General features: G+C 46.3%; 1 protein-coding gene across 1 annotated transcript; it reads left to right on the forward strand.

Annotated features, from left to right (window-relative positions):
• The first annotated feature begins 3,165 nt into the window (after positions 1-3,165).
• Positions 3,166-13,662, forward strand: SLC25A4 (solute carrier family 25 member 4). Its single transcript, XM_086962497.1, has 4 exons — positions 3,166-3,562; positions 5,488-5,974; positions 6,921-7,061; positions 13,251-13,662. The coding sequence occupies exons 1-4, from the start codon at positions 3,452-3,454 to the stop codon at positions 13,406-13,408; spliced, it is 897 nt and encodes a 298-aa protein (XP_086818623.1). The 5' UTR covers positions 3,166-3,451; the 3' UTR covers positions 13,409-13,662.
• Positions 13,663-72,089: the final 58,427 nt, after the last annotated feature.

Here is a 72,089-nt window from a genome sequence, read left to right on the forward strand (position 1 = left end):
ATCTTAAATTACTTGTTTTTGCACATTTTACGCATTTGCACTAAATTTGCGTGTTCACAAAAATTATCTCCTGTAGTTCTACAGTTCTTAGAAGGCCAATTAGATCTGCTGTAGAGGCTGCTCAAGACTGTGATAATGTGAGGGACAACAGTGCAATCCTAACGGAAACAATATTATTAGACTAGGCTTACAAAGCAAATAATTTTGTAATTCATGTATATTGTTTTGTACTCTGTTTTAATTATATTTGTATCTGGATCTATGCAAGTTGCTTTTATATTTTGAACAAAAACCATATGTCTCTGAACAAATGTGCACTGCCCCGAAATCTGGTATTTAGGAAAAAGTATCTGCCAGTCATTCTTGTTAATTGCAAAAAACACAGTTGATGGACAGAATGCAGAACAATGTCTTACATTCACCCCAGTACAACGATCTGGGCCTAAATCCATCGTTGTTTTGCACTCCACACCACCCTAGGTAAGACAATGGCTATATGCAAATCAGCCTTGACCCTGTGCCTCATGGGAACAGTCCAGCCCGAACTACCAAGCCATGTCTTTCCTAGACCGGAATCAAGCATCCAAGGACCGGTTTCTGGCTATCAGCCTTCTTCAGCCTGGATAGCTTGACTCCAGTGATGTGGAGTGCCTGGGAGTGGGCAAAAGAACGATGGATTTAACCCAGATCTCTTGACTGGAGGAGAATGTTTGAATCATTCAGCATTCCGTCCATCATTTGTTGCAGTTACAGTTTTCACCCTAAGTGGAACGGGTATAGCCAGACGTGGGCCCCTTGCTCACTGTGCCAGTAGATTCAAGATAGCCTGGCTGATGAAGGGTGACATACCCAGAGGCGCAACTAGAGCCAAATTTCGGGGGGGGGGCTAAGAAAAATTTCGGGGGGGCTGAACCTTTAATCAGAAGGCAGAGTGGAGCTGCAGGGGCTTTTAGAAGGGGTGAAACAACTGCAAGGCCTAATTAACATTCAAATGGTCTTTTAAAGACCTGTGAAACATTCAGGTGCGGCTCTGTGTGTGCCCGGGATCTGTCTCATCCCGGGCTGCCACACACGACGGGGGGGGGCTGAAGCCCGGGGAGTCTGATGGGTGTTGCGCGCTTGGACATACCCCGAAACCAGTCCCAGGCTGCGTGTTTCCGGTCCAGGGAGTACCTGGTTTGGCAGTTCGGTCTAGACTGTTCCCATGAGGCACAGGGTCAAGACTGATTTGCATATGGCTGGGTGCAAACTGGGGTGGTGTAGTGGGCAAAAGAACAATGGATTTAACCCAGATCTCTTGACTGGATGAGAATGTTTAAATCATTCAGCATTTCGTCCATCATTTGTTTCAGTTACACAATTAAATTTTTAGACCAGGCTAATAAAGCATCAACTTTGAGTTTTAAATATATTGCCTATACTCTGAATAGATTCCATCTGTGTCCAGATCCATTTTAACTGTTTTTATGCTTTGGTTTTATAATGCTACGATTCTAGAATGCTTAGTGATCATCTAATACTTGTACTGATTGTGATGTTTTATACGTTTTATTGTAATATTTTGTTTAATACAACAATTTTATATTACTACTACTGCCCAGAGTTCCTTTGCAAATGAAAGTGTGTATATGTATTTCTTAAGACATTTAGAACATGTAAGCCTGTTTTGGAGGATCATAAGCTAATGCCAATATACAAGGGGCTTTCACAACAATAGTAATCTGTGCTGAGGCTATAAATGGGGGCATTTGATAGCTAATTTTGTGATTTGTTCTGGGGTCTGTTTAGACTTCAATGTCTGACTTTTTTTGTAAACTGTCACCTGTTTTTGCAAGTAAATAATCCCTCCTAGATGGCATTTTTAATATACAATAAATAATTGAGGGGTGAATGTGTTACACTTCCTTTAGGTGTGTTTATGTATTTTGTAAAGCAGAAAGAGCAAACTGAATGCATTCTAGGAATCTTACAGAATGTAATGTTCTGAGAGTCTGAGAAATTGAACTATTTCGCTGTAGGACACGACATCCATCATCGCTGCCAGATCTGCAATTCAAACTCCATGGTCATTCAGACCTTGATTTCTGTCTGTTGAAACTGCACATAAGGGTGCCAATTTTGAACATTTCGAACCTGAACAAGCAGGGGAAAGGCTATGTTCCTCTCTGCCAGAGTATTGCAGCATCCTCTCATATGTAAATATCCAACACCTACTTTATATCTGAGTTTCATGACCTGAAACAGGGTAAAAAACGCGCCACTCTGTCCCAAACAACAGCCAAACTCCCTTCCACCTTTATGGTGGCACGCCTCCAGAAAAGTGATACCTGGCATCTCACAGTGGAAGACCAAAGGTTAGGTTAGTCTCCTACACTTACACAGGTGAAAGCACAACCAAGTTTGGCAGCAGACACGCGTTTGACCTCAGAGACGAAAAACACAAATATATGGGGTACAGCTGAACAAATACAAAAGGGGAATCTTTCATTAACACTTGGAAGGGTCGAAAGGATACTGTGGGTGTGAGGCAAGGATACTGTGGGTGTGAGGCAAAAATAATGAAAACAGGATGGTGAAATACAGTTAACAGGAATAATGAAGTTGAAAGGGACTCAAGAAAGAAACTCCATTTAAAATATATAGGAAAATATGGAAGGCAAAATAAAATAATAAAAAGCAGGGGTTTGGCAAGGTGCAGGGAGTACCAAAGGAAAATTAGATGGGAATGTAATAAAGGACATTGCGTACACAGCCAGAATGTTCAATAGGTGAGAGGTGCCCATAACACTTAATACGCGATTCGGACAACAAAAGAGCGTTTAAGGCACTGCAAAGCACATACAAAACATAACACAGCATAACCTGACAATGTGCCAAATTGTATGCATCATTAACGAAGTATGCAGATATACTAATACTCATGTTTTATTCTCAATAAAATGTTTTAAAATTAATAGAAGCATTTCTTTTATATCTGTAAGTTTTCCGTAGCGTATCTATGTGCAGCCCACTTGTGTTTATGGAGTTTGTGAGCGCCACTGCCTTATAAATAGAGACGTGACATGTGACCTGGAGTGTGTCCCATGAGCCTCCCTAGACCCTCGAAGGTTCTATTTATACAGCGGCCACGTGCTTCAGAAGGGACACGGTAACTTTAATTCGTCCTTTAAACGCCCCTACAGCCTGGGCGAGGCGAAGCCCTCAAGGGGTCCTCCATGCCGCAACAGTATGGCGCCCGGGACCCCCATAAAAGAGCCCCGCCAATGAGAGGCGCGAGCGCGTGCTTGGCCCCTGCTCTCTTCTCGCGAGACCCCGGCAGATTATAAGGGTGGGCGAAGGGCAGCAGCTGGTCCCATTTGCTTGACATTGCGGAGGAGGAGGGCTCGGGAAGGGACGAGGGTGGCACCGGCTTGCGTGTATTCTACTCGGGTGGACCTAAACCGACGCCAACATGAGTGACCAAGTGGTTAGCTTCCTCATAGATTTCCTGGCTGGTGGAGTGGCTGCTGCCATCTCCAAGACAGCTGTCGCTCCCATCGAGAGGGTGAAACTGCTGCTACAGGTGAGCCAGATGTGAGATGTCCTGTACGAGATGGCATGAGGGGGGGGGGGGGAGTTGATGCACTACGTGATTTGTCATTCCCGGATGGTACAGCTGGCACTGCCAACCAGTACTTTTCCGTTTCCAACCTGACAAGAAAAAGTTGGAATAAACTCTGTAAAAGTGGTCGAGCCAGACTAGTGTGTTGGGAACGGATGTATCTTGACTTTAGGAACATTTAAAAAGATGCACTCTTTTAGGTATCTCCTCTCCCCTTCCCCACGTGCCGGCTGCTGTGTGCCTAGCAGCTAAGGGAGCTGAGTGACTAAATATGGAAACATGTCACACGCAAGGGCTCGGTTGGTTCCCACTGCCTGTTTATAGAACAGAGCTCCGCGGACTGGCATACCGGGCTGCGTGCGTCTCTGGCGGCACAATAACGTATGCCTTTTTAAACTAGGGCGTTGGGTGCGGGTATAAACTTGTCGATTGCAATGTGTTTTTTAACTGTGTGGACGGAATCGGTGCTCAGTGGTGTTTGTACAGGGTCCTCGGATTTTCAGTGCTGATTAGAGACGTGTTTGCAGTATATGAACATTAAAGCGTGTGATAACAAAACGCTGCGTTTCCTAAATGTAATCCGACTCTTACTCCAAGCCTGAAGTGTTCGCAGGTATAAATCCACCTGCTTGAGGATAAAACTCGATTTTTTTTTGTAACAATGAATGCATTTGACGTCTTTTTAAAATGTGTGTGCGTATTTTGGTGAAAGTGGTTACATATTATAAAACAATGCAGCGACAAGCATTGCAGGCAGAAGTTTACGATTTCAGGGAATAGAGGCGCAGTGATTTGCCCGAAATCACATAGTTTATCCAAGTGCCACTGCTGGGATTACAGCCCCGGACTCCAATTTAAGAGGTGAACACATCCGCCCCAGGGCCACATCTCTTTTGCAAACCTGTGTCTTCACACACTTTTTTTTTAAAGAAATACTAACTGCCCTTTCAGTGTCCCTTCGATACTGCACAACGCATTCTAAATGGAAACTAAATTCTGGTTGACATTTCAATGACAAAGGTCATTGGTCCTTTACAAATTTGACATATGTGAAAGTTGCAGGAGGTGTTGGCAGAATCTCCTTAGCTAGAGGGCTGCAACAGGCACAATAATGGTATCTTATTGGCTCCTTTGGGTTTTGCACTTGTCACTTCTCGTGAATCCTTTTTACCCAACCAGAAGAGGTGTCCCCGGACTGACCTTCAGCGCTCTGCTGAATGAGAGACACTCAGAGGCCTCGCGTGGAGTATCTTCCCCTCTCGCTGTGCCCCCTCCACCTTTTTGGGAGGGTGACCTCTATGGACCCATGGATGCTTCTTCCTGCTGCACATACACAACATGGCACAAGAGGCGCTTGGACGTTTAGCCACTCAGCCAGCGCCACCTACCGGTCAAAAACACTATGCATTTAGTACTAGACCCTTTCAGTACATGACACCTGCTCAGTTATTCGATAATATAGGTTTGATGTGGGAATTGTTCAGTAATGTTCACGAAAAGTTGAATGTGAAAAAAATTCAAGCCTTGCAATTGTTTTAAAGCATACATTATACAGTCACTTACAATATGTTTTTACGTTTTTATATAGATAAAGTATGCCTAAACTACTTCTTCTAAATAAAGCATATGGTTCTTTTATCGCCAGTGGTTAAACTGTGAACTAATGAGCCCAGTTTAAATATTGGAAAACACTGCAAGAAATAATGATACGAATTGATGGAAAACCGGTATTGACCTGCGTAAAAACCTACATATATATAATAAACCCATAATTACGTTTTCATTCCAATAGAAACAAATGTGCATCTTTGTGTTCCTTGATTTTTTATTTTTCATGTATTCCCTTTTTTTAACACTTCACACTTTTTCCGTTCAAACCCGTGCAGGTACAACATGCCAGCAAGCAGATCTCCGTGGACCAGCAGTACAAAGGGATCATGGACTGTGTGCGCAGGATCCCCCAGGAGCAGGGCTTCATCTCCTTCTGGAGGGGCAACCTGGCCAACGTCATCCGGTACTTCCCCACTCAGGCCCTCAACTTCGCCTTCAAGGACAAGTACAAGCAGATCTTCCTGGGGGGCGTCGACAAGCGCACCCAGTTCTGGCGCTTCTTCCTGGGCAACTTGGCCTCCGGTGGCGCAGCCGGTGCCACCTCCCTCTGCTTTGTGTACCCGCTGGACTTTGCCAGGACCAGGCTGGCTGCTGACGTTGGCAAGGGCCCCACCCAGAGGGAGTTCTCGGGCCTGGGCAATTGCCTCACCAAGATCTGGAAGTCGGATGGGGCCAAGGGCCTGTACCAGGGCTTCAACGTCTCCGTCCAGGGCATCATCATTTACAGGGCGGCCTACTTCGGTGTCTATGACACTGCCAAAGGTGAGCTGGTGAAGGGGGCATAGATCTGACGTGGGAGAGGCAAGCGGGAACAGAGCCCATGAGAGAACGTAGCAGGGGTGAGGATGGGCACCGTGCCACAGGTAGTGGTGACGCAGTTCAGTCATGGAAAGGTCAGGGTCACTGTGACATTAGTGGAAGCAATGTAATATGACACGTAAACGGGCCCTTGACCGAGGACGGCGGAGAAACCACTTTAAAAGCATAACTTTACATTTATTATACCAACTTACAAATTGTATTTGACTACATTTTTTTACTGGTGCTAGAAAATGTAAATTACTTTTTGATGTTTATTGTGATAAAACCAAATCATATTTCTTTTTAAATAGTAATGTTTTTAAATCACGTATGAATATTCTACATGTAGCGAGCCGTATGGTGACTCTGTATATTCATAGTTGAATTGTATCCCTTTTCTTCAGCTGTAGTGGTGCAAGAAATCAATCTGCCGTGTAGAAACTAAACCTGTCACAAGTGGCTGCTGTCACTGAAGCTGCAAGGCAGCTGGGGTTGATTATTGGAGTGGGTGGATTACATGTGGACATGGCTCAGACCTCAAGTCTAATGAATGAAACATTTACGGGTGGATTATTGATTACAAGCCCTGTTGGCTGGACCCAAGACTAGCCATGGGGCTGGGAATGCACACTGAATAGTTTGATTAGTCAAGAATGAAGGGACATCATTACAGGCCCTCTTGTGTCACACAGTGTTGTTTATACAATTATGACATGCTACACACTGAGGCAAACATCATACTTAGAGAACACTTTGGGACTAGACTGAGGCTGGAGTGAGGCGGTGGTCCTCCAGCTGTGTCCACCCCCTGTAACTGAATGCATCTGTCTTATGAGTGGTGGGAGGCGTGGAGGGCGAGGTGCAAGGGTCACCCCTGCCAGTGCTCACCAGTGCCCTCTACCCACAGGCATGATGCCCGATCCCAAGAATGTGCACATCTTCGTGAGCTGGATGATCGCCCAGTCCGTGACGGCAGTAGCTGGCCTGGTTTCCTACCCCTTTGACACCGTCAGACGTCGTATGATGATGCAGTCTGGAAGGAAAGGAGGTAAGAGGGCATATTTGTTTGTGGTGTATTTATAAAGCGCAGAAGGTATCTTGATGCTAAGACCATAGTTGACTAAAAAGCAGAGAGAACAAAGGAAGAAACAGTTTAAATCGCAGAAAATCACCACGCTTTTTTAAAGTTTTCAAAATTTACCAAATTGTTTTCTAAATTCCTCTTACATTTACGAAGACACTGGAGAAAGAAGAATACTCAGTTTCTCTGCTTGTAATATTAATATTCTGAAGGAGGGGGTCTCATACTTAGTGAACTATATGAATGTATTTTAAACTCAGTAATTTGTCCTCCACCTACCGGTGGTTCCCACACGTCCTTCATACATTGTGATACCACCCTGTGCCCTTTGTGCACTCCCCACCTCCCTAGTGCTCCTCACACAGTGATGGTACCTTCTCTTGTTCTTACATATATACATGGCATCAACTCCTGCCCCTGAGTATTGCTCACACATTGCCGCTCCCTGTGTACATGCACAACCAGGCCCATGACACCATAGCCACACACACACTGCTGTCCATGATGTGCATTCCACTTCTGACCGCCACCAACTATGAATTCTCAGAAAATGTCTGATACCCAGTCGTGAAAGTGCATAAAATGTATGGCAATGGTGATTCGGGACATTCAATTGGGGGTATTGTTGGGGGACGGGGGCATTCTTGGGGTTGGGTCTGTGAGGAAGGGGCAGAAGCATGTCTTCAACTACACTGTCCTGTTTTTTATTGGATTTGGCCACACTCAGCTGATGGTGCACGTTTAGTGCATTGAAATACACTGCCCGTTTCTAAAGCGCTACAGCAGCATCGCAAGCCAAGGAAGTGTCCAGGTGCTAGCCTGCAGGAAAGAAATTCACGTAATCCTACTTGTCTGCAAAAAGGAAGGTCTTAAGTATTTTCTTGAATAGCACTTTCGAGTCGAGCATTCTGAGCTCGACTGGCAGCTCATTCCAGAGCTTAGCAGCAAGTCACAAAGGACAGACGACCCAACCTAGATTTATTGAAAGTATTAACACGAAGAAGGCGCTGATTGGCTGAACAAAGCTCTAGAAGCATGATATATGGGAAGCCTACTTCTAAGGTGAACGGGACGTTTTTTCTGAATGATAAAAACACGATTAACAATGCTTTGAACTTAATCCGCTCGTTGATAATGAGCAAGTGAAATTGCTTTATGCCAGCACATTTTGATTGTGTCGTATTAGTGACATCAGGAATAGTTTTGGCTGCCGCATTTTGGACCAGTTCTAACTTCCTAATTAAGCCATCAGCAGCCCCCAAATAGAGGGAGTTCGCATAGTCCAATTTAGAAGTGAGCAGAACTAGCACAATTGGCTTCCGAATCTGAAGTGGTGGTACTTTAAAAATCTTTCCCAAAGAAAACCATCTGATAAGTTGATAACCATCACCTAAAAACCATCACCTAAAAACCATCACCTAAAAACCATCCTTTGTGGCCACATCTCTGTTGCCATTGTCCAGGCTTGTTGGCTAATCACAGACACATGTAAGTTGATCAAAGGAATACTCGCTATTTTCATCATGATAATAGTGGTGCCTAATCTGAACACTACTGTGGGGTCCTGAAATGGTGAGAAATGGTCTTACCTTTAACCAGATGCATAAATGAATACCCTGGTTTAGGGATAGAGAGACCATCTGGTATGGATGGAGGAGGATACCCTCTGCAGCCACACTTTCCTCAAGATGCAGTATCCAGCCATGATACCTATTTGTTCCTCCATCAGCCACACTCGTAGTGCAACCATATTATCTCGTTCATATGAACAAGAATTTGCAATGCAATCAGTCTCGCCTTTGGGACCTTATATGTATTTAGCTATGCACAGATTAGCATGGCACTGATTCTGTTACTCTCCCTCACAATGCTCTCTCCCTCACACAACTCCCTCCTCTAGATTCCACATCCCTAGCCACTCTGGCCGTCCGCATCAAGTCTGGTTCTCCTGACGATCGCTGTCCGCCTTCCATACTCCGGGACATCTGCCACTCTCTACCTGACTGCATCCTTCCCCTGCTGAACTCTTCTCTTTCCTCCGGGACGATACCCAGCTCCTTCAAGGAGGCCGTTCTGGTGCCTCTGTTGAAGAAGCCCGGAGCTGATCCCGCCGTCCCGGCGAACTATCGTCCTATCTCCCTCTTGCCCTTTTTCTCTAAAATCTTGGAAGCTTATCTCACCGCCTGTCTCTCAAAGTTTATCGAGAGCTCCAACTTCCTCGAAGCCAACCAGGCCGGCTTCCGACCCGGCCACTCTACGGAGACTGTGATCCTGGGGTGTTGGATGCCTTGAGAGACGGCGCTGACAAGGGTACCCCCCAGGCCTTGGTACTATTAGATCTGTCGGCCGCTTTCGACACGGTGGACCATAACATCCTTCTCCACCGTGTCGAGCAGGCCGGCATCCAGGGCCTGGCGCTGGCATGGGTCAAATCTTTCCTTACCGGGAGATCTCAGACCCTCAGCCTAGGCACGTTCAGGGCCCCTAGGGAGCACTCGCCTTGTGGGGTTCCCCAAGGCTCCTCCTTATACCCTCTTCTCTTCAATCTCTATCTTCGCCCCCTTCTTTTTTCTCTGAGGCAGTGGGACGTCACCGTCTTCAACTACGCGGACGACCTGCAACTCATCTTTCCTTTAAACTCCCCCTCTGCTATTCCCAATTTCCAGGCAGCCATGTCCCATATCCTCCAGTGGATGTGTCAGAACCAACTTAAATTGAACCCAGGAAAGACGGAGCTCCTTCTTCCCGGTAGGAGCTCTGCCCACTGGGGTCCGCACTTCTGGCCGGCAGAACTTGGTCCCCCCCCTATCTCGGTGGCCTCGGTGAAAAGTCTTGGGGTCACCATTGACTCCGGGCTATCTCTTGGGCCCCAGGTGGGGACGGTGGTCTCCTCCTGCATGTTCCAGCTGCGCAGGATCAGGAAGGTGGCTTACCTCCTCACTCCTGATGCCCTGCTGCAAGTTATTATGGCCCTGGTCCTCTCCCGCTTGGACTTTTTCGAATTCCATCTATTACGGTCTGCCTAAATCTTCCCTTCTCAGGCTGCAAATCATCCAGAACCAAGCGGCGAGACTGGCCCTCGGGATACCGAAATGGCAGTCTGCCAAACCCCTCCTCATCAAACTGCATTGGCTCCCTGTCAGCCTGAGGGCAGCCTTCAAGCTCGGCTGCCTCATTTTCAAATCTCTTTCTGGTTCTTGCCCCGCCTTCTTGAAATCCCTCATCCGGCCTTACTGTCCCTCACATAATCTTAGATCATCACACCTACACCTCCTGGTTGTCCCCCCCATCAAACTCTGCAGATATGGTGGTCGTAGATTTGCATATCTTGGCCCTAAATTCTGGAACTCCCTCCCCTCCTCAGTCAAGACCTCCAACACCCTCATCCAATTCCGTAAATCATTAAAAACCTGGCTCTTCCCACAACCCAGCTAAAGTCCCTCTGTCCCCTCAGCATCTAATCAGCGCCAGGAAACCCACGGTGACAGTGCGCTTTACAAGCACCCCTTAACATAACATAACATGGGTACTGAAACATCTACTGTTCTTTACCATGGAGGGAAATTAAGCACCAAACTGCGTGACATGCCTGGTATGGGAATATATAGAAATAAATATTGCCTTTTCATGATCATATCACTGAAAATACAAGAATCGAAAAAAATATTATTGCCAAAGGTTGCTCATAGAAGACAATTTCTATGTACTGGTACCTAGAGAATGCTAAAGTGATTCTGGTATTTTACTGACCTCTGCTGATTGTTTTCTATCAAGAAAGTTAATAGAGGCAGTTGCCAGAAAAAAAAGTCCCTCAGAAGAAAGCAATTCTGGTATTTTACTGACCTTCAAGTCAATGTATGATTCTGTCATTAATTAACAGAGTCATCCTATGGAATAAAAAGCCAAGAAACACAATGCACAATGCAAATTTTGATATTAGAGAAATTAGAGAAATTGTTTTTAAATAACTGATAACTCACAAACTCTGCAGCCAAGGCGGTCTAGAATTTATACAAGTGAATACATTGAATTATTGCTCCAATATGTGTGTCATTTCTAATGTTTATATACATTTCCCTCGTCATTACTGCTTGATTTTGCTCGCAAGAAAAGTGTCACTCAGTGGTTGAAATGTAACTCATAATTACACTGAAATTATAAAAGTGTCACACAAAGCAATCTTAAACCTTGGCAGCTATGGAACATTCATTTCAGTTACAGTGGGAGGCAAGGAGTCTCCTCCGCTTTGAAATCGAATGCAAAGGAACAGGACTGTCTCTTCCTTTGCTTTCGGTTTTGGCTGAGGAGACGTCCTGCCTCCTACTGCAGCTGAAGTATTTCAGCGCTACCTATTAACCCCCTACTTGGATGGTAAACAGTTAGCATTTTGCAAACAAAAGCATGGGCGCATCGTGCCCAATGATTTCTCCTCCCTCCCCCCTCCAACCCCCTGTCACCGGGAGTTCTCTAATGAAAGAAATTCGCATTTGAAATGGGTGAAGACTTGCGCCGCGGAGGACAACAAAGGTAAGATTTTAGGATCGAGTGCGCGCCCCCCCCCCCCCCCCTGGGATGGTGTCGCGCCCCCCTGGGGAGGCGCGCCCCACAGTTTGAAGAACTCTGGTGTATAGGTATCTGCGTTGTAAGCAGGATTCTTTTTGTGCAGGAAAGGATACCTTCCTGCACAAAAACAATCCTCAAAGGCATTTCCCTCTTTTTCCTTGTGCTGCATAATGCAGCACACATTGAAAGAGGGAACAAAAAGGAGAAATATCTTTGTTTCTCCTTGTTGCGCCCCCCTTTGAGAGGTGTCACATTTAGACGCATTCCCAGGTATACTAATGGTAAATCTGCGAATGCGCCAAAATTCATGGGTGGATATGTAAGAACACCCATATAACTCCTCTGGGGCAGAGTGACGAAAGGCAGTGACTTGCATTTCTTCGCATTACTGCACATTTACCAAGCCACGCATGGCCACACAATGCCCTCCTGACCACAGATGAAGAAAACCCCAGCTCTTCATATTGCTTCACCTCTCAGCAGCCTTCAACATAGTCAACCATCTCACCTTCATGTGCACCCTAAAGTCTCCAGTGGGATTCACTGTCAATGTCCTTTACTGTTTCTCCTCCTACCATATACATACATGTATGATGCACTTTATACCATATATACACAAAACACACCATTAGAACATTGAAAATTGGAAGACCCATACAATGCATGCATGTGTTATGTTTTACCTACTGTCTACATTATTTTCATCCCTATCAAGTCTTTGTGAAAGTACACAATGTGCACACACCTACAACTTAAAATATTGCATGATTTCAGTTCCAGAACACATGATACTAATTTCTACTCGGATTTAGTCTATGAGCTGAGTATATACATACAATGAGGTATTTGTGGGCACGAGCAGATCTTCAAAATCAATGCTTCTGTAAGTAAAAGTACTCATGTAGCTACTGAGCTGAAAAGGTAGATGTAAGTCAATGCACAGAGCCTATGTCTTCATTGGTTTAGTTCAGAGTGGAAAATATAACTATTTTCAGGGATGTTTAAATTACACCACCTTTACTTTGTGTGAAATATCCAAAATATGGTTAATTTTTGGGAACATCTTTATTCATCATTTGACATCCCATCGCAGAGATATCACACCTTAGATACCTTGTCTAATAAGCGCTAGATAGATCAAAGAAGACCTAAGGTGCTGTCAACCTGACCATAAGACCTGCTCTTGCCCCACATGCTAGTGGCTTAAGAAGCTCTACATACCCCACTCTACTTTGCGAGAACAAGTATAATTTCTGTGTGAACAATCCTCTAAATTATAAACATCCTTAAAGGGGCAATCTAGTGTGCATTAGGTAGTACTAAAGACAGTTATCGTTACCAGTATTTCTATCAATCACCAGCAATGGGTATTTCAGAGTTTTCCTTTGTTTGATGTCTGCTTGGGTTTGAGACCTGTTGTGAAATCTTTCACCAGATGACTTCTTAAAAAAAAAAACTAGAAAGAGTCTGGGGATCTCTTTTGTAATTGATAGTACGTTTAGGTTTCACGTTGCAGCTCTGTGATGTGAATGTTGGTTTTGAGGGTCCAATATCTCTACAGTAACTCATACATGTGCACTTCTGTTTCTATAGCTGATATCATGTACAAGGGCACAATCGACTGCTGGAAGAAGATCGTCAAAGACGAAGGATCCAAAGCTTTCTTCAAAGGCGCCTGGTCAAATGTACTGAGAGGAATGGGTGGAGCGTTTGTGCTAGTCTTGTACGATGAAATCAAGAAATATGTTTAAGTCTGAAAAAACTAGCCAGTGAAATTGTCTCGGATTCGTTTTGTAGCATATGCATGTGGTTTAATGGACAATGGGGTATTTCCTAGGGAAATAGTGAAGGCTAGCCGGACGAATCCAAAGAGAGGAGGAGCAACATTGTAAAATACTTCAAAGATGTCCACTAGATCATGACTTATTTTTTTTGTATTTAAATAGAACAATTATATCAGAACCAGAATACATGTAAGTTATCAATAAACATAAATTAAGTTATAGTGCCTTGTGTGTAATCTACGGTGGTATATTCTAAGTATAATATGTTGACGTCACAGCAAGTACTCACATGTGAATAGGAACCTCTGCAACTCTGCCTACACGCCCAAGTTCATTGAATGCGGGGTGAATAAACTAGAATTTGAGTACATATCTTTACTATTTAAACATGTTTTCTCCCATTTGTGTTTGTTGTAAATAGGTCTCCAGTCTTGTATATGTACTTTGCTCCTCTTTTATTAGAGGTGGTCAGGTAAATCCATTCACCATTAGCAAGGGCTATGTGCTCTTGGTTAAATATTCCAGTCTTTCCACATACCTGTATTTAAAATAAAAGTTAATTATTGAAAGCAGTGGAGTAGTACTTTTATCTTGGATGTCTTCAGTACAAGCATCACAACCCGTATCGCTGCCTGTGAGAAAGGGGCTTATTAGTTTGGGTAGATTGAGGTCCAACCAAAGGAATGAAGGCGCTGTCCAAATAGGTCCTTTAAAATGCTTCAAGAATTTAAACCAGCGCGCAATCCTTTGTAGCGATGTCACAGAGCAGACAGGCTTGACTTATAGAAATGTGTAAAACGTTTTGTAATACCAAAATATTTAAAGTGAAAAAACACAAAACTAAAAAAAATCCCCCTCCACTTTATAAAAATAGGAAAAGAGCAAAATGACTCCAAAACGACAAAAATCCAATAGGATGAACTGGAGATAATAATTTTCAAAGATATAAGTAAAAATAGTGCAAAAGTGCAAAGCACCAATGATCATGGTAAAGCAGACCCTAGGCGCAATTTCAGGCCGACCACGATGGAGCTCAGTTGGATACAACAACCAGATTCTACCAAGTTAGGCCCAGATATTCTCAGCCTTTGCATTGTCAATTTGTTGCGCAAAGCAACATAAAGGCTTAAGTAAGATGTATAAACCCCGCAAGGGGTGATTTGCCTTCCAATGAGGCAAGGCTGAGGTTCTGTTCTAATACCTTCTTACCGAGGTCCCTCTGAAACTGATTTGCTGGCGTGCAGAAACTCAGAGTGGGGGGAAACCTGTTTTTTCAGCCCAGTTAGGTTGCGCCTTGGGCGGATTGACTTGGCAGGTTTGCTCTGGTCCTCCAGTATTGTGTTCAAGTCTCACTCCTCAAATGCCAGCGGCAGGGTGCAGGTTGGGTCAATTCAGTACTGGTCACTACAAGAAAAAGGCCTTTTGTAGCTTGTTGTGTCTCTACAGTGACACAAGAGGTCAGCCATCTGATCCCTGAGGTCCACTTCTTTGTCCTTGTTATAGTGGGAGCAGATTCAGCACATTGGATCTCCTCACAAGTCTCAGACAGCAAGCGCAGTTCTTCTTCTGTTCTTCCACAGGTCCAGAGTGTGTGGAAGAATGTGTCTTGAAGTGCCAAATTTATGCCTGGCTCCGGCTTGTGGGTGCTGGCGACTCCTAAGCACTCAGATACAAGATCTCTGGGGTAACCATAGCCACTTTTGCAGCAGTTCCTGTGTGCCCTACTGCAAACAACCCCACAGTGCCCCCTACTAACTAAATACATGATGGAGAAACCATTCTTCCATTGTGCAGAGCCTGATTGCCCAACCAGACGTGTGGATATAGTAATGTCCAGCACCTTATCTGTGGTCACTCCAAACCAGTTCTGGGGCCAGCTTTTATCCCACTGGGTCATAGCCTGCCTCCCCGGGAGACAGGGAAAAACCTGTTCAGGTGTCATCTGCCATCTGCTTGGGAAGTAAATTAAGTTCCTGGGCACAGCCCAACTGGTCTTCTTGCCAGGGGACAAAAGCACCTTTCCACAGCCAGGCAAACTGTATCAGGGTTTATTACCAGCTGGGTGACAGTGGGAGGCTCTTACAAATGAACCCCAGGATCTTCAGGAAGGAAATTGTAACCATTTAAAAGTACACTTTCCTTAATATTTATCAAAAAACCGACTTCACTCATAAATTGTGCTTCTAATAGATAATAACATTTGTAATTGTATAATTTTTCTAACTGGTCCCTAGCCTGAGATAGCATAATCCATAGGTGACTTTTAAATTTCCAGGCCATAGGTGACATTTAACTTTCCAGGCCATGGGTATACTTTTAGACACCATATACCATGGCCTAATAGGAAAGTTAAATCAGCCAGTTAGGAATAAGACAATGCACATGCATTAGGACCAGGTTGGAAGTTTCCCAGGGCACACAGTTAAAAAATACACTGCAGCATCAGTCCTCCAAACTAGGGGTGACCACGCAAAAAGAGGTACTGTATCACACTGCCCTTCTTAGAATCAGATTCAGGAACAGTGATAGACAGCCTGCTGTAAGTGGGTGCCTTAGTGAACACGGGAATGGTCTCTTGCTGTGACAGCATCATTTACCCAAGAGGGTTTAGACAGCTACACGGCGAATATTCATAATGAAAATACCCTCCAACATAGTTACTGTGGCCTAAATATCGTTTACAATAAGAGCACTTCATTGGTTGTTGGCATTCTATTATTACCTTCAAAGCTGTGATATTTCTGTAAATTATATTTAATGCATAATATGTTTGTTACACAGTATTTGGGCCATGAGACTCTTGCATCAGATACAGCTCCTTGCTGAGGTATGGTCTGCACTGATGCAGGAGGCTGGGTGGTGTGCAGATGGCAAGTGGTGAAGAAAAAAAGGTTTCAAAGCATTTCAGAGACGCAGGTGAGAAAAACCCAAAAGAAATACTAAGGAATAGAAAAGAAAGTAAGCAGCGTGTGGGTCTAATTGCACGAATAAAAGTGCTAGTTTGTGATTTTGAAGGTATAGCAAAGGTGTGCCAATCCTGGTGGTTTACAAGCAATGTTGTGTTTGTGACAGGAAACACATATTGGTGACATTCCAGCTCCCAGAAGAATGTGCCTATCACTGGCAAGTGAGTGAGTGCAGTGGGTACATACTTCATGGAGAAGTAGGTGCAAATCAACTCAACTCGATTTAGCTAAACTCCTTGTGTGGCCAAGTGCTAATTGGGTAGAGGAGCCTTTCAGCTCACTTGTGGTGCTTCCCGAAGAAACAGGCGCTTTATAGATACAAGAGCAGATCAACAGATGGAGTGCTCCCAAGAGAACGAAAAGTGCCAAGAATGTGGATAGCCCTACTGCTTTTGACTATTGGTGCAGTTTCCCTGTCTATTGTATAACAAGATACCATCTAGCCCAGTGAGATAGATCGGTGACTTATCAGTCCAGTGTTTACTCGCTTCTACGTGCCCCTAAAATGACCTTATTGCCCATTAGGTAGGGTGCGTAGTGCCTAATAGTGGTACATTCCTAAATTAATGTTTTTTGATTTTTTTAATTTAAACCACCGTATTGCATCAACTATCTACTGACAGGCACGTATAAAGTGTAGCACGTACGAAATTAAAACTACAATAACAGGTTAACAACTCTCAATTTGCCTGACTCACGGTCCAACGAATGTCCAGAATGTAACTAATAATGTTTGGCAGCAAAATATTTCATATACAAGCATACGGCATTTTAAGAATTAAGATCTAACCAAGTAATAAGAACAACAATGTTTTCAATATTATTACGTGTTGTGTAAATACTGTACTATAGGTAGTATTAACCGTAACCCCTGGGGACCCAACAACCCCAGAGACTCACCACAGGTATACTCAGTTGTGTGGCCACTAATGTGGGAAACTGCATCTGTAAACCATTTAGGAGAGAGTACATTTGCTCATGGTGCCTACATTAATGTCAACATGTACCTACAACCAAAAGCTCTTTTTATTTTATTAGGTTTAAGCTGTTCCCAGGCACAATACTGGTAAAGCAGATTAAAACACCATTTCTGCATTTTCCACTAGGAAACAGTTACAGAAAAAGTTCTAGAGCTTTTCTTGTTTTTAAACATCCAATTCATTGGTAAAGTCAGATGTTAGGTAATATAACTTTCAGAGAAAAGTTATATTTTATTACCTGAGCTACTATATGCAAATTAGCCATAGTACGCAGCTGCAGTCTGGCCTGTAATGAGGTGTGAAATTCCTTTTAGGACCCACAAAACATACCACTTTGAAAACTTGAATAGGCAATGGATGACCCAATTTGAGCTCCGCAGAACATTCAGGGTGGGTACAACTGCTCTTCCTGTTGGCACAATAGTGTTCAATCCTTCATGGCCGGTCTGTCTGAGACCCTTGTAAAACTTTTGCCCCTGTGAAAGGGATCAAACAGGCCCAGATGACCCCTTTGGACAATCACATGACCCGTCTCAACTCCGGCTAAAATATCAGGAGGATGATGATGAAGAGGAGTTTTACGAACCATGTGAGTCTTTAAGAGGACCTCAAGAATCGTTCCACCAAGAACCTATGGTTCAGATGCCTGCAGCTTTGCTTCAAGACCTTACAGCAATGTTAAAGGACTATAATAACCGTTTTCCTCCAGTCACAGTTCCAGAAAGAGCTCCTACACCTACAGAGATGCAGCCTGCGACCCTTGCAACACCAGTCTCAGATCCCCAAGTGGCGTTGCCTTCACAATTACTGCAGGATGATGACTGAGACACAGTGGCAGAAGACGGAGAAATTCCAAATTCGCCCACTACTGTGGGTGGATGGATGGGACGAATATCTTATCCCAACACCAGCTTCACCAATTCCTCTAACTGTTGACTCCCCTCCTGAGGGCATAGGAGGTTTCCATGCGATTATGGAAAGGGCAGCCTCTAGATTCCATCTTTCAATGTCAGTACAGAGAACGGAATGTTTTTTATATGATTTTAAAGATTTGAACAGGAAATCCACCCGCTCAATTCCTATAATTGATTATATCTGGGAGGAAGGGGTGAAGATTATGAAGACTTCGTTTTCCATTCCGGCCATCCTTCCTAGGTTGACAAAAAAATACAAGGTGCCAGATGGCGCCCCTGCCTGCCTTTCTGGTCACCCTAAACCTCACTCCGTTATCTCTCAAGCAGAGCAGAGTAAGTCTCGGAATCCTTCTGCTCCAATGCTCCAATAACAGCTCCACCTGACAAAGATGGTAGGCGCCTTGACAACATAGGCAAATGCTTTACCACCATGGCAGGGGCTACAGTTCGAGCTACGAATTGTTTAGCTATCTTAGGCAGATACGATCGTCAATTATGGTCGGACATTTCACCTTATATAGAGTATCTGCCTGATGACAAGAAAATAGAAGCAAAGAAAATTCTCATGGAAGGTGAAAGAGCTGCTTCTGAAGTCATCGATATCTCTATGGATATAGGTTCTCTGGGATTTTGTCAACTTGCCCGAGCAGCTACCCTTAGACGTCAGGGCTTACTGAAATCCACTAATTTTCGCCCTGAAATCCAAACAAAAATTCTGGACATGCCCTTGACGCGATCTATTATTTGGTAAACACATCGATGATGCATTGCAAGAGATAAAAAAGGACACTGATACTGCTAGATCATTGGGTACCTTGCAGTATAGAAAAACACCTTTTCGAGGAGCAAGAGGCAGAGGTTCTTACACCTTTCGTGGAGGTTACCAGAAGTACCAGCAACAAGGTAGCCAGGGTCATACGGATATCGTTATTAACAACAACAGCAAGTCCTCCAGCGGCCGCCTTCAGGCAACAGGGCAGAAAACGTCAATCTCCGGGCGGAGATTCTGCCAGAAAACAATGACAATCTCATAGCACCTGCCCTAGATATGCCACAAGTATTCAAAATTCCAAGAGTTTCCTAACATCTCAAAAATTGGAAGAAAATAACCACAGACAAGTGGGTATTGGATATAATAAAATTCGGTCACACCATGGAGTTCACCAAATTTCCCCCTCCTCATCCACCTTTAAAGAAAAACCCACCGCATCTTCCTCTACTCAGAAAAGAGGTGAAGGCTATGTTGTCAAAAGGGGCGATAGAAAAGGTTCCTCGCTCTTGAACAGGAAAGGGATTTTATTCTCGCTTTTTTCTGATAAAGAAAAAATTTGGGGATTGGAGACCAATCTTGGATTTGAGAATGCTAAACAAATACCTTCAGAAAAAATCTTTCCGCATGGTAACACTCCAGGAAATCCTTCAGCTTCTAAATCATGCAGATTTCATGACAATATTAGATCTTCAAGATGCGTATTTCCACATCCCAATTCATCCCAAACATCGAAGGTTCCTGAGATTCACTGTGGCAGGCACATTTCCAATTCAAAGTCCTTCTAATTGGCCTGCGCTCGGCACCAAGAGTCTCACCAAATTTCTAGCTCCGGTAGCAGCTCATCTCAGGCTGCAAGGCATCCAACTATTCCCATATCTGGACGACTGGCTGATAAAATCTCCATCCTTTCATCAAGCTTCTCTCGCAACAACAAAATGCCTGCAAGTTTTTCACTCTTTGGGCCTCTCCCTAAATGTCCAGAAGCCAAGCCTCTATCCTTCCCAAGTAATTCAATTTCTCGGAGCAAAAGTAGACACTGTTCAAGACAAAGCATTCTTGTCCGCAGACAGAATATCTCGCCTCATCTCTCTGGCATCAGATCTTCTAAAAAGAAAGTTTGCTTCAGGGAGACTGGTCAAATCTTTTCTGGGGATTTTGTCATCGGCAATTCTGCTAGTGCCTCACACGCGGCTAAGAATGAGACCAATTCAAGAGGAGCTGGACAATCGGTGGCTCCAAATCTCAGGTTCGTTCGACGACATAGTTCAAGTAACTCAGGTTATGAAAGAAACTCTTTCTTGGTGGAGGTTTTCCAAAAATGTCTCCGTAGGGATCAATTTTCAACCTCCAATTCCGGATTTCATCCTCACTACGGATGCTTCCCTGAAAGATTGGGGTGCCCATCTTCAAGACCTCAGCATTAGAGGAAGGTGGTCTACAGCAATGGCAAAGAAGCACATCAATTTTTTGGAGCTTCGAGCAATTTTCCTGGCCTTGCAGTCTTTTCTTCCTCGACTCCAAGGGTCTACAGTTCTCATCAGAACCGACAACACTACTTGCATGCATTATTTAAACAAGCAAGGGGGTACCAGATCTCACGTTCTGTCCCAAGAAGCTCAAAACATCTGGAAGTGACTTCTCTTGCACAGTATTGCAATCAAGGTGGAACATCTTTCAGGAGTCCAGAACACCTTGGCAGACACTCTCAGCATGACAACAAAAGCTTGCCATGAATGGGAACTGAATCAAATGATTCTGGAAAATGTCTTTCAGAAGTGGGGCAACCCAAATCTGGATCTCTTTGCCACCAAAAGCAATCGGAAATTCCCTTTCTTCGCGAGTTGGGAACCGGAGAAGGGCTCCTGGGGAAACGCTTTCATGATGAGATGGACGGGAATTTTTGCTTACGCTTTCCCTCCTTTTCCTCTGATCCCAAGACTTCTACACAAGATAAAAAGGGAACCATGCTGCATAATTCTGATTGCACCGAAATGGCAACATCAGCACTGGTTCACAGAACTTCTCCTTCTCTCCCAGTGCAAGCGATTCCGCCGTCCAATAATACCGAATCTGTTGTCAATGAGCGAAAGCGAGATTCTTCATCCATGCCCAGTTCAATTACAGCTCCATGCTTGGTTTCTGGATTCACAGATTTCAAGGATATAGACTTACCTCAAGAATGCAGAGACATTCTGAATAAAGCAAGAGCCCCTTCTACATTACGGGCCTATGCCTTAAAATGGAAGAGATTCTATTACTAGTGCAGCAACAACAACTTATATCCGCTGGAATGTTCTCCCGATAAGGTTCTGCCTTATTTATCGTCATTATCTAAGTCTGGTCCCATGTTCGCTTCTGTTAAATTGCATCTGGCCGCAATTTCTACGTACAGACGATCCTCAGGGGCGGCATCACTTTCTTCCAATCCTTTCATTAAGCAGTTCCTGAAAGGCCTTTTCAGAACTTTCCCACCTATTAGAGCTCCTGCTCCGGAATGGAGATTGAATCTGGTTCTACAACAACTGATGAAACATCTATTTGAACCCATTCATGAATCGGACTTAAAATATCTCTCATGGAAGACAGCTCTCCTATTAGCACTCACCTCTTCCTGACGAGTGAGTGAAATACAGGCGTTCACTATAAGGCAACCATATTTGAAGTTTAATAATGATTATGTCTTTTTGAGAACTAATCCCACGTTCATACCCAAGGTTCCTACTTCATTTCATCTCAACAAACCTGTGATATTGCGGACATTCTTTCCTAATCCGTCTTCCACGGCAGAAAAGTCATTACATACTTTGGATGTCAAAAGATGCTTGAAATTCTACATACCTCGGACTGTGTCCATCAGAAAATCTGACCAGTTATTTCTCTCGCATGGTGGTCACAAGCCAGGATCAACTGTATCAAAGGCTACTATCCTCAAGGTGGATTGCATCCGCTATTCAATTCTGCCATTGCAAGGCAGGCCATCCATTGTCAAATAAGTCTAAAGCTCATTCTACCAGGGCGGTGTCCTCATCTACGGCATTGTTCGCTGGTGTGTCTTTGGACAAGATTTGCCGTGCTGCAACCTGGAAAAATGTGCACACTTTCACTCTGCATTATTGCCTGGATCTGGCAACAGAGGCTGAGTCAGCAGTTGGGCAAGCAGACTACAAAACCTTTTTAGATAAGGTAAGCCTTATGATGAGAATATGTTGTTTCTGCCATTGCACAATTCTTTCTTGCATATAACTATTGTTGCATATATGTATGACTAACTATTTTAGCGCAGATATGTATGTATATGTATATATATATTTTTGCACTGGTCTGGTATGGTGTATTTTGGATTTTTTCTTATGATACCCACCATTCACTATGCATCTATGTATTATTTACTGCTAGTTACTCTGATTCTAAGCATATGAATCTATGAAGGATACCCCAATACTGGATAGGAAAACGAGTTACTTACATGTAACTTCAGTTATCCAGTATTGGTATCTTTCATAGATTCACATGCGACCCACCCTCCTCCCCGGAGAGGCTTACCTTATCATTATGGCATACTTACTGTCACTTGTGCTACGAAAATCTGAGGGTTTGCCTCTCTGTGGGGAAGGTTCTAAGAGGGTGCTGCTGCCTGATTGGCTGGTTTCCAAGTTTGGTTCTGTTTGTAAAAGGACTAAGATAGGCTAGTGTAGTGACTTTGCTATCTACTATAGCCTATAGTGTGATGTTATTATGACTGTAATGTATATGTTTTATTGTTCCGCGAGACTCCCACCTCATCGGCGGGAATGATTCTAAGCATGTGAATCTATGAAAGATACCCCAATACTAGATAAATATTATTTTTCTATTTGTGATATTATACTCACCATTTGTTTGCAATAGTAATTATCAGGTCCTGAAGAAAGCCATGATCAAGTTATGATCATGATTGGCTGAAACATGTACACCTTCTTTATCCACCTGCAAGTTTGCACATTCTTACAGATTGCGCACTGACTGCTTTTAACCACATCCCTGCAGGAGATTTTCCCCTGCTGTGCTGGACAGCAATAAAAACGGGTGTGGTCATGACGAGCTCAGCTCGTCTTGAGCACAGGAGCACTGTGCTGCATGACGAGCTGAGCTCGTCATGAGCATGGAAGGGGTTAACACTTGACACCATGGGATACTTAGTAAACTTATTTTTCTCCTGGTAGTCAATTTTAATACACTCCTTAGTTTACACTGCACTATATACTTTCACCACACTGTGTCTTGCTTCATTGATCTTAGGAGATCTAGCCCCCTGATTACACTAAAACATCCGCAGGCTCCTACTTTACACTAGCAAGTAGTTGCAGCTCCTTCGCTGCACTAGGCTGCATCCAAGAGGAAATCCCAAATGATGAAGCATGCCACCTCGGTGGGTGATGGGATTACGTCCTCTTAAAGAGGACTTCCTCCAAGGTTGTGTGTCTTGTTAAGGTGAGCTTGTCTATTTATAATAATTTTTTCAGGGACCAGCGGATTCTGTGGTATTGTGGTATATTTAGGGGGACTTATCCACGCTGGTCTGAAAACCTCCCTCAGACCCTTTAACTTACTTGGTATTTTGTGAGGTGCAGGGATGCAGCATCATGTCAGGGCGATCCCAGAAAATTCCCAAAGGGAGTCAGAGAGTACTTAACTCATCTGGACTAAAAGATCCCAGTGAGGGATTGGTGTAGGCCGAGGGAAGATACTTTGACAACACTGATAACAACAAAACCAGATACCCATTGGGTATCGGTAAAAGGAAATGAAATGGGCGACAAGCCTGGTGACCATCATCCTAATCACATAGTAACAATACGAATACAGTGACTGTGTGTGGAAGGTGGCAGTATGACTTAAGAGCAAGGCTGGGTCCCCCCATTGGAGGATAATGAGGGCACTGGGTAGGATGTCGCCCTGGATCCTTATAGTTGGTGTGCAGGAGTTAAGGTGTTAGTGCTTCCCTAAGATCAGTCCCTGGGCATAGACGTAGGTGGGGAGGAAAGGTCTAGAGGCAAATGGCCCTCCGGGTTTGGGCAGGTACAGGAAAAGGAGAGAAGCCATGCTTGGGAGTGTCAGATAATGTCTTCTGCAGTTTGTGGAGTCACCCGCGGCAGGGGATGAAGAGAGTACTGATGCGGTAGAAAACTACATATATGCACCCCAATTTAGACGGGCTTCAGTATAGTACTGCCCCTCATATAAAAGACAGTGGGTTGAGCTAGAACAAGCTCAAAGACAACATAACACGTAGTTGCTGCCACAAATACACAAAAAATAGAAATACGTTAACCTCAATAGACTAGACTATTGAAACAACGTTTCAAAAAATACAAAACTCTCTTCTCAACTCTTCCCAATAGTTCATAACCTAGACATTCCCCCAGGAATAACAGAAGGGCAATTTCTGAGATGGAATGATGGAAATCCACCTAGCAAGGAAAAGTATATGAAAACGGGGAAACACTAGGGAATCCTGTATAGAACACTTGACAGCTTTTGATCGTTAAAGATTGCTTCAAATACAACAGCGAACTAGCAAAAGACAAACTAAGGAACCAGCATACAGTGAGAAAACACCACCAGGGATAATGTTCTATATAACAAATAACTCAAAAAACGTACAGCATGGCTATACTTGCAGATACTTAATTTACAAACTGCAAATACACATACAAACAGCTGGGGGAAAGATTTGAATACCACAGTATCTAAAATTTGGGTAAGGGCGCCAAATAATCTGTATGCACACAACACAATGATAAGATCTTAAGATGGTGGTATGTCATTCATATGTGACTGAAGTAAGCAAAGGAAGCTCAGATCTGTGTTGGAAAGGCTGTGGAGGATAAGGTTAATTGATAATATGGGTGGTCGTGTAGGCATGTACAGGGATGTCAAACATAAAAGTCAATATATGAATAGAATTGCCCCTAGATCACATGACATTGCTATTGGAAGATCCCGACAAAGATGGTAAATATCCCGTTCCAACACTAACGGATGAAATGTTTATCCACCTACTTCTAGTCACGGGACCAGGTCTGGAAGCAACAGATGACACCACTTATAGATGTATGGTGGGCAAAGATATGGAACATATATGGCATGCCATATTAACCCCTTCGAGGCTAATGACGAGCTGGGCTCGTCATGGCGCTTACCTGCCGTGCGCGGATGACAAGGCCAGCTCGTCATGAAATAATGGCATACAATCATCTGCAGCGCAGGACGGGAAAACGCCTAGCAGCCATGGGGTTAAGAGTACAAACGTTTGAAAAACCATGGCTACTATTCAAAATATGCATGAAAAGAGAGAAATGTTGTAGGGGGGTGGCCCAACCAGAATGCCAGACCTATTCGGGCACTCAAATGTAGGCAAAACGTTGTACACTTCAGAAAAGTATATAGAGGATATACTGTAACCTCTTTCATGAACCAAAACTTGTCATTCACTCTGCAAACGTCGATGGATCGGAAACAATGATATTCTTTGTTATTTTTCTGTTTCTTGAACGTATTAATACTTATGCTGGGCACCTGGTTAGCATATTATGATGGTAGGAATTGTCATGCTTCACTGGCCAAAATAAAATTAAAATTGTACACAAAAAAGACTGATACCTGATATTGTTTTGTAAGAATTTTCAATGGGTAGAAATACTTCGCATAAAATCTTCAGCATAGTTAAAGATCAATTGGAACTCCTTCTACAGGAATCTCCGTTCAGCCTTACCAGGTACTATGTGACTTCCTCTCTCTTTATTTCGAAGAGATTATTAAAATAGTCTTTACTCTCCTTTGCCAAATTCAATTCGACCTGTGTGCATGATTGCAGCAGTTTTCTGGTTCTGTCCTTACTCACTTCACTCTATTTTCCACAAGAATGTTCTTAGCCAGGCTTCCTCTATAGAATCTGGTTCATCCCTTGGGCCAGCTCTCATTTCAGATGTTTGAACGTGATTTCAATTGGGTCTACTATTGAGAACCTCTGCAACAATTCACTACAGTTGGCCATGGCTCCCATATACTGGAAAGAGGAAATAATTGCTCCTCTTCCTAATAAACTAATTTCTGTTCTTTGCAACCCAAGTAACTATAGCTCCACCTTTTCACTGACTTCTCTTTCGACCTTCGACAATCTTCGGGAAAAAAAGAGATATACGGTCCAATGTCTTCCTTCCTTGAGTCTCACAATCTTCTCTCAAGGCAGAGTAACATGTCCTCAGCATGGCACAGAGGCTGCCTTGCTTTTGGTAAGTGATGACTTGGAAATGCCTCTATACAGTGAACATCTCACTCTCATCCTGCTAGATTTGAATGTAATTTTGGCACGGTAGCTTATCCTACTTGACCGAATTTACCAACAAAAAAATCTATATGCTTCCTTTCAGATCTACCCCGAGGGCCTTTTTGTGCAGGGTCCTACAGGACTGCCCCATTGAAAAGTTATTTAACACCACTGGCCTCTCTCATCAGATCATTTTGGTTTTCCTTGATTATCACTGATGACATCCAAATAATTGTCTCCTTACTGATAATTAAGGACAACTTCAAGATTAAATCTGTAGATATTTGTATGCAGTAGCCTTTTGAATGCAGGCACATTCTTTGAGGTTTAATGTCGACAAATCTGAAATTCGGAGGGACAACTTGTGGTCTTCTAGTTGATGGCCTCCTGAATTTGCATGTCATCCAATTGCAGTCAGTACTGCAAGGAACTTAGGCTTAGTTGTGCAGGCTGTGTGGGCAGAAAATGATGAGAAATCCTTAGCAGTCTTATTCTGAGATGTGAAGAAAGCATTCGATTCGAATGAATGTCTTTTCGATCCTAGAAAGGATGGGTTTTGTGCCCGAGAACAGTGTATGGGTTGTTCCATAGTATACAGATCCCACAGTGTTGGTGAGGGTAAAACAATATGCAACGGTCACGGTTCAAGTTAAGAAGATCATTTAAGCAAGGATGCCCGCTATCTGCAATGCTGTTACCACAGGCCCCCGAAACCCATAATTGTGGGATCAGGAGTGATTCACTCACCAAACACTTCAGATGGACAGATCGAAGTGAATACCAGATCTCACGCCATACAGCTATTGTGATATGAAAACCTAGATAGTAGACACCTAGCCTACAGTACATTTTCCAGGATTAAGGTTTATACTCTGTGCTCTGCATAAACTGGATGAGGTCTACTTTACTTTTAATTAGAAATTGGATCGTTGCATTCATCATTTTGTAGTGAGAAAAGATGGATTCCGCTATCTTGATCTAGGAAACAGAAACAGTTCATGGGACATAACTTACAAACGTTATTTAAGAACTTTAGAAGTGGTGTCCAATACTGAAAGAAACTGCCTATTTCCTTAATCACTAGTTATTCATATTTCAGAAGGTTTCTATGCACAGAATCTTATACATTTTGCAGAACAGTCAAGTTAGTGTCCCCCAAGAATACCTGCCTCCACAAATCAGTATTATTTGGGTTGGGAGGCAGAGATTACTCGGACACCCAATTGGTAGTCATGTTAAAATTGACAGACCCTTGCCCTGAAAAACAGAACCTATCTCCAATAACTTAACGGTGCACAAAGTACTGAGCAATTGCTGCAGACCTGTAAACCGGAGGTTGAAGTATGGTAAACAACCAAATACATGAGGAAAGTGAAATGAACTAAAGAAACTTCCTTATGTTCAGGAAAAGCACTTGTAGAAGACACAAGAATAAAAGTGGGACTGGGAGTCTTGGAGACATTTCACTATGTACAGTTACCCACAGGTGAGACATGGAATGGGGCAGCTGGTATTGTTGTTCTGTTACCGAGATTTGCACAGCAACATCCAAGAGGGTAACCTGGTGCTGAGCAGGTGTAAACTTAGCCAGACCAAGGGTCTAGTAGGACTAACGTAAAAGTCAGGTCTTAAGCTTCTTGCAGAATTCAAGAAATGAGGAGGAGGCTCTTATGTGTAGCGGCGGGTCATTCCACACTTTAGGAGCGATGTACAAGGTTTGACAGTTATATATGGTTTTCCGTATGGGTGGTATGTTTGCAAGTAGGAACCCGAATGAGCTGAGGAAGGTTTGCGAAGCAGATGCAATTGTTGAGGTATGCTCAGCCAATGTCATGTAGGGCCTTGCAAGTGTGTGTGAGGAGTTTGATTTGAACTTGTTTGTGTATGGAATATTGAATGGGAAACTGTACAAACCTAGTCGCATATAAAAGCCAGAGTGCTGGCTAACAAACTCACTGCAGGGAAAAAAATCAAAGCTATACAAGGAGTTGAGAAATAATACATCTGACTTCCGAATGTATGTCATTACATCGTATACTAATACCACGCATGCCATTACAACGCGGGTATTAGTACGCAATGTCAATGACATCGCATGCCATAACATCGCATACTTTTACCACGAGTATGCTTTTACCACGCATGCCATTACAAGGCAAAGGCATGCGTGGTAAAGCTATACTTGTGGTAAAAGTATGCAAGGTAAGTAACATCCCTATCCCTACACCTACACAACAGACTACTCCAACCCCTACACTGCCCCAACCCAAAAATACTGCCACACTACAACACTGCCCACACTACTCCCACACTTACACTACCCTAAACCACTACTACACTACCCACACTACTCCCACCCTTACACTACCCTAAACCCTAACACTACTATGCTACCCACACTACTCTCACCCTTACACTACCCTAAACCCTAAAACACTACTACGCTACCCACACTACTCCCACCCCTACACTACCCTAAACCCTAAAACACTACTACACTACCCACACTACTCCCACTCCTACCCTACCCTAAACCCTAATACACTACTATGCTACCCACACTACTTCCACCCTTACACTACCCTAAAACACTACTACACTACCCACACTACTCCCACCCCTACACTACCCTAAACCCTAAAACACTACTACGCTACCCACACTACTCCCACCCTTACACTACCTTAAAACCCTAAAACACTACTACGCTACCCACACTACTTCCACCCTTACACTACCCTAAACCCTAAAACACTACTACACTACCCACACTAATCCCACCCATACACTACCTTAAAACCCTAAAACACTACTACGCTACCCACACTACTTCCACCCTTACACTACCCTAAACCCTAAATACTACTACGCTACCCACACTAATCCCACCCCTACACTACCCTAAACCCTAAAACACTACTACGCTACCCACACTACTCCCACCCCTACACTACCCTAAACCCTAAAACACTACCAAGCTACCCACACTACTCCTACCCATACACTACCCTAAACCCTAAAACACTACTACACTACAACACTACCCACACTACTCCCACCCCTACACTACTCCCACCCCTACACTACCCTAAACCCTAAAACACTACTACGCTACCCACACTACTCCCCCCCTACACTACCCTAAACCCTAAAACACTACTACGCTACCCACACTACTCCCACCCCTACACTACCCTGAACCCTAAAACACTACTACGCTACCCACACTACTCCTACCCTTACACTACCCTAAAACACTACTATGCTACCCACACTACTCCCACCCCTACACTACCCTAAACCCTAAAACACTACTACGCTACCCACACTACTCCCACCCCTACACTACCCTAAACCCTAAAACACTACTACGCTACCCACACTACTCCCACCCCTACACTAACCTAAACCCTAAAACACTACTACACTACCCACACTACTACCACCACTACACTACCCTAAACCCTATAACACTACTACACTTACCCACACTACTCCCACCCTTACACTACCCTAAACCCTAATACGCTACAATAAACAAACACTACACCACTACACTACCCTAAATCACTACACTACATAGACACTACACTACCCTCCCCAATACACGACAACACCACAACACACACTAAAACGTTTTTAAAAAACACACAAACATTACCACACTACTTTTAAACTACCCTAAACCCTACAAAAGTAACCCCCACCCCATGCACCAACCCCCTTACCTCTCTCCTATCCAGCGACGCCGTCGGATCCTGCTTCCTCCTTCCTGCTTGCTTTACGTCGTTGTGAGGAAACAGCCTAAGTTTCCTCACAACGACGTGAATAGCCGCCGCCGCCATTACCCATTACATTGCATGCGTTGTAAAAGCGCATGCGATGTAATGGTATGCGTGGTTTTACCTCGCGTTGTAACATCGCATGCTTTGTAACGCATGCAATGTAAAAGCAACGTGTGGTAAAACCTGCGTTGTAATGGCTGTTCCCCCTTGACTTCCTGTGATGCCCAAGGGGTAAATAGGAGGACAATTAAGGGAGGCTGCAGAAGGCCAATTGGGTGAACATACTCGTACATCCTAGGGATGAGACATCATGGGATCAATGTTTCTACTTATTAAACTTGCAAAAGGGAGAAAGGTACCTTCCTTCATGATATTTGGGTGTGTAAAGGTATCTAATTTTCGGAAGGAGAGCACAGAGTTATTGGCAACACAAGAATTAACCCATTCTGATATTAAAGATCCCTATATGGCGTGATTTGGGGTTGCTCTTACTAGATTTAATGATAATGGGGTGGGACATATACAGAGAACAGTGGTAGGTGGGTCTACAATGGACCCGAAAAAGAAATATGGTACAAGTGGATGAGCTGGTGCATGTCCTATAAGAGAGATATGTAAAGTACAGTTAAAGGTTTGTGAAAATATGAGAACCAGAAGTAGTACTAGATGGAATAAATGGTCTATACTGGGTGATCATCCTGGTTCCTTCATATGCTATGTACGAAGAACTGTGACAATAGGGTAAATAAGAAGGGAATTCTCCCTCAAACTGTGCCCATTGTTTTATATCACAATACAATAGTTACATCACGAGTAAAGCACTATTCTGTAACCACCACATTTTTGTTCTCTCTTTTTACTTATTATTATTTTTTTTTTACATATTTTGTGGAAATACAAGCATCTTACTTCAGGGCCGCTACTATCCAATAAAAGTCATATATAATGCATAAATTCGCCAGTTTTGAAAGTACAATGGTGCTAGATAGAATTTCCTGCCATAACAATGCAAAGGACAAGCACCAACCCGACCTCAGGAAGACATTCACTTGCAAGCGCTGCTCAACCCCCACACCAGGCCGCTCCTTCCCCCGTCCCCAACCACAGCATGGTCATACCCTGTCATTACTTGCTCTCGACAGGGGACATCAACACTCAATTCCCTCTTAGGTAGCGTATCAGTCTCACTCAGGTGGATAGAGTGGCTCCACGTAAAATTCCAGTCCCTCTAGCTAAGCAAGACTCATATCTGGTGAGGATGCTAGGCTTCTTTCATCTAGAGGGTTCCAAACAGTCTTTCAGGCGAGGGGATCCGGATTTTGAGGGCCTCCACTAATAACTACCAGGCTCGGGCCATATCCAATGATCCGCGTCCCTGTGAGCCTCGCGCAACAGCATCGACCACTCATAACTTGCCCATCTTTCTAGTTCCTTTCTTCCCCGGGGGCCCTCAAAGTCTTCCAGTTGCGTATAATCTAGTTTTTTGCTACGATGAAGGCTAAATCTTGCAACCTATTTGTCGCTTTATTCTCAGAAGTGTGTGGATACCAATGTAAAAGACAAGGTCCGGGCATGTATGTGATCCCCCTCCCTGTCACTAGGGACAGAATTCTATTCATTTCTTTCCAATAATGTGTTAGCTCCGGGCATGTCCAGAACATATGGTAAAACTCAGCCCTCATCTCACCACACCTCAGGCATTTCACTCACTGTACTGTAAAAAGCATTGCAACTATGTAGCACACAAAAATGTATACTTTTAAACTTGGGATTCCTAGAAACCTTAGGTGTGTGTTGCAGGATCGCTCCCCATTCACTCTCCGGTATGGTAATTGAATTGAAAGAATTTATACTGCGCATGGCAGCCCCAGCGACGGGGCGTCCCAGCGCAATCCAGTACCGAATGACTAGAGAGCGTTTAAGGGGAGCCATTATGCTGGGAAAAGCCAGGTCTTTATGGCTTTAGGGAACGTCAGATGGTTCTGAATCCCTCTGATGGAGACCGGGAGCAAATTCCACAGTCTGGCTGCTAAAACTTTGAACGAACGCCCACCTGCTCTAACTCTTACAAAATGGGGGTTGCAAGCCAGCATTTGGTCCGCTGAGCGCAGGAGGCGCCTTGGGATATAAAGCTTTTGCAGACCTGCCAAAACCGGGGGTGCTTGCTGGGTGATAATTTTGTGTGCAACACACAGTGTTTTAAAATGGATTCTTTTTTTCTACTAGCTTAGGTAGAAACTTGGACACTGAGCAGGATTTTGACAGCGCCAGAAGAGTGCGGACAGCCGCATTTTGCATTCTTTGCAGCAGTTGAACACTAGATTTGTTGGCTCCCAGGAATAAAATGTTTCCATAGTCCAGCCGTGAAAAAATTGTGGCCTGGATAATGGCCTGACGGATTTTGGGGTCAAAGAAGCCCAATAGAGGTTCTAATCCTCGCAGGAGTGCAAAACAGGTCCCTGTGACTGATTTAGATTGAGTGTCAAATGACAGTTGACTGTCAATCCTTACTCCCAGGTTCTTAACTGTCTCCTTGGGAGCAAGAGCCTGTTTTAGCCTATCTGGCCACCACTGCTCCGACCACAGATAACTATCCCTCCCAAGCAGTGAAATCTCGGACTTGCTAGCGTTCAACTGCAGGCAGGTAGTCCCCATTACCTCATCGTCCCTCCCTCGCTTCCCCTACTTACGAATTTGAGGCATCCCTGCCTCACCAGACACCCGTACCCACGTGATTTGTCACGTGGGGACTATATATAGCCCCCAGCCCCCTCATACCTCCTGTTTTTTTCTGTTTTTTTCTGTCTCACCACTGTGAGACACGCGTCCCACGCGCTGGACGTTCTGCGGAGCTGCGGTCATTTTCTCTATCTTGAGGGCTTCTCCCTCACTTGCTTACGCCATCCTGGGTCTGGCGGCGCCGACCTGGTGTATGCGAGCCCTCCCCACCGCATTGGTGTTTTTGCGGTGCACTTCTCGGCGGCTGGACGGTCGGGTTCCGGGTGACGGAGTCACCGGCCCTGAGTGGCTGGGGCGGTGGTTTGGGTTCGGATGGCCGGAATGGAGGCGGCGGCTGGCGGATGTGCTGTAGCTTCTCGGCTGGCTGTTTCCGATGCTCCTATGCGGTAGGGGCCTCGTTTGAGGTCGTTTTTTATACATTTTAATGTTTTTGGTGATTGGTTTCATTGTCTGCGAGGCTTCTTTATTGGTTGCCTCGTGTATCCTTTGATTCTATTGGGTTTCTCCCGGCTGGGGCTGTGTTACCCATTATTTAAGGGCTTGCCTCGGCTTTCTACCCTGTCAGTTTCACTATGGCTAAACGGACTTCGAAGCGCTTGAGGGTTTTGTCCTCCTCTGATGAGGATGGTGAGGTGCCTGTCCCGGCTCATAGGACCAGGTCCCAGGGTCCGGTGGATTCTTCTGCCCTCCTGTCTGCTTCTGAGGTGCAGTCCATGATTGAGGCTGCTGTGTCTCGTGCTTTGGAGGCGAGGGGTGCTAAGCCACGACGCAGGTCTTCTCGTGTTGCGGGGGGTCCGGTGGACTCTCCCTCTGAGGACTCGTCTTCTTCTTCTTTGGACTCTGCCATGCCTTCTACATCTTCGGGGAAGTTTGTGCGTAGGGAGGAGGTGCCTGCTATTCTCCAGCACATCAGGGAGAACTTGGGGTTTTCTCCTTTTGCTGCTCCCATGGGGTCCGAGGACATTTTTCCCCAATATGTTAAGCCTCCTGAACTCTCCATGCCCTTTCATGGTCGCATCAAAGACTTGATTTCGGGGGAATGGCGGGACCTTGAGCGCTCCTCTGTTCCTCGCTTTTTGCAGAAGCTTTATTCCCTGGAGGAGGGGGAGGTCTCTCTTCCTCACTCTGTGAAGGTGGATGCCATGTTGGCCACTCTTATTGGGCGCACTTCTATTAATCCTGAGGATTGTTCGCCTTCGGATGCCACGGATAAAAAGGTGGATGGTGCGCTGAAGAAGGCCTTTTCCGCTGGGAATTTGTCTTTACGTGCTGGTATCTACTCGGCGTATGCGGCGCAATCTTTGGTGTCTGACTTTGGCAAGCCGGTCTGCTCTGGCTTGCTTGTCCACATGGAGCAGCAGGCTAAGCTCTTGGCTGACGTCTCTTCAGATGTTCTTCGCTCTGCGGCCATGACCTCTGGCTCCTTGGTTTTGGCTCGTCGGAACTTATGGATGCGTGACTGGAAGGCTGATTCTTCGGAGAAGTCCTCACTCCTTAAGATTCCCTTTGATGGCAAGTTGCTCTTTGGTGACCAGCTGGATAGTATGGTCACTAAGGCATTCAAGGACCTTAAGCATGCTCTGCCTTACAAGGGCAAGGCGTCTTCCTCTGGTTCTCGCCGTTTTTGGAATCCTGCTCCTTCCTCCTCTGCGTCTTTTCAGTCTTCCCGCCAGTCCTCCAGGAACTTTTCTGCTCGTCAACGCCATTTCAGGCCCAGGAAATCTTCGGCCTTGCCTGGTCCCAAGCTTCCGGCGGATATGGGGGTCCGGGACTTCATGACGTCTATCGATTTACAGGACGCCTACCTTCACGTTCCTGTGGTTCGGACTCATCAGCAGTTTCTTCGCTTTGCGGTTGGGGGCTTCCACTTCCAGTTTGCGGTTTTGCCATTCGGGCTAAAGTCCGCCCCTCGGGTCTTCACCAAGCTCTTGGCCCCCTTGGTGGCCCTGGTCCACTGTCAGGGGATATTTTTACATCCTTATCTGGACGACTGGCTGGTTCATGCTCCCTCTTTCCAGTTGACTGTCGATCACACGGACTTGGTGCTGGCCGTTTTGAGGGGGCACGGCTTTCTTGTCAATCTGGGCAAGTCGTTCCTTGTTCCTTCCCAGGATCGTCTCTTCATTGGGGCCAGGTTTCGGACAGATTTGGGAGTGGTCACTCTGCCCGAGGCTCGGGTGGTCAAGATTCTGTCTCACATCCTGTCTCTGCTGTCCGGTCCGGTGCAGGTGGCGGCTCGTTGGCTGCAGGTTCAGGGGGATATGGCTGCCACGGTGTTTCTGGTTCCTTGGGCCAGATTTCATTTGCACACACTGTTGGCTCATGTTCTGGCGCATTGGTCTCCCCATTGCCTTCCCCTCTCTTCTCCGATCCCGGTTTCCCCTCAGATCAGGTCTTCTCTGGGTTGGTGGCTGGTTCGGGATCATTTGCTGAAGGGTGTCTCTCTCTCTCCTCCGGCTCCGGTTGTGGTGACGACCGATGCCAGCCTCTCGGGTTGGGGGGCCTGGCTGGGGGTTCATCAGTCCAGGGGCTTCTGGTCTCCCGCTCAGAGCAGAATGTCATCGAACTGGAGGGAGTTGGAGGCTGTCCGTTTGGCTCTGTTGGCCTTCTCCCAGTTTCTGCTGGGTTCCGTGGTCCTGGTCAGGACGGACAATGTCACGGCCATTGCTTACGTCAACAGGCAGGGGGGGACGAGGTCCTCTTCTCTGGCCCTTGTGGCGAGGCGGTTGTTTGTTTGGGCGGAATCTCATCTGTTGGCTCTCTCGGCGATCCATATTCGGGGGGTGTCCAATTCCCGGGCGGATGCCCTCAGCAGGGCCATTCCGTCGTCTGTGGATTTCTGCCTTCGTCAGGAGTTGTTTGTGGCTCTGACGTTGCGTTGGGGTGTTCCGGTGGTGGACCTCTTTGCGGATGTGGGAAATGCCTTGGTGTCCCGGTTTGTCTCCCGCTGTCGGGAGGGGTCGGCCTGGGCGGTGGATGCTCTCTCTTGCCCTTGGCCCCGCGGGCTTCTGTATGCGTTTCCTCCTTTCCCCCTTCTTCTCCGCTTCCTGCTGAGTGTCCGGTCCTCGGGGGCTTCTGTGATTCTGGTGGCTCCGGCGTGGCCTCGTGCCTCCTGGTTTCCTCTCCTGGTGGAGTTGAGGTCGGAGGTGGAGTGGTTGCTGCCTCTGTCTCCTCCCCCTTTGGTCTTCCCGGCGTTTCAACAGGATGTTCTGGGCCGGATGCGCTTGGCGGCTTGGAGGTTGAATGCCTAGGTCTTCTGCGACGAGGGGTTCCGGCTGGTTTGACCTCTACTCTGCAGGCGGCTAGACGCGCTTCGACCAACAAGTCTTACCTACGGCACTGGCGTTCTTTCAGTCGGTGGTGTCTTGTCAAAGGTTTGGACCCCTCTTCCTCTTCTTTGTTTGAGGTGATGCGGTTTCTTCAGGAGGGTGCTTCCTTGGGCTTGAAGGTGTCTTCCCTTCGTTTGCAGTGGGCTGCGATTAGGGCGTTTAGGAGCTTTTGGGGCAATCTCTCAGATTCTGAGGGGTTGGTCAGTCGCCTTTTTAAGGGTTTGAGTAACGTTCTTCCTGCCCCTCGGCGGCATTTTCCGACCTGGGATCTTTCTCTGGTCTTGGACGCCTTGATGTCATCTCCCTTTGAGCCGTTGGTTTCTGTGGATCTGCGCCTGTTGTCCTTCAAGACTTTCTTTTTGGTGGCCATTTCATCTGCTCGCCGCCTGAGTGAACTGGGGGCTCTTTCTTCCAAACACCCTTTTTGTCGGGTTTTTGATGACAGGATCGTGCTGCGACCTATTCTTTCCTTTCGTCCTAAGGTGGACTCTCAATTCCACAGGGATCAGGAGTTGGTTCTTCCTTCCTTTTTTGGTTCCCCGTCCTCGGAGTCTGAGGTGCGGCTTCACTCTTTGGATGTTAGGTGAGCTCTCCTGGTCTATTTGGAGCGGGTCGCTCCTTTCCGTCTCTCAGATTCCCTTTTTGTTAATGTTGGTCCTGTGAATAGGGGTTTGCGTCCTTCTACTCCTTCCTTGAGTCGTTGGGTTCGTTCTCTGATTTCTTTGGCGTACAAAGAGGGGGGCACCTTTCTCCTTTGGGGGTTCAGGGTTGTTCCACTCGCTCCATGGCTGCTTCCTGTGCGGAGGTCCAAGGGGCTTCCATTTCAGAGATCTGCCCGGCTGCCACCTGGGCTTCCCCGCTGACCTTTGCCTCTCATTACAGGATTGGCCAGGAGGTTGACTGTGCTGATGTGTTTGGACACAGGGTTCTTTCCACTATGATTCATGAATAGTGATTTTTCCCCTGGTCTTCTGTGTTTTTTAATAAACCTGTTTTTTGCATACCTTCTTTGGTTGTCCGGTTTGGCTTTGTACATCTCAAATTCGTAAGGAAGGGAAGCGAGGGAGGGACGATGAGGTAATGCTTCAATTACTTACCGGTAATTGCATTACTCTGAGTCCTACTCCCTCGCTTCCCTTATTTACATCCCTCCCTCCCTCCCTGATGGTCCAGGCCAACCTTTTGGTATGGTTTCGATCTGTGTGGTATTACAGGAGGTATGAGGGGGCTGGGGGCTATATATAGTCCCCACGTGACAAATCACGTGGGTACGGGTGTCTGGTGAGGCAGGGATGCCTCAAATTCGTAAGTAAGGGAAGCGAGGGAGTAGGACTCAGAGTAATGCAATTACCGGTAAGTAATTGAAGCAGGTCCTCCTTCCTCTGAGGGCCTCCAAGGGGTGGATCACATCTCCCTGGATCTTTTTTATAAAGACAAGTAATGGCCTTAAAGGTCCCCGATGAAGTAACTATACTGGCAGCTTGTGGAATGAGGGGGCTCCAATGCTGTCCCTCCCCAGTGTTTGCGCCTGGCCACTGTCACAGCACCGTGGAGGAGACAATGGTCCTTCGGTAAATCATACCGGGACTGAAACTCTTTGAATGAGCTGGGGACTCCATCCTCAAAGAGGGATCCGAGGGTTGATGCGCCTGCTTCTGCCCAATCTTTCAACATTCGCCAGCCCCCTCCATGTGGCAGCCTCTCCAGAAATTTCCACGGAATATCTGGGTAGTAAGGCAGTCGCAGTCGCGCCTTACGTAGTCTACGAGCCCAGCGACATGTTTGTTCTCTTTTGATTGTTTGTTATATTTCATATGAAAGAAAAAGCTATAAAAAATATGAAACAAAAAAGTTAAATATTCGCCTTTGCTTGGTGCCTCAGTGAAACGGTAAATTCAGCATATATTTATTTTGTTTGCTCCACTATTATTTCACACCTCCTGTATATTTTGCATCTGATGGCATTTGCATCACTGTGGGAAAATTATTTGTTCCAGGTTTCGTCCTCTCACATTGTTGACGGTAAAGTTGTTGTTTGCAGCACTTGTTTCTCACCATCATACCTGGCTTTGGGTTTTTCTGTTTAGTTATGTCCTGAATATTAACCTCATCATATAACTTTACTCGAGCATCAGGATCATAAAAGTACATTATAACACCATAAAACCAATGATCATGATACATAAAAGGACCATGCAAAACATAAAGGGCGGGGATAAAAACTTACGGCATTTTAGTCAGAATCTCTGTGTACATACAACATTCCGGTTCCATTGATAACAAGGCAATTAGGCCCATTCATTAAAAAAAAACACACAAACAAACAAAATTTTTATAACAGGCAAGGCCTCCAATTTTAGCAATAAAGTACATTTTCTTCTAATGAACATGGATATCCTAGATTAACCCCTTGCATGCTGATGACGGCCCCCAGCCGTCATGCACTACGGCGCTCGTGTGTTGATGACGGCTGGGGGCCGTCATAAACCCGCCCACTTGCGATTTTGCCGCACAGGCGCAGAATCGCGGCCGCATACAAGGGGTTAAAATATAATCTTACAAAGATAAAAACAGAAAGGATACATAAAAAATCAATATTATAAGAGCAGCTATTTCCAGGACCTCCTGTCACATATGCATAGGATTATTAAATTACTGCAGCTCCTGGTCGGCACGGATACACTTCGATTGTCATAGCTAGGCAGACATAAGTTATTTCGCTACAGAAAAAAATCACAAGCCTGGAGCAATCGGTTCTTAGAATCGTAGCTGCATCCAAATGTCTCCTAACACCCAAGTCTCTGCACAGTGGCAGCAACCATTTCTTCTTCTGGAGGTATACCACAGGGCTTCCTTCAGAGGGTTGGGAGGACACAAAGGGCTAGATGTAGGTAAATTGGATTTACCGATTCTAAAATACCGAATTTTACTGATTCGGTATTTCAGATTCGGTAAATCCTATGTAGATAAAAAATCGGTAAAAAATACAGAATCGGTAAGATTCGGTATTTACCGAATTGGTATTTACCGATTCGGTATTTGCCATTGATTCTCATGGACCTGGAGGCCCATAGGAATGAATGTCAATTACCGAATCGGTAATTACCGATTCGGTAAAATTGTGAAAAAGTCAAGGGTGGCAGGGTGTCAATTTGACACCCTGTTGCACCACTGATTAGTGTTGGTGTGCACATGTGGCATACATACATGCCCTAAGGGCATGTATGTCTGTCACATGGCACAGGTGTAAATGCACATTTATGCATTTACATAGGAATTCCTTATTTACCACAACTAATAGTTGGTGGTAAATAACGAATTCCAGAAGCCCTGTAGCACTGTTTTCAGTGCTTTCTACATTTCATTTACCGATTCCGTAAATGATGATTCGGTAAATACCGAATCGGTAAATACCGATTTGTTATTTACCGAATCGGAAAAATAGCCTCCTACATTGGAAAAGGCTTTTACCGGTCGGTAACGGCCGAATTCGGCCGTTACTGACCGGTAAAAGCCGACCTACATCTAGCCCTTAGTGCTCTGAATCAGAATGTCTCTAATGTCTGTGAGGAGAGTTTCAAGGGTCTCCACTGGGAGTAGCCTATTCAATATCACCAGATGTTTTTTACCCTATTGTTAGACCTGTCTGGCTTTTTGGCGAAGTCCCTCCTAATTTTTATTTATTTTTGTCCCCTTTTTGCCCCTCAAACCCTTGTTAATTTTTGTGTCTACTAACTCTTTATAGGTGCTGACCAGGGGGATAGGTGTTCTTTCCCCCCCCCTTGTAATCTTTTGCCTCAGGCCCAGAGGCCTGTGCTGTCAGGAAACCTCATGTTGTCACAAAATGGAGGGCCCTAACTGTCACCAACTGCCACACCATAATCAGCCCCATAGGATAACATTAGGTCTTCCAGAACCTTCTGGACCCTACTGGACTCTGTGAGGCTAGGTTATAAAAGGGCAGGGGGCAGGAGGCCATTTTGTGTAGTCCAGTGTGAGAGGAGAGAGGCTGCAGTGTGAGGAGGAGGACGCGCTAGGAGAAGCTAGTTGGTTTCATTAACTGACAGCATCTTTCAGAGGACGTTCCCCTTTGTGCTGCTGACCGAACCCTACCATTGGCCTGAAATCGATCTGGTCCAGTCAAGTAACCTTGGACCTTTCCCCAGACGACGGTGTCCCACCTTCACCCCCTCGTTCCCTCTTGGGGTTACTAACTGACTCCCCGCCTTCCTGCTGGAGCCCTTGCCTACCCGGTTGAGCAGAGCGGTGCCTGGGTCGACTGGATACCCATGGAAGTCTGAGGCGTCTTGGTTCTGAAGGGGGCGAGGATCCTGTCAAGCAGTGCAGTCGGCAGGAGAGCGCTGCCGATCGTCATCTGGTCGGCGCGGCGGAAGAGGAAGTAAGGTACTATTCCCCTGCGCAGGAGCAGGAGCGAGTGTCCCTCTAGTGGGAGGAGGCGGTGCCGGCGGCGTCGCTAATCCCCCTGCATCTGCGCGAGTGCCGATTAGTGAGAGGAGGCGCTGCAGGTTGCGCCGCTAGTCTCCCCGCACATGCGCGACTGAGACTGCCCTGGGAGACGCGTGAGAATCCTGAGAGGCGGCGCGCCACAGATCACCTCAGCGGAGCTGGCCTAGAGTGGAGCGGGAACCTTCAGCCTCCGCTGATCGAGCGGACGTCGGCCTGCCTAGCGCTCGAGTCAGCCAGTGAGAGGAAACGACGGGCCAACACGACTGAACCTCCCCACGACAGCGCTGGGTCCAAAAGACTGGCTGGGCGGGGATCGGTGGCTGCAACTGCCACGGGTGTTGTTTGGTGGTGCCGGTTGAGAGCCCTACCCCTGCTGTGGACTGGGGCCGGACCAGAAATTCAGACTACAGTAAGGAGGAGTGGGAGGGGAGAGGAAGTATAGGGCTGAGCCCTTGCTGGTGTGGCAAATTCTCCCATGCATTAACATCTAATTAGGTGCCTTGATCACCAGTCAACTGTCATTTAAACTGTGCCAGAGAAGGTGTGAGGGAGGTTAACTTCAGCTCCCCAACCTAACGCTCTACAAAGTCTAGGGAAGCAGATATCAAGCAAGTCATCAGAGGGAAACCTAGGCTGAAGTGAGAAAAGTGCACTGACTGTTTTGATTACAGGGAAACCCCTTCAAATCCTTATAGCCACTGTTGTAGTGTATAGTGCACTAAACTGTGCGTGTGCAATCTAGCCCTGCATTAAGGGGTGGATAAAGGGGTGAGAGATCTTAGCCCTGTGGTGAGGGAGTAACCAGTGACCTGGCAGACTATTGTGATGATCTATTGATGACACTGTTTATTGTTGCAAAGTGACACTGTTTAATGTAATTCTGTTGGGACATCTTTAATCCTCTAAAGGAAGCGATATTGAATCCTTGACATCTATATGCTTTGAACTGTAATTTTCTCTACAGAAGGAAGAGTGCTAATTACTTCTCTGAATCAAAGGTATAAACGCTATTCTGGAGAAGAGCTGAAATGTATTACATTGTATAAATTGAAACTAAAGAGCATATTATTTTTATAAAGCAGCACGTATTTTCATATAATTTTGGTGTAGTGTTTTTCTTTTTGAGTGCTATTGCGTGAAGTTACTTTTGGGTGGTCTGCAACCTTTACACTGTGCCTCTAAATGTTAGTCTTGCCCTAGGCCAGGCTACCTAAATTCCAACATATTGGTGCCTAGCGGTGGGATTGCGGACTTGGTTGCAGCTACTTACTAGTAATTTGCCGTAATACACCCAACCTACACCAGGAGTTTTCTCCTTGCGGCCCTCCCAATTAGTCTTTTTGTTTTTTCTAAATTTATTCCTGGTGGTGGGTGGAGTTGGTTTTAGGTTACCCTAACCCCTCTGAAATTTCTGGTGTGTATCCAGGTTTGCCAGATTCACCATGGAGTTTGCGGTGGAAAACCTGGAAGTCTATTCTGTGCCCCAATTGAGAATGTTCTGCCAGCAGATGGGGGTCTTTTTCAAGCATGGTGCTAGGAAGGGGGAGCTCCAGACTAGCCTTAGGGCCTGGGTGGAGGCACACCAAGAGACAAAGGAGGAGGATGAAGAGGTTGACCAGGGCACAGAAGGGGGGGTGGAGGAGTTATTCCGCCATGAGGGGGAAAACTTGCTCACCGGACCAGTGTCCTATTCCAGAAAGGGCAGTAGCATTTCTGGGAGAAGCCTAACAGAAGCTGAGCTTACCGACAGGAGGGAGAAAAGACAACTAAAGTGGGAGTTGGCTAAGATGGAATTGGAGAAAGAGGAGAAGAGGATGGTCCATGAGTTTAGGCTGAAGGAACTGGAGCTCCAAAGTCTACAAAGGGGGTCCTCTCCTGTTAGGAATGGTGGCAGCGAACCGAAAGAGTCAGCCAGGGAGACCAAACCCTATATCCCAAAGGACCTGATAGCGAGCTTCAGTCAGGGGGATGATGTTGCTAAGTGGCTGGCCGCTTATGAGGTTTCTTTGAAGGTTCATGGAGTGCAGGAGAAGCACTGGGGGGGTAGTTTGTACAAGTACATGCCTCCTGCTGGTCGGGACACCTTGTTGGCCCTGGATCCAGAGGAACAGACAAACTACCCCACCATGAAGCTGGCGTTATTGAGGAAGTTCGGGCTCACCCCAGAAAGGTACCGACAGAAGTTTAGGGGGAGCCACAAGATGGGAACTCAGAACTGGGTGGACTTCCTTGATTACGCCAGGAAGGCTTTAGAGGGTTGGGTCAAGGGCAGTGAGGTAAAGGATTATGAGGGGCTGTACGATCTGTTTTTGAGAGAACACCTCCTCGAGAAATGTTTTCCCGAGCTGCGCCAACACCTGGTAGACAGCAAGCTGACCAATCCCCGGAAGCTTGCAGAGGAGGCGGACATCTGGACAAGTACCCGGGTGTCCACCAAGGGGACTGGAGGGGAATCTCAAAAAGCCGGACAGGGCGCCCCCCAGAAGAAGGAGGGGGGGGAGAAAAAGAAAGAGTTCTCTAAAGGTCCCCAAAATAACTTCCAAGGGAAGGGAGCAGGTTTCACCCCTAGGGCAAACCCGCCCCGGAACCCTCATCCTGGCCAGAGCCAGCAGCCCAGGGTTCTCCACTGTTTTGAATGCGGTGGCGTTGGACATTATAAGGGAGATGTCAGATGCCCAAAGAGACCACCCCCTCCCACCGGAGGAAAGTCACCGGGAGTAGCTAGTGTAGCGCTCGGGGAGGAGTTGCCCTTAGATAAGGGGGGTGAGTGGGCGGGTGTCACCTTAGTGTCCCTGGGAGAGCGGGAGATGGTGCCAAAGATCCAGGTGCCCCCAAATACTACAAAGTATGGGCAATGGGTTACCATCAATGGCCAGAGAGGGGAGGCTCTGAGGGATACAGGAGCCAGCATGACTATGGTGAGAAGTCAGCTGGTGTCCCCAGAGCAGGTTGTTCCTAATGTACTCCACCCCGCCGCGATGGCTGACGGCAGAATGGGCCACTATCCAGTGGCTGAGGTTCCCTTTGAGTGGGAGGGGGTTGCAGGTTCACTTCGAGTTGCCGTAAGCCCTGCCGTGCCAGTCGATTGCCTGTTGGGGAATGACATGGAACACAACACTTGGAGAGAGGTGGAATACCGGACGCATTCTGCGATGCTGGGTACACCTGACTGGGCCTGTGTCAGCACACGGTCTGCGACTGCCCAGAGAGGGAGTTCGCCTGGGTTGGAGCCTGGAACAATGGCCCAACCCGCTGCTAAGAAGGGACAGACCCGGAGACAGAGAAAGCCTGCTCCGGCTTCCACACCCCATGAGACAGATCGGCCACCTGCGGTGGTGGACCAGGAGTCCGTGGAGGGGGAAGTAGACTCTCTGGAGGATTTGCCCATCCCTGCGGAGTGGCATGTGGAGGGAGGTCCTACCAGAGAGGAATTCTGTAAGGGGCAGAGGGAGTGCCCCACCCTTGAGGGACTGAGGCGACAGGCTGAAGCCCAAGCAGCAGGTGATGTTACGGGACATTACCATATTTACTGGGAGGATGGACTTCTCTACAGTGAACCCAAGGTACCCTTGCCTGGTTCATCAAGGGCCTTGGTAGTCCCGCAACAGTACCGAGCCTTTCTTTTGGAACTGGCTCACGCCATACCCCTGGCAGGACACTTAGGTCAGGACAAGACCTTTGCCCGGCTTGTCCTCCACTTTTACTGGCCTCGAATGAAAGTGGCGTCCGACACATACTGTAGGACATGTGTAACCTGCCAGGCCAGTGGGAAAACAGGGGTGAAGCTAAAAGCTCCCCTGGAACCACTTCCAGTCGTTAGCACCCCCTTTGAGAGGGTGGGCATCGACATTGTAGGGCCTTTGGATCCACCGACAGCAGCTGGTCACAGGTTTATCCTGGTACTAGTGGATCATGCCACACGGTACCCAGAGGCAATACCTCTGAGGACAGTCACTGCACCTGTAGTGGCAAGAGCCCTAATGGGAATCTTTACCCGAGTGGGATTTCCCAAGGAAGTTGTGTCCGACAGGGGGACCAACTTCCTGTCAGCTTACATGCGGGCAATGTGGAAGGAGTGTGGAATGACCTACCGGTTCACCACTCCCTATCACCCCCAGTCAAATGGACTGGTTGAGAGGTTCAATAAGACCTTGAAGGGCATGATCAGAAGTCTGCCCGAGAGCCTGCGGAGGAAATGGGATGTCCTCCTACCCTGTTTACTTTTTTCCTACAGGGAAGTGCCCCAGAAGGGAGTGGGCTTCAGCCCCTTTGAGCTTCTGTATGGGCACCCTGTACGCGGTCCTCTCAGCCTGGTGAAGGATGGTTGGGAGAAATCTCCCAGGAAACCCCCCCAGGATGTGGTGAGCTACATGCTGGCCTTCAGGAGCCAAATGGCGAAGTTGTGGAAGCAAGCTTCTGACAACTTGGAGGCCAGCCAGGCAGTCATGAAGGAGTGGTACGACCACAATGCTCACCCGGTGGAACTGGAGCCTGGACAGAAAGTGTGGGTGATGGAACCTGGAGAGCTTAGCGCCCTCCAGGATCGCTGGACAGGCCCCTTTGAGGTGTTGGAAAAGAAGGGTAAGGCCACATACCTGGTGGACCTTAAGACCCCTCGACAGCCCCTACGGGTGCTACACGCCAACAGACTCAAGCCCCACCATGAGAGGCCCGAAGTCATGCTGATGATGGTGACTGACGGGGGAGAGGAAGCGGAAAGTGAACCTCTCCCAGATCTCTTTTCATCCCAAGAGAAGGATGGGTCGGTGGAGGGAGTGAATCTCTCTCCTACTCTCACTCCTGAGCAACGGGAGGACTGCCGCCAGATACTGGAGCAGTACTCTTCGTTGTTCTCCCTTGTCCCGGGAAGGACCCACCTGTGTACCCATGATGTGGACACAGGAGACAGCCCACCAGTGAAGTCCAAGACCTACCGGCTGTCTGACAAGGTGAAGGCTAGCATACATGGAGAAGTTGCCAAGATGCTAGAGCTGGGAGTAATTGAACCTTCCAACAGCCCTTGGTCCAGTCCGGTGGTGCTCGTGCCAAAAGCCGCACCACCAGGCACCACACCTGAACTGAGGTTCTGTGTGGATTACCGAGGACTGAATTCAGTGACAAGGACTGATGCTCATCCGATCCCTAGGGCGGATGAATTGATTGACCGGCTAGGAGCTGCCCAATATCTGAGTACCTTTGACCTCACTTCAGGGTACTGGCAGATCTCCTTGACAGATGGAGCAAGGGAAAGGTCAGCCTTCTCCACGCCTGAGGGACACTACCAGTTCTGTGTGATGCCCTTTGGGCTCAAGAACGCCCCTGCCACATTTCAGCGGCTGGTGAACCAGGTCCTCTCTGGAATGGAGAGTTTCTCTGCTGCCTACTTGGATGACATTGCTGTCTTCAGTAGCAGTTGGGAGGACCATCTGCAGCATTTGCAGGCCGTTCTCCAGGCCCTGAGACAAGCTGGATTGACCATCAAAGCCAGCAAATGCCAGATTGGGCAGGGGTCGGTTGTGTACCTTGGACACTTGGTGGGTAGGGGGACTGTGCAGCCCCTGCAGGCGAAGATTGAGGCAATCATGGCCTGGGAACCCCCCAAGACACAGACTGAGGTCCGAGCTTTCCTGGGCCTCACAGGTTACTACCGTCGCTTTGTGAAGGGGTATGGCACTATTGTAGCGCCCCTCACAGAGCTCACCTCCAAGAAACAACCTCGACGGGTAGTTTGGACAAAGGCTTGTCAGCAAGCCTTTGAAAAGTTGAAACAGGCAATGTGTGCGGCACCGGTCCTGAGGGCCCCAGACTTCTCCAAGGAGTTCATTGTCCAAACGGATGCATCAGAACATGGCATTGGGGCGGTGTTATCGCAACTCAATGAAGAGGGCCTGGATCAACCTGTAGTCTTCTTATCCAGGAGACTGCTTCCCCGGGAACAGAAGTGGAGTGCTATTGAGAGGGAAGCTTTTGCGGTGGTGTGGGCTCTGAAGAAGCTGCGGCCATACCTCTTTGGCTCGCACTTCCTGGTTCAGACCGACCACCGACCCCTTCGTTGGCTGATGCAAATGAAGGGGGAAAATCCCAAGTTGTTGAGGTGGTCCATCTCCCTACAGGGAATGGACTTCCGGGTGGAACATCGGCCTGGAGTGGACCACGCCAATGCAGACGGTCTCTCCAGGTATTTCCGCCTTAGTGATGAGGACTCCCAAGGGGTTGGGTAGTTCTCCCCACTTTCAGCTGTGGGGGACGCGTGTTAGACCTGTCTGGCTTTTTGGCGAAGTCCCTCCTAATTTTTATTTATTTTTGTCCCCTTTTTGCCCCTCAAACCCTTGTTAATTTTTGTGTCTACTAACTCTTTATAGGTGCTGACCAGGGGGATAGGTGTTCTTTCCCCCCCCCTTGTAATCTTTTGCCTCAGGCCCAGAGGCCTGTGCTGTCAGGAAACCTCATGTTGTCACAAAATGGAGGGCCCTAACTGTCACCAACTGCCACACCATAATCAGCCCCATAGGATAACATTAGGTCTTCCAGAACCTTCTGGACCCTACTGGACTCTGTGAGGCTAGGTTATAAAAGGGCAGGGGGCAGGAGGCCATTTTGTGTAGTCCAGTGTGAGAGGAGAGAGGCTGCAGTGTGAGGAGGAGGACGCGCTAGGAGAAGCTAGTTGGTTTCATTAACTGACAGCATCTTTCAGAGGACGTTCCCCTTTGTGCTGCTGACCGAACCCTACCATTGGCCTGAAATCGATCTGGTCCAGTCAAGTAACCTTGGACCTTTCCCCAGACGACGGTGTCCCACCTTCACCCCCTCGTTCCCTCTTGGGGTTACTAACTGACTCCCCGCCTTCCTGCTGGAGCCCTTGCCTACCCGGTTGAGCAGAGCGGTGCCTGGGTCGACTGGATACCCATGGAAGTCTGAGGCGTCTTGGTTCTGAAGGGGGCGAGGATCCTGTCAAGCAGTGCAGTCGGCAGGAGAGCGCTGCCGATCGTCATCTGGTCGGCGCGGCGGAAGAGGAAGTAAGGTACTATTCCCCTGCGCAGGAGCAGGAGCGAGTGTCCCTCTAGTGGGAGGAGGCGGTGCCGGCGGCGTCGCTAATCCCCCTGCATCTGCGCGAGTGCCGATTAGTGAGAGGAGGCGCTGCAGGTTGCGCCGCTAGTCTCCCCGCACATGCGCGACTGAGACTGCCCTGGGAGACGCGTGAGAATCCTGAGAGGCGGCGCGCCACAGATCACCTCAGCGGAGCTGGCCTAGAGTGGAGCGGGAACCTTCAGCCTCCGCTGATCGAGCGGACGTCGGCCTGCCTAGCGCTCGAGTCAGCCAGTGAGAGGAAACGACGGGCCAACACGACTGAACCTCCCCACCCCAGCGCTGGGTCCAAAAGACTGGCTGGGCGGGGATCGGTGGCTGCAACTGCCACGGGTGTTGTTTGGTGGTGCCGGTTGAGAGCCCTACCCCTGCTGTGGACTGGGGCCGGACCAGAAATTCAGACTACAGTAAGGAGGAGTGGGAGGGGAGAGGAAGTATAGGGCTGAGCCCTTGCTGGTGTGGCAAATTCTCCCATGCATTAACATCTAATTAGGTGGCTTGATCACCAGTCAACTGTCATTTAAACTGTGCCAGAGAAGGTGTGAGGGAGGTTAACTTCAGCTCCCCAACCTAACGCTCTACAAAGTCTAGGGAAGCAGATATCAAGCAAGTCATCAGAGGGAAACCTAGGCTGAAGTGAGAAAAGTGCACTGACTGTTTTGATTACAGGGAAACCCCTTCAAATCCTTATAGCCACTGTTGTAGTGTATAGTGCACTAAACTGTGCGTGTGCAATCTAGCCCTGCATTAAGGGGTGGATAAAGGGGTGAGAGATCTTAGCCCTGTGGTGAGGGAGTAACCAGTGACCTGGCAGACTATTGTGATGATCTATTGATGACACTGTTTATTGTTGCAAAGTGACACTGTTTAATGTAATTCTGTTGGGACATCTTTAATCCTCTAAAGGAAGCCATATTGAATCCTTGACATCTATATGCTTTGAACTGTAATTTTCTCTACAGAAGGAAGAGTGCTAATTACTTCTCTGAATCAAAGGTATAAACGCTATTCTGGAGAAGAGCTGAAATGTATTACATTGTATAAATTGAAACTAAAGAGCATATTATTTTTATAAAGCAGCACGTATTTTCATATAATTTTGGTGTAGTGTTTTTCTTTTTGAGTGCTATTGCGTGAAGTTACTTTTGGGTGGTCTGCAACCTTTACACTGTGCCTCTAAATGTTAGTCTTGCCCTAGGCCAGGCTACCTAAATTCCAACACCTATGTACCAACTTTGCCAAGACTTCCAGGTGTTTTTCAACCCATCCCCACATAACACCTTTCCCACTGCGGGAAAGTGCAAGATCCCCCACTTGTACATGGCATTTGGTACGTGGAGCCTGAGCTAGCGAGCCCAACAACAAACGACAAACTTAGGCGTTATGATCACTATTGATCCGTTCAACTACTACCATATCATGCATAAGTGGCCATGCCATCACACTTATTAAAAAATAGAGAGGCGGGGGAGGAGCTTCGCGCGTAACCAAGATGGGCGCGTGAGCACAGGGCTCCCGAGACCCTCGTAACCTCCTGCATATATCCTGTTGTTTATCCTGACTCCTATTTACGTCTTCGTGAAGACGAACCACGGGAGAGGCAAAAACTGTGATCAGAATCCAAATTGGACCCCAGGAGCCGGAGTTATGGCGATTGGAAGATTGCGGCCTACACCTCCGTGATGCCCGGTTGTGGAGTTGGCATGGTGCCCGAGGTGTAATTGAATAACATCGGCCTGAGGTGGCGGGGACGGCCGGTCTGGTTCCCTTTTACTTTCCGTTTTACCTACTGAGTAGGGGTGGGTGGGCAGTTACGCTCCGTTCACGGAGTGTGCGTAGTGCCGGCTTCTACGCATTTTGCGTAGCAGGCGTAGAATTCGGCACTACGCACGCTCCGCAGACGGTGCGTAGCTGGCCGCCACCCACCACCCACCTCCCTCCCGCCCTCCCTAAATACTTTAATTTAAATGTTAGTAAGAATTAAAAGGCACTTACCTTGCCCGCCGCTGCCCGCCGCGTCCCCAGGGCTCCCTCTCTTCATCGCTGCCATCTTGGGTACTAATGCGCATGCGTGGGCGGCCACGCATGCGCATTTCTCACGAGAAATGCGCATGCGCGGCCGCCCGCGCATGCGCATTAGTACCCAAGACGGCGGCGATGAAGAGAGGGAGCCCCGGAGACGCGGCGGGCAGCGGCAGGCAAGGTAAGTGCCTTTTAATTCTTTCTAACATTTAAATTAAAGTATTTAGGGAGGGCGGGAGGGAGGGAGCCCTGCGGTGCGTAGTGGGGCTACGCGGAGTGCGGAGGTGGGCGTAGTTTCTCGCCCACTTCACGTAGCTCCGTGAAGCCCCACTACGCCCACTACGCCCAGGGCTACTACTGAGAGATCCGGGACTGGGAGCGCCTCCCTCTCGCCGAGGGCAACTGTCTGTCCTGGTACTCGAGTGTGTGTATTTCATTGATTGACCTGCTCTGGAGAGACGCCTGAGCCGTGTTCTCCGGCTGACTCTGAGCTTCCGCTCGAGGGACCTTAGAGGCCTCCATCGTTCCACTCAGTGTGACTGTTCCAAGTCGACCGACGATGATTGCTGCCGGGCATAGCCTACCACTCTTCAGCTGCTTTGTTTGCGCTCTGTCCCCCACCCCCGTTTGAGACCATACCTACTACTTCCCGCAATGGCGGGGAAACCGGAGGGAGACAAACAGAAGTCTAAGACCACTCGGCGGGGTGGCTATACCCAAACTAACATCATGGATCGCTACGCCCAGGCTAAGGTGTCGCCCAGTGGACCGGGTAGGTCGCTGGAGGGAATGAGAGATCCACTGACTTCAGCAGCCGAGCCGACCCTACAAGATGTTATGGCCGCTATCGATGGGATCAGATCGTCCCTTGGGAAACAAATGGAGACTCTCGCCCACAAACTCGACACAGTGGCGATTGATGTGAATCTGATACGCACGGACCTAACGAAAACCAATGAAAAAGTTAAATCGTTGGACATTAAGACTTCCAGTCTGACGGACGACGTTGTTGAGCTACAGACGGAGGTTTGCAACTTAAGGGCCTCCAATGACCTCTTTGCGCGTCGTCTGGAGGATTTTGAAGGAAGGGCTAGGCGGAACAATGTCCGTATCATTGGAGTTCCGGAGAAGGCGGAGGATCCGGCAGCTGACCTCTTTGTTGAGAACCTCATCGTTAGCCACCTTGCACCCAAGGGACTGAGTAATTTTTTTACTGTGGAACGGGCTCACAGGGTTCTGGGTGGTAAACCCAAGGCGGGTGCCCCACCGCGGCCTATGATAGCACAGATTTTTAACGTCCGTGATAGAGACGCTATCCTGCAGGCCTCGCGGGCGGGTGGTCCCATAAAGTTTGAGAACTCTACCATCAGTTTTTATCCGGACTTTACCCAATCGGTCCAGAAACAGAGACTTGGTTTTCTTGGGGTAAAAAAGAGACTCCGTGAGATGGGCCTCAAGTACGCCATGCTTTTTCCGGCCAACTTACGAATTGAACACGCAGAGTACACCTATTTTTTCAACAGACCGGAAGTGGTGGCCGACTGGCTGCATACTCTGCTGACCCATCGTCCACAGGATGAACGGACTGGTGGTGCAGAGGACGGATCGATGGAACAGGATTAAGCGCTATCTTTGTCTGGTTCCTGGGGTCTTTAAGGGGCTTCGAACTGTGGTGCACTAATTATGTCGTATGATTCTGTGAGACATTTGTGGAGGTTGCGGGGCCATTGGTGGGTCTTTTTCCTCCTCTGCTCAACTTTTTGTAGCTTAGTTTAGATGTGGGGGTGACAGGCACACTGCAAGTTGGGGTGGCTTTCTAGTCTTACGCAGGGGTGCAGGGTGGGGGGGTTTGTAACGGGTTGTTGGGGGGAGGGGGGATTTGTTGGTTTTTCTGCAAGGCACAGTATTGCAAGACTTTCTGATTAAAGTGCTGGTTTCTTCTCGGGGTTTGATCTTCCTTTTCTTGTAGGATGGGGGGTAGGGGGTTGAGGCTTATGAGCTGGAATGTGAATGGGTTGGGGGATAGGATAAAGCGTGGAGTAGTGCTGCAACTATTAAAACGTCACTCCCCGGATGTGGTCCTTCTTCAGGAGACTCACTTGATAGGAAATACATGTTATGCCATGAATAGGAAGGGGTATCGCTTGGTTGCCCATGCGGGGTTCTCCTCTGGTTCCAGGGGGTGGGTATCCTTATTAAGAACTCTCTCCCGCTAGAAGTTGATGCAACGGTCCTTAATGATAGAGGGCGCTATGTCGCTCTTACAGGTCGATGGGAGGGCAGGAGCCTTTCCCTGGTCTCTGTCTATGTCCCTCCTGGCCTGCAGTCAACTACCTTTGCGGACTTGGGACGGGTTATCCTCGCTCTCCCTGAGGGGTCATTGCTACTGGGTGGTGATTTCAATGCGGTTGTATCTGGTGTTTCTGATAGACACCCACCTAGGGACCTCAAGGGGGCACAGACTGGCTTCATGACTTCATTGACATTCTAGGCCTGGTGGATTGCTGGAGACTGTTGCACCCCGCTCAGCGGCAATACACGTTCCATTCTGGCGCTCATGGTAGACTCTCGAGGATCGATTACGTTTTGGTGCCTGCTGCACAGGCGCCCTTTGTCACTGAGGTTAAACATATGGCTCGGGGAATCTCTGATCACTCTCCTGTATAGCTTCGGATTGAATTGTCTTCGGGGACCGAGGGGCGGGTAGCCCTGTTCAACCCTTGGTATCTCCGAAACCCTAAAACTCATCATGATTTGATAAAGTCACTTGATCAATATTTTTTAGAGAATGAGGGCACTGTTTCGTCCGCATTGTCGCTTTGGGAGGCCTTTAAACAGTTCTCAGGTGCCAATCCCTGTCGCTGATTGCGGGCGTTAAGAAACGGAGAGATGAGGATGTAGTGAAGGTAGAGACTGAGATAGCAGACCTGGAGTCATATCTGGAGCAGGAGATACCCGCGCTAAGATGCATGTATTGCGATTAAAACAGTTGGAATACAGGGCGTTGGTTACGGACGCGGCTAGGGCCGTGAGTCGAGAGGAACAGGGACGTCTATATGATGTGGGAGATAAAGCAGGTAAACTGATAGCATGGTTGGATAAGAGGGACAGAGCTAGTCATGTGGTGTCTGAGATTGAGATGGCAAGTGGTGCGCGGGTCACTGACCATGTGGGGATTGTTGAGTGCTTTGCCGATCATTTTCAGACGGTGTACTCCCCTATGTCGGACAGGCCGGAGGAGGACTCCCACTTATTGTTGCGGGACATTGCTCTGCTGAGTCTTTCAGATGCAGATAGAGAGCAAATGGATAGTGCAATAACTGCTGCTGAGGTAGCTCTTGGGATCCGCTCCCTGCAGTCTGGTAAAGCCATGGGTCCTAACGGTCTGCCGATAGAGTTATACAAGTAGCGGCCTGACAAGATAGCTCCCTATTTGAGAGATATGTTTCTAGAGTCTCATGAGCATGGTTCTCTCCCCCGTGATCAGCGACTCGCGACGATTGTTGTTATACATAAGGAGGGGAAACCGAGGGATAAGTGTGCGTCGTACCAACCGATATCTCTTTTGAATGCCGAGACTAAGATTCTTCCAAAGGTATTGGCTAATCGATTAATCACTGTTATTAGCGATCTGATCCATCCGAATCAATCCGGTTTTATTCCCCATACAAACACTGCGCTGAATCTTAGGCGTCTGCACGGAGTTCTCGCGAGGGCTGCGACGCTACGTGAGCCGGCCATTTTGACGTTGTTGGATGCCAAGATGGCTTTTGATACTATTGAATGGCCATATCTGTGGGCTGCGTTGGCTAAATTTGGGTTTGGTCCCGGTTTTATTGGCTGGGTGCAGCTTCTTTACGAGGACCCCCTTGCGCAAATCGTGGTGAATGGTCGCGACTCGGTTCCGTTTGGTCTCGGGCGCGGTACTCGTCAGGGGTGTCCCTTATCACCGCTCCACTTCGCCCTAGCCCTTGAGCCCCTCGCTGCATGGATCCGCTGGGAGCCCTCGATGAGGGGTATTCGATGGTCCTCTGAGTATGAAGATCGCGCGGCCCTCTTTAAGATGATGTCTCTGCCTCGTTTTCTTTATGCCCTCCAAAACACTCTTGGTATAGTCCCTGCTAGTTATGTTCGTAAAGTTGAAGGTCTTCAAAGGAAACTGATATGGGACTGTAGACCTCGCATTGCGCTGGCCAAACTAATGCTCCCGTGGTACGACGGGTGTATTGCTCTCCCTGACATCAAACGATATTACTGGGCATCTCAATTGGGGGCCATTAATCACGGTATGTATGGTCCTGAATTGAACCCTGCTTTCGCTATGGATAGATGGCTGCTGCCTGGGGGTAACTACTATAGGGCGCTATACTCGAAATCAGTGGTCAAGTCTTTGTCGAGGTCTACGAAGACGGCAGTTCGTATATGGCAAGATGCAACTAATTCGATGGGATGGACGACCGCTTAACTTTAGTGACCCCACTTTTCAACTCTGATAGACTTGGTAAACTGTGGAAGACTAAGGGGTTTGATAAGTGGGACCTCATTGGTATTAGGAAGGTGGGAGACCTCTGGGTTAAGGGACAAGTGAAATTGTTTGAGACTTTAAGGACGGAGTTTGAATTAGGGAACTCGGAGTACTTCCGTTATGTCCAAGTTTGCCTTGATGTCAGTTTTTTCGATAGGGGAGGTAGTCCCTGAGTCGTCCCTGCTTGAAGATAGATTGTTGGACGGTCATGTTCCAGACAGTACTATCTCCCTTGTCTATAAAAAGTTGATCAATGATAGGTCGGACCTCCTGCTGCCCTTACGTGATCTCTGGGTCCATGACGGCCCGAATTGGATGACGAGGACTGGCAATCGGCGATCTCCTCTCCCAAGGAGGTCGCGATTCCAGGGAGACTTCGGCTGGTTCATCTTAAGATTCTTCACAGAGTGTACATCACGGGCCCCCGTCTGGTTCGGATGGGCTTTTCTGAGGAGGGTCTGTGTAAGCGGGGATGTGGGCAGGTGGGGACATTTCTTCATATTATTTGGGAATGTCATGAAGTCGGGGATTATTGGAACGGGGTGTACGATGTAATGAAAGAGGTGACGGGTATTGCTCTCTTACCGGAGGCCAGGCGCTGCTTGTTAAATGTCTGGGAGCCTACAGATTACAACGTAGCCCAGACCCAGTGTGCAACCCTGGGGGCCATGATTGCTAAGCCTGATATTGCACAGTTGTGGGGTCCCAGAGGCCTCCAACAGTTGAAGTATGGAAGGAAAACATGGACTGGTGCATATTTAGGGAAAAAACGGTGCATCTAGCCCGGGGCCGTCCCCGGAAATGGCATAGAGTGTGGGGGCCATGGAACAGGTATGGTGGAGACATATGTACACCGCCTGCAGTGGATAACATCGATATCCCACTCTCCCCCTGACCCCACATTAATGTTTGCACTATTGTCTGTTTACTGCTTCGCCCCTGTTCCCCTCCCTTCCTTATAGTGATTATTGATTATTTGATGTACTGTTTATCCATCCTTGTTTGAACAAAGCACTCTGTATATTGTTTTCTTGCCTTGCTTGTTATACTTAATAAAAAAAAAATTAGAGAGGCCAGGTTGATTATACGCATGTCTGCATTTACCATTTGACGTAGACCTCAGTTTAGAGCTTCACAGTCACATTTTAGGAAAAATGTCAGCAGCTGTGCAGCCCTTAAGGTCCATTTCAATCAATCAATCAGGGGTTTGTAAACCACGGCTACCCATGAGGATCTCAAGGCGCTGGGGGTGGGAAGGGGCCTGCTGATCCGTCTTGGAATGGAGGTTCAGCTGAAGACTCAGGTCATGAGATCCTTCCTAAATTGGGTCAGCGACAGGGAATGCCTGAGGTGGAGGGGCAGGTTGTTCCAGGTCTTGGCAGAAAGGTAGGAGAAGGATCTTCCTTCAGTTCTGGTCATGTGAATCTGTGGGACGGTGGCCAGGGCAAGTTGGGCAGAATGAAGTTGCCTGGCAGGTACGTGGAATGAAAGGCAGTGGTTCAGATATGCTGGTCCTGCGTAGTGGAGCACTTTGTAGGCAAGTGTGAGGAGCTTGAAGTTGAATCTATTGTTGATTAGGAGCCAGTGGTGTTGTAAAGGGTGTTGAGTGATGTGGCTGTGGCGAGGAATGTCGAGGACAAGTCTGGCTGCGGCATTTTGGGCTTTCTGTAGTTTCCTGAGCTGTTTCTGGGGAATGCTGGCATAAAATGCATTTAAAGGTCTATGGGAGGGATTCTCCATTTTGCATCTATATCAGCGGTTACAATTAGATCCGGGGCAGGAGTAACTCAAAGGTGGAATTAAGATCACGGGCTATCAGTACCTCTCATTTTCCCTTATAATCCAATAGAAAGTCCTCAAGTGTACTTATGGTTTTGGTTTCTTTTTTCCTGCCAATCACCCGATTATACACATTAAACAACAATAATGAATTACACCATTAAGGTCCCCCTAACTGCCAGCACACCCTGGGTATTAAGTGGTAATTCTCTTATTGAGCAATGGAGATTTACCCTCACCCATATCGCTAAACCCCTTAAAGGCCTTCCTCTGAGTGATTAGGAAGCTTAGATACCAAAAAAAGGACACCTGTTCCTGATAGGCAGATGTCATGACCATCTACAAACACTCCCCAATCAGAATCCCCCAGCCTAGGCCCAATACCGTCCTCATTCTAAGAAAGGATTTTTGATCAAGTTACAGGTGGTAACTGTGGAGGCTTCCTACCCTTCCAAAGCGACAGCCCTCTCCTACGTGAATTTGCTAATCAACCCATTCAACGCCATCTGAGAGTTTGCTCCCTCGCTCCCTATCAGTTGGCCAGACATGCTTATGGTAGTTACTTTACAGTTCCCTTCAAGTATGTATGATCTCACATTATCCGTGGGCTCTAGATCTCGCACCTCATGCCCAAAAGAGTGATAACTGACAGATAGCAATAGTGTTCAGTCAATCGATTTCACCCAACTTGATATACCGATGGGAGCATTGGTCTTCTAATTATGGGACATATGGGCAATCTATACCATCTGTGTATTTAATCTGTATTTGGGTGGTAGCAGTGCAGATTCTATGGGCACCCATGGAAAGAAGACTATCAACAAAGGATTGGTCCTTCTGAGTCACTCTCACCAGATCAAAGAGGCTCCCAAGAATCACAATCTGCTCAGCTCTCATGATGTTGCTCCTAATGAGTGAATGGCACTTTTTGACAATCCGAAACCAATGAATCACTTTATTGGTTAAGGTACCCGGTCAATCTCTATATCCTTCAGTGATGTTGGGAACTCTGGATGAATGATCTGGAGCAGGTTAATGGGCGGTAACCCTGTGGGCTTGTTTCCTCTAAACACTCCAGAGATTTCCTCTAATCTCTGGAGATGGTGGGGCAGGGGGGGGGTGTATACCTAGGGCATTATAATCCATTGCAGGTTTCCCTCTATATGTATATATTCCCATTTTTGGTGGTACGTATAAGGTCACTTCTGCTCGTGTCCGCCCTACTCTCACCCCTTCCTCCCTGATGGTGACTCCCTGGGACACCCCTGAGCTCTGTTTATCAGTGGTGAAAGAGAATAACCAGATCACAGTCCCCTGTGCTGTGTAAAAAAGGGGAGGTCTTGAAGTCATAACCCCTTGTGCTGGAAGGGGAATGCAATGCCTTAGAGACTTTGACACCCCAATACAACCCTCGGATTGTGCAACCCGTATAAAGCTCTTATGCAACATAGTACCATTAATCTTCCCCTCCAAACTTTTCATAACCAAATTCAGGTCCTCTACCTCTTCCCTCAATTCCAAAATCATCTCCAACAATTTATCGCCATCAATTAGTGCCCTAGGCGTCTTTGGATGAATAAAGGTAGCTCTCTCTTCCCCCATACTCTTCGTTCCCTTGAGCGCTTAATACAGAAAATCTGTTTTCATATACAACATCCGTATGGAACAACATTTGGTGTGGTTTCCCTACTGCCCTGATTAGCAATAGCAATAGCTGGGATGTGGCAGTTTTTCACAGGATTGGAGCAATGGGTCTTCTTGTTAGTAAACATGTCAGGCACCTTCTGCCCAGGGCTTCTCTTTTGAACAGGAAGAAACAACGAAGGGCTGGCTCTAATCAGTAAGGCTGAGCCAAATACTTAACCAACAAAATAGAGATGCCAGTACTGATATACATAATTACAAAAAAACAATAACCACCAGAAACCTGAGCAAAGGATCAGAAATGGGGATTACTATTTGATAGTATTTTATTTAAAATATTTGCAACATATATCTCAACTTTTGATTCTTTTTACACAAGAAATTTACAAAAAACACATGGGACATAAGGATATCGGTTCAACATTCAACCATTCATTCTAGATTCAGGCATATCACAAGCAACCACAGCAAGTATACATACTTAGGGAGAAAAAGGGTTTAAAAGAAAACAGTGAGGACAAATACCAAGGTCTACAAATATTTTCAAAACCATTTAGGATAGCTGTTTTGTGGGTACATTCTTATATTTACAAAATCATTTCGAACTTAAGATTGATGTTATATGGTAATGTACAATAGTGTGCTCAGGGTTCAAAAAAATTCGATGCCCAAGAGCTAATGTAGACTGGTATGGTGGGGCCTACGCGTTTCGAATCCCACTGAGATCGTAGGGGATTCTCTTCAGGGCCTTGAGAATTCCTTTAATTAATACAAGGACGATTGTCCTTAAGATAATTGTACACGTGTTGTGCCAATGCGCTAGAGCATAGAAAACTACCCCTAACTTCTTGTCCTTTTGCTTAGGGGTTCCTATGGATAGGGAGAAGAGGAGAGAAGAAGCTGGTCCCAGCACAGTACAAGGAGGGAAGGACACAGAGCAGGTAGCCAAGACACCTGAGGAGACACCACACCACAGCCTCAGTCTCCTCTTTTGTTTGGGACTCAGGAGTCAGGAGCAGCTGCACAGTCCCCCACACCAACAACTCCGTCACCTGTGCAGGAAAGGGCAAGGCGGCTTGATGTGCCCCCTCCCCGCATTCTAGAAACATCTGAGGAGGAAGAGGAGGAGGGTGACATGGCAAGCAATCCACCAGAGTCAGCCAACGCTGAGCAGCAGCCCACTCCAAGAGCTGTGCGGGCCAGTGTCCGAGGACGAAGGTCCCGGGAGAGAGCTGAAGGGCAGTACGGTCAAGGGGTCTTCTGTGGTCTGGAGGCCACCATGGTCAAGGTCCAGCGCCTGCAGGCAAAGGCAGTGATGGGAGTTCAGAAGCTAGCGCTCAGCATCAACAACAAGCTGGATAACATTGACAAGGGCATAGGAAACATTTCGGACAGCATGCAGTCACTGGCAAATGGCATGACAGACATGACCCAGTGCATGACTGTCCTGTGCGACAAATTGGACAGGGACCACTTGGAGAGGCGCAAGGCTCGTGTGGATGTGCGAAACCAGACAAAAGCATTAAACCGCTTTGCAACTGCAACATCCCTGCAGTGCAGATGGTCAGTAGCGATTCAGGATGCTATTGTGCAGTGCTGCACCAATTTATCTGTGGGGATGGGCAGAGTGACCTCTGCCATGGAGCTGATGCTCACACAACAGACAGCCACTCGAGGCGACACATGTGTGGCTGAAAGTGAAGAATCCACCAGCAGGAGTGGCGCAAGCACTCCTGTCCCAGAAATACGCAGGAGTGGCAGGCGTCATTCCACAGAGACAGGCCACACCGAAAGCCATGAAACACAGCCACTTCAGTCACACCCTGTAATCCGTGGACGGAAACATTGACTATGCCCTCCACCCAAAGGACAGGTCACGGTGGTGTTAACTGTGACCACCCAGTCATGGACATTGATATTTTGTGTAACCATTGTGTGGTATCATTGCAATGGCGTAGTGACAATTAAACTACGTACATCATAATCTTAGCCTGTCTGTGTCTCATTACTCACTCAGAAATATTGCTGTGTGATCTCTGCCTGTCTTAGTCTCCCATCTGTAGCTGGTGTTGCTACTGTAGCATTCGGCTCTGCCTGTTCTGTGTCATCATCAATGTCCTCATGATGTGTGATCTCCACCTCTGTGCCTTCCTTGGTGGCGAGATTGTGTAACATGGCACAGGTCGCAATGATTTTGCAGCACAGGATTGGAGTGTACTGGCGTGCTCCTCCACTCTTGTGGAGGCAGCGAAACCTGCTCTTGAGGCGTCCAAATGTGCGCTCCACAACGTTGCGTGTAGATCTGTGAGCCACATTATAACGCCTTTCACTCCTGGTGGATGGGTTGAGGTAGGGGGTGAGCACAAAGGACCGCAGGGCATATGCACTGTCGCCTAGGGGGGAGAAAGATTGCCATTAGTTGCATGAACATGATACATTCATCTATTGTGAGTGTCAGGGTGTGTCAATGTCATTTACCTAACAGGTATCCGTTCCCAAAATCTCCAGCAACTAGGCGTGTGTATATCCCACTATTCTGGAATATGTTCGAATCATGGGTACTCCCAGGGAATTTCGCAATGTTGTCTGTGATGTAATTGCCAGCGTTGCATATGACCTGCACATTGATGGAGTGCGTCGACATCCGGTTCCTGTATATGTGTTCTGTGGCTGCAAGTGGACAGAGTGGTACGTGGGTGCCATCTATGCAGCCTATCACGTGAGGGAACTGTGCCAGTTGATAGAAATCAGTCTTGGTCTTTGCAAGTTCCGTAGGTGTGTCAGGGAATGAAATATAATGCTCCATCCTCTGCATCATGGCGTCAAGGAACCTCCGGAAGAAACGGGACAGGCAGCTCTGGGACACACCACCTACTGAAGCTATCACACTTTGATAACTCCCAGAGGCAAGCAGGTATAGGCTGCACAGCACCTGCACATGGGGTGGGATGGCGTGCGCCCTTGGTGTTGGGTGCTCCAGGAGTGGGTGTAGGTCCCTGATCAGGTTCAGGATGGTTTGGGGATGTAGCCTGTACCTTTGGAGTATTTCTGGCTCTGTCAGTTGGAAAAGTGTTATCCTCTTCCTGTACACTTGCTCCTTCCTTAGACATTCCCTCTCTCCTGCTGCCTGTAGTCTTTGCCGCCTTGCAATGACGTAGAAAGCCACCATTCTGGTTACACTGTTGCATTTTGGGACTCTTTTTACAGCCTGCACCTGGTTACCACCTGCATTCAATCCATGGTAAATACCGACTCCTAAATACCGAATTTCCGTAAATTCAGTATTTTTCGGGTTTCCTACATCTCCATGCTCATTATTTTACCATTTCTTATTTACCGATTCGGTAATTAAGAATTCGGTAAATGTGAATTCGGAAAATTCTGCATCGGTAAAATACCGACTCATATTTACCGATTCGGAATTATACCGACTCATGTTTCTCGATTCGGAATAATACAGACTCATATTTTCCGATTCGGTAAAAATTAGACTCCTACATCTCATTTCATGGATACCGGTCGGTAACGGCCAAAATTACCGAATTTCGACCATTACCGACCGGTATTTACCGACCTACATCTGGCCCTTGGTGAGAAAGATTCTTATGAAACCTACATTTTTCCTATCAGTAAAAGACTGAAACGTAGCCAAAAAATCAAATATGATTTTGATATTTCCTGATTCTCTAGAGTTTATAAAATAAATAAACAACACCTGAAACTTCCTTCTAACCCCTTTCTCTTTAGACCAAAGACCACAAAATTGAAAAAAGGAAGACAAAACAATATTTCAGTGACCTCCCTAAACAACAAAACTCAAGCAGAATAATGTTAGCCTAGTCAATCTTACTGCTACCTTATATAACAAAGTTACATTGTATTGACCCCTTCACGAAGAAATAAAAATGACTCTTCCACTCTCCTTCCTCCTATCTTTGAATGGCATTTAGTTTGTGGTTGTACAGGTTTTTTTCAGTGTTTATATGTTTACACCAGTGAGGGCTATTTCCCTCCGGTGGGGTTTTATCAGGTATTATAGGTTTAAACCTAAAACCGGACAGCCTAGGTATATTGTTCTCAGCCTCCTTTCTATAAAAAAGTAGGATCTTTCTCATGTTTGTAGTGATTTTTCTATACACAACTGCAGCAGTGTCGCCCCCGCCAGCTGCCTCAAAACGGCAGGAAATAAAATGGTAATAAAAACATTTTATTTTTCCTTTCTTGCCGAGTCTTTGGGGGCTGAGTCATGGGGATGACAGGCTGTAGAAGGAGTGGTAAGTGCACTGTGATCAGTGCGCCTGACAGTTTGGCCGGCCAAACCGTCATGCACACTGAAGCGGTCTCCAACCCGAGCTGAGTTGCCGGGTTAGAGACAGCAGGCACAGGCTTCCAGTCTCACTAGGGGAGCAAATCCAGAGTACTCAGGCCAAACCAAATGTTGCTTCCAGCAGCATGAGAGCAGCGTCAGTGGAGTCTGTGCCTGCAGAGGAGCAGCAAAGAGCAACTCGGCCAGCTGCAGGTAAGTTATTTTTAATTTATTTATTTTGTTATTTTGCCACTTGTTATCCCCAACCGCTTCCCCCTCCACTATTCGACAACACCAGCCACTATTGTGCAAATGTCTGCCATTGACATTTGAGATCTTTAACAAGGCAGCTGTTTTTTCATCTGCTTTTTTATGATCATCACTTCAATGATTTATTAGTGTTTCAGTGTTGGCGTTCACCTGCATAGCTGGATTCATGTCCCATACCTTGAGATGTTGTCTTAGCCCTCAAAGATGCCACTGTAGAGATTCATTGTATGGATGTTTTCCAATGGTGGTGGTTGGGTGTTAGAATGGTAGGTGCTTTTTTAGTTCTTTCCTCTTTCGAGGTCCAAGCTCATTATTTATATTGTGCTGTTGTCCGAGTAATGAATTTATTCCTCACTTTGGTGTAGTTTAATGTCCATGTAATCTTCATGCTCCTGAGCCACGATCCTTCTCATTGACTAACCCTTTCAGTTTCCTATGGAGATGGTTACTGGTGCTTCGTGCCCGTTTAATGTCTCGGTATAGGCAACTTTGCACCTGTTTGTGAGCCCTGAAGAATCAAAATCTTCATTCTCAGGGGTCTTACTAATATAAAGAAGAATCTGACATAGAAGCTGGAATAAAAAGACATCTTTATTATGTGAGACTACGTCACACAGAAGCATTAGCAACTGAATGAGGCAGTCTGAGGAATACAGAAAACAGAGGCCTTATATATGCTTAGGGATACAAAACTCAGCATAAAAGTAAGGGGCAGTCCTAGCTTTTGCAAGCATGCAAAATGCCTAACATGGACATGCAAGATCTGCCAAACATTAGGCAATAGGAAAACATTCAAAACAAGGCATCATGTAACCAGAAAATCCCCCTTGAGTCGTGTCTTTGACCGATCCCATAAGTCAATCAATGACAGCACCTATAGGTCAATCAGTAATGGCAGAACATGTTTGCGTGCTTCAAAGGGAAGGTTTGTGGAATAGGAAAACACAGGGAGAGAATAGCGAAGGCCAAAAGATAAGATACGGCACAGGAAGAATGCTAAAGGCCAACAGATAGTTGATACAGGGATTAGGTGGTCCAGACAAGAATTAGTTTAGGCCAGCTGGTGTCTGAGATGAGTTTCAAGAAAAGGACAGAGGGGGTTTTCAACACATTGCAGTCCAAAAGGGCAGAGACACTTCGTGAATCATGCAGCCTGTGTAAAGGCAACACAAAATGGAGTTGAATGTTAAATGGAGTCAAAATTAAAGAACCTCAACCCTGGTGTTACCAATACTTTGGTATAGCAAACAAGCAGTACAAAGAGAGTCAACTCAGTCAGTCCCCTTCAGCTATTAAACTTTATGGGTTTGACATTGCTTGGAGTAGCTGTACATCAAAGCCATGGAATTATATGAAGTCAAAATTAAAGAACCTCAGACCCTCCTTTTGCCATTACACAGGCATGTCCTAATTAATTGCTAGGTGAGCATTTTCCATTCTAAACATTTCATTAAAGGTATGAGCAGGAATACAAAGAGGACAGGCCATTGGGTCATAATTAACATATAGACAACAGGAGAAAGTAATGACTACTATTACAAACAAAATTATAATTTTTCACAACCCTAAGCAAAAAGCAAATCCTAAAATTATCTAGTAACATTTTTAGGGCTTCTGTGCATTTCAGTAACTTATTATCTATTCAGGTAAAACAGTGGTGATCCTTATCAATACTCTGAAGTGAAAAGGGGATACTCTTCTACAGAGCATGGACTTTATTCTGTTTTTACTAAACAGAATACTACTTTAAAACAATGCCAGCAAAACAATAAGAATCAGTCTTCTAACACCCATTTTATGCAATCACACGGAAACTACTTGTGAAACCAACTATGCCCAGAGTCCGTTCAAAAGCCTCTCTGGCAGGCTTCTATTGTCCATCAAATCTGCTCCCATTTTTGCATGGGCCTCTTGATTCAGGCCTCCCATGAAAAATAGTGTTTCTCAGTATCCGTTGGAGTGCCCTCCTGGCAAACACTCACAGCTCACTTGAAAGTCTCAATGTCTCAATGCAGTGCACCAGTGTCTCTCCTCTGCAGCAGACACTACAGATAGCGTGATCTTTATTGATCATGAGCACAGATCATCTCGTGCAGACCCGGGACCATTCTCAGGCTCCAACACTCATTATTCAGTGTCAGAGGACGCTCAGGGTGCTCTTTCATGGGCACCAGAATGTAGTGCCTTTTGCCAATCTTGGATCCTCCGGTGCACTGCACTTCAGTTGGAGCAAAGGAAAAGTGGTGTGTGTGTGGCCAAAACTCAGGCCAAGGGGCTCAAGGGACTGCACACTGTCAGAGGTTACCAGCACATGACAGGTGGAAAACTGAAGCCGCAAAACAACAGGAATCCTTCTCTTTCGCTCTTTTGCACTGAAATTCTGGTTCTGTGATGTCCAACAAGGACATCACAGCAAGTGCGATCCTTTAAACAGTTCATTGTATAACAAGGGGACTGCAAGCAGGTGGCCTGCAATCTTCAAAGGAGTGGCCATACGCCATGGGACAATTCTGGTCTAAAATACACTGTCATTTCTCAAAGGCAATGCAAAGACAAAGGCAGTAGACAAAACATTGCCTCTAGGCTTTTCAATTGGGTTTCCGTGTGAGAGCATATCCTCCATCATCTAAGGGTAGTTAGCGATATGATTAAGTCTAGGTATTCCTGAATTCCTTATCTAGAACATCTCAAAAGAAACATCGCATAATACAGATTATCAGGGACATGAAGTAGGCCTAAGGAAAATTCTTAAAAACCAGTCTGGTCATACAAAAGGGAATTATACATAATATAGGGGTTTCTGGTACATTACTGCAGTCTGGAAGTGTAAACCTGAACAATACACCAATAATAATAAAAGCTGACTGGTGAAAGGAATACGGAAAAGAGAAATGGGACTAGGACACAGCTAAAATCCCCAATAACTAGGTACAATGCGACATCGGTCAGGGGAAATGAAATTAAATGAAAATGTGTTTTGTAAAGCGCAATTAGCTGCCCGGAGGCGTCCAAGCGCTAAAGCTAATAGTGTATAGACAACTGGGCAAGTGACAGAAACAAAAGAAGAACAGAACTATTTATTAAACAAATAAGTTTTCAGGTGCTTCCTAAAAGAGGTAAGATCGGAGTTGGACCTGAGAGACAGGGGTAAACTGTTCTAAAGCCTAGCCGCATTCAGGGAAAAGGAACGACCTCCTGCTCTGGACCGTTTAACCTTTGGCACGACGGCACAGAAGGCATTGGTAGACCGTAGCTGTCTGCTGGGGAGGTAGGGGGTGATTAAGGGACGACTAATTGCTGGACCAGTTTCCCAAAATGCCTGATGAGCAACACAGAGAGATTTAAAACTAATCCTATCCCTTACAGGGAGCCAGTGCAGTTTTATTAGTCCAGGTCTAACAGAGGTCCTACGGGGGATTTGAAGCAGGGTCCGAGCCGCACAGTTTTGGATCACCTGTAGCTTCCTCAGTGTAAAGTCTGGAGCTCCAAGATAGAGTGCATTTCCAAAATCTAATCTGGAGAGAATCAATCCTTGAACAACAATTTGTTTGGCCTCAAATGGTAGCAAGGGAAGAATCTTCCTCAGCATTCTAATGAGGCCAAAAAAAGTGGCAGATAGCACGACAGTTTGATGGTCAAACGTCAAGGACTTGTCCAACCAGTCACCCAAGCTCTTGATAGCATCCTTGGGGACTGGAGGGGGACCAAGGCAAGCTGGCCAGATCTGGTCGACCGCAGATGGAGCAGAACGACCCAACAGCATGACCTATGTCTTGTCCCCATTAAGTTTGAGGCAAGACAGGGTCATCCAGCTGCTGACTTCACTTAGGCAGCCCACCAGATCCATCGTGCCCGCAGGGTCTTCAGCCCGCGTCAAAGAGACCACCAGCTGGGTATCGTCCGCATAGGTCACGATCTTAACCCCATATGGACGGACGATCCCAGCCAGCGGCCTCATGTATACATTAAACAGCGTCGGGCTGAGTGAAGAACCCTGCGGCACTCAACAGTTCAAGGGTCTGCTAGTAGAGATAGTGGTTCCCTCAAAGACCTGAACATTTCTATTGGTTAAAAATGAACCAATCCACTCCAGCGCTCCTCCTTGAATGCCAATGTCCTGGAGGCGCTGCAACAGGATTTTGTGGTTTACAGTGTCAAAAGCAGCACTTAGATCGAGGAGGATGACGGCCGCCGATCCTCCCCGATCCAAGATGCCTCTTGTTTCCTCCAGGACCGCCAGTAAGGCGGACTCCGTCCCATGCTTGGGGCGGAAGCCGGTTTGCGAGGGATCAAGCAGACTGTTCTTCTCTAAAAAGTTGGTCAAGAGGCTGTTGATATATTTTTCCAGCAATTTGCTGGCCCAGGGAAGCAGGGAGATTGGACGATAGTTACTGAAGTTGTTGGTGCCCATATTAGGCTTCTTAACAAGTGCTCTTACCCTCGCCTCTTTCCATGCCGATAGAACTATGTTGGTGGAAATTGAGGCATTAAGTACCTTCAGTATGACCGGCAGGATGGTATGACTGACAGTCTTTAAAAAGCTTGGAGGGGCGGGATCGCTGGGAGAGCCCGATTTGACCTGGACCATTAATGTGGCTAATAAGTCAAAGTGCAGCAAAGGGAAGTTCTCCAACACAGGTGATGCATTGTCAATCATGTGGTGTTTGGAGAACGCAGGAATGGTGACTGGGATAGTTGAATGAGTAGTTGGAAAAGCGGAATAAAAATGATTAACTTTGTTATAAAAGAAGTCCGCCAGCTCATTACAACAAATTTGTAAATTATCACAATTTACAGGGGGCTGGGGGAGGACAGTGAGACTTTTAACAATCCGGTAAATTTCCTTGGAATTTGATCTAGCTTCAGTAATCTTTTGCGTATAGTATCTAGATTGAGCTTTCTTAATCTCCAGTTTATAATCCCGGATGGAATTTCTATATAGGGTTTTATCTAGATCGGTGTAGCCTAGTCGCCATGTTCTCTCTAACCTTTTGCACTTGCGTTTGATTTCTTTGAGCTCTTCAGTGTACCAAGGGGCCGAGATCCTAGACATTTTGGTCCGAGTTGTCTTCATTGGAAGAATAGTGTCCAACGAGCGAGTTATCCAATTGTTAAAGGTATAATTGGCTACCGTGGGATCTGTGCTAAGGGGAGGTATTGTAGCTTGTAGTTCATCGGCCCACTTATCTGTAGGTAATTTAGACCAATTTCGTGCATCCCGTAATCCTGTCATAAGGGCAGGAGGTTTATGGATATGCCAGGTTAACCGGACTAGTCGATGGTCAGTCCACGGGAGCACAATGGAGGGCACTGTCACCAGGTTCGGGCAGTTGCTAAACACAGGGTCCAATAAGTGCCCTTTCTCATGTGTAGGTGAGAGGACAAGTTGAGTTAGCTGTAGTGCGGACAAAGCCGCAAATAGTTCTTGGGCAGCATAGTCACCGGTATCTTCAAAATGCATATTTAAATCGCCCAATAGCGTAAAATTAGCAGAGGTGGCGGCTAAATCTGCAACTACTGAGGGCACAGAGTTTATAAACTGTCTGACCGAACCAGGAGGGCGGTAGACCAGCACTCCGGAAAAATTAATATTTGGTGACAATTCCAGACTAAACGACATGCTTTCACAGTCCAGGACTGGGGTGGGGGCGCATCGGCAGGTATAGCTATCTTTAAACACTATTGCTAAACCGCCCCCTTTCCCAGAAGTCCGATCTACCCTAACTATTTGATAGCCCTGTGGCAATGCTTGAATGAGATCAGGCTCAGACGACGAAGTTAGCCATGTCTCAGTAAAGAAAACAGCATCCGGATTATGCTCATCAAGCAATAAGGATATTTCTGTTTGATGTTTAGGTAGAGACCTGCAATTTACAAGAAACATCCTAAAAGAGTGCTCGGGTTCAGTATTTGAGGTGCCCTTAAGATAAGAGTGGCAATGTTGACAATTTGAGGGCAGATTCAAAGGGGCGTACAGATGGTCACATTTTTCTTTTACCGGAGGTCTCAGGCCGAGTTGCTCACTGAAATTATATCTTCTAAAAGGGCCATTGAAATGGGCAGGGGTCGTGGCCCCTGGCCCCGTCCGGTCGCGGACGGGCGCAGACGGGCTTGCATTTGGCACGCCTTCGGCGCGCTGCCGGCACGCCCACTGCGCGGACGAGATGATATCTCTTTATTCAGTTGAGAGGCGGGTGGGAGGCGTCCAACAACTCGAGCGCCAACCCTGATTCCCCCAATATGTCCTCCTAGAGCCCTGCCTAGAAGTGACAAAAGAAAAATCTATAGGAAGAACAAGAAATTACTTGGGTGATAGTCAAGCATGTGACACAATACCAAGAGTATGAGTGATAAACAAAAAAAAAATCAAAATAGTTCACAAAAGGTTAGCTCTACCGCTGGCCGCTAAACCATATACGGTAACCTCAGGTAATGTTCCAGTTCCTTCTTCAGGGAAAAAATGAAACCTTGTTTCCTTTATGCTACAAAGCCATATACTACTTAGGAAGCAGATAGAAATTAGGTCACCATGTACAAGAGTCACAGATCTATAATTTTATCCTTACGCCCAATCAGGATACATAAATCTAGGGCTGCCTACTCCTTTAAGGGAAGGGGGCAGTAAGTGACTAACAGCAGGTGACACACTTTGATCCTGTATATCTCTTTTTATTTTTCTTGAATACTATTTATAGCCAAAGTGACATACACTGGTGAAGTGTTGTCTGTGTCGTGCACAGTATGAAAATATCACATCTGCGAAATTTAGCAAATCAACCCAACTGTTGTGCAGCGATACGCATCGTCATGTATATCCCTTCACAACACAGGTAAACTTGTAATGGTATCAAAAGCAGCAACATAAAACGAAAACATGCATAAAATAAAAAAACGCACAAAACGCACAAGTCAAGCCATCAGATATACTTGCTGTATATCAAGCACAAAAAGCATAGACAAAACAATAGCATATGTGAATGAGCGGTGAGACACAACACCATGTCATGTACTTTATGCACTGTGAACCTGCAGCCCAAAACCCAATATTCGGGCCTGCTTAATTTGTCAGGTTTAAAATCCTTACCCTCCTTTTGACAGTATATCACCAGTTAGTGGATATCTGCTGTCAAATACAACTTTACTATCTCTCTTCTAACATACAGGACCAGCAAGAACAATTCATGATAGGACCAAATACACAAACATAAAAAACACATGAACATTTCTTTCCAAAGGAGTTACGCAAAAACACATCTCGTTTCAACCAACCAAACTCACGTGTCTTGTCAGCCTTAAATCACCCAGAACAATCCATAAATGATCTGTGGGCAGAAGCAAAAAAAATACACAACACACAAAAGAAGAACATTTCTTGTAACAGACAAATATCAATTATAACTTTTAATCAGAAGACAAAACATGATACACATTAACAAACACAAAAATAAATTTCCTTTGCTTAACTGTTACCATCTTGTCAGTCAGCTTGCAACATTAAACCACCTTAATTTTAACTTTCTAAAAGTAGAATTGTTTCACTGACACTCCATGTTAATTTGGCACCTACAATTTCCACTGTGAAAAATAATTCTTAATTGGCAAATCGTTCTCACTTAGGCATGTAGCCTTCAAAATTTTAGTAAAGGGCTTTGTCTTATTTTCTGTCTAAGACTGAATGCAATTCTTCGTTTTCTGTCAAATAAAAGCAACTAGCAGACATTATTTTTTCAGAGCAGAGATACAAATGTATTAGTTCTGCAGAGCATTTAGCATGATATTGGGACTTTCAAAGAAACCCTTTTATTCATATTTTCCCTTTGAAATTAAGTTATTTAATTCTATTGATGTTCTTATGGAGAAACCAGAAACCCCCCTCTTTAGAGGCCCGTTTAGCAAGGTCATTCTGCATTTCACAGAGAAAAGGCCCTAATTTAAAGGTCACAAATGTCAACATGACAGCCTCCTTCCATTGTTTACAGGGAAACTAAAGATAGCACCTCAACGCGACTTGAGCAAGCCTTTGCACCTCTCCTAGCCCCCACCCTCTGCTCATTCTGAGGCTGCCAAAGACAAAAGGACTTTCAAATTCCTCCTAACCTGCAATAATTCACTCTATTTCAAAAAATAATTTCTCCTTTTTAGGCGCTAAAAATTATCTCTATTCCCAGATTATTAAACAACATTTACTGTGAATAATTCACAGAACCTAATAACACACATACCAGTTTTTAGAACAAATGCTTGTTGCAATGGTACTCATTTCATCATCCTTAAATGGATCTCACTGGGCCATTTAAAAGCAAACCCCAAATGGGGACAACCTGCAAATTCGTATTATACCTAAATGTATGCATTTACTGAAGCCTAAAACACTTTAAAGCTATTATAAATGGCAAAATGCTGTTTTAAATGGTCTATTTTACCAAAATTCGACTTTGATACTAGGGACACTTAAAAATAAATATCCTATAATTGTGTTACATATTAATCATCCTCATAATGTTCTTCACAAATTACAGAGATTGGACATTAGACATATCCCATGTAAATCCTTAGAAAAATGAGTTTTAAAAAATTTAAAATTCCATATGCTAATGTCCTCATTATGCAGGACAGTACAACTTAAATTAAATTATAATGCTAGGAGATCATAGTATGAGCATTAAGCTTCATGAATAGTAAAAAACAAATTTTGTAGCACTAATTTTTAATAATCATTTTTCATAATTAATAATTATTTTTAATAAACCCAATCATTATTGATAATACCATATATAAAAGCAAGCTGTATCCCTTGCCTATCATTTTAAGACGCATTCATTTATAAGCCTAAGCACAGAAGCCTAACTTGAAACATGACAAAATTTGGCGCCACATATTTTCTTTCTAAAAGGACAATTTTTATTTAGCAACAGACCCAAGAATATGCTTACAAAAATGCTTAAAGACAGGAAACCCTTAATTGAAATGTCTTCCTGTAATACAAAATAATGAACCTTAGTTTTAGAACCTTTTGAAAATAACATTCTGAAATGCAAAGATTCACCCGTGTTTAACTGACGACAAAGTCCTGGCTAAATAAATACTCCTGTTTATTTAGCTTGACTCTCAGCATTGTAACACGAGCACAATGGCAGTCTTTTACGAACGAAAACACGTCAATGCATGTTCTATAATATGCTTCTGAGTTCAGCAAAAATTTACTTCAGCTGAAGTGTTTGCCTGGAAATTTCTAATACAATGTATGTAAGTAAAAAATGCTATAAGTTTGTTTTTCTACAAAACACACCATTCATTTTTTGGGGCCTTTTTATTCCTAGTGAATGTGAATGTTTAATTTTATTTTTTCTAAACATTTAGACATTTTGCTTAATAGACTGAAAACATAAAAAACCACAAACACACATTTGAGCTCATTTCAGACATAAACAGAAAGGGGTCAAACACTAAGGACACACAATACGGCGGCCATACATTTCGTGAATAGCGCCAACGCTATTCGCTTACAAAAGTTTGCACTAATGAGAAAACCACATAGACATTTTAACACATATTTAACCCACAAATCAATACTCAGGACAGAAATAAAGGGCAACCCACAGACTGTACTTGAACCAAACCATTTGCAAATACTAGTTGTAAGTCATATTTACAAGAAACGCTTCTCAATAGTGTTCCAAAAGACTGCAAAAACAGCCCAACAGACTGATGTATCTCCAAGAAGCGAAAATACACTCAATTCACTAGCTTAGGCT

Source organism: Lissotriton vulgaris, chromosome 3_1 (genome assembly GCF_964263255.1).
Source record: "Lissotriton vulgaris chromosome 3_1, aLisVul1.2, whole genome shotgun sequence".
Classification (NCBI taxonomy): domain Eukaryota; kingdom Metazoa; phylum Chordata; class Amphibia; order Caudata; family Salamandridae; genus Lissotriton; species Lissotriton vulgaris.

What these genes read in the sequence shown, in the direction of transcription:
- SLC25A4 (XM_086962497.1), top strand. Translation starts at nt 3,452, where the DNA reads ATGAGTGACCAAGTGGTTAGCTTCCTCATAGATTTCCTGGCTGGTGGA. An exon ending in GGGTGAAACTGCTGCTACAG is followed by an intron (nt 3,563 to 5,487) that starts GTGAGCCAGATG and finishes AAACCCGTGCAG; the next exon opens with GTACAACATGCCAGCAAGCA. An exon ending in GCAGTCTGGAAGGAAAGGAG is followed by an intron (nt 7,062 to 13,250) that starts GTAAGAGGGCAT and finishes CTGTTTCTATAG; the next exon opens with CTGATATCATGTACAAGGGC.